Source organism: Semicossyphus pulcher, unplaced genomic scaffold, assembly GCF_022749685.1.
Source record: "Semicossyphus pulcher isolate SPU_LCO1_2020_fin unplaced genomic scaffold, fSemPul1.0.p SCAF_12, whole genome shotgun sequence".
NCBI lineage: Eukaryota > Metazoa > Chordata > Actinopteri > Labriformes > Labridae > Semicossyphus > Semicossyphus pulcher.
In genome coordinates, this window is record NW_027211626.1 from 27,480,552 (window position 1) to 27,547,500 (window position 66,949).

The 66,949-nt window shown below is 40.7% G+C and overlaps 3 protein-coding genes across 3 annotated transcripts; 2 read left to right on the plus strand and 1 right to left on the minus strand.

Moving 5' to 3' along the window:
- Window positions 1-13,229: 13,229 nt before the first annotated feature.
- LOC138588482 (RING finger protein 122-like) lies at window positions 13,230-30,283 on the plus strand. The gene is made up of 6 exons (XM_069658627.1): window positions 13,230-14,185; window positions 19,695-19,851; window positions 22,546-22,588; window positions 22,678-22,719; window positions 24,405-24,487; window positions 25,307-30,283. Exons 1-6 carry the CDS (start codon window positions 14,161-14,163, stop codon window positions 25,425-25,427), a joined length of 471 nt encoding a protein of 156 aa, XP_069514728.1. The 5' UTR covers window positions 13,230-14,160; the 3' UTR covers window positions 25,428-30,283.
- Window positions 30,284-35,492: 5,209 nt separating this feature from the next.
- Window positions 35,493-43,945, plus strand: pcgf6 (polycomb group ring finger 6). Its single transcript, XM_069658997.1, has 10 exons — window positions 35,493-35,982; window positions 36,197-36,296; window positions 37,128-37,224; window positions 37,560-37,615; window positions 37,721-37,780; window positions 37,974-38,091; window positions 38,635-38,662; window positions 39,894-39,992; window positions 42,956-43,042; window positions 43,147-43,945. Exons 1-10 carry the CDS (start codon window positions 35,908-35,910, stop codon window positions 43,195-43,197), a joined length of 771 nt encoding a protein of 256 aa, XP_069515098.1. The 5' UTR covers window positions 35,493-35,907; the 3' UTR covers window positions 43,198-43,945.
- A 2,858-nt stretch (window positions 43,946-46,803) lies between these two features.
- On the minus strand, window positions 46,804-52,979 carry inaa (internexin neuronal intermediate filament protein, alpha a). The gene is made up of 5 exons (XM_069659120.1): window positions 52,683-52,979; window positions 51,161-51,391; window positions 50,418-50,945; window positions 47,984-48,108; window positions 46,804-46,996 (listed from the first exon to the last, which is right to left on the minus strand). Exons 1-5 carry the CDS (start codon window positions 52,977-52,979, stop codon window positions 46,804-46,806), a joined length of 1,374 nt encoding a protein of 457 aa, XP_069515221.1.
- Window positions 52,980-66,949: the final 13,970 nt, after the last annotated feature.

Consider the following 66,949-nt stretch of genomic DNA (forward strand, 5'->3'; position numbering starts at 1 on the left):
TTTTTTTGAAGGGCTCTTTGGTGCGAACGACGGGAACCGAGTCGTAGGCGAGAACCGTTCTTTTTATGGTTGTTACCAAATTTCAATGCTCGCCCTAGATCCACTCCCCTTTATGCCGAATTACCACAGGCAGCTCTTTTCAGCTGCAACTCCGCTATACTAGGTCACATGCAGTGGAATCATGTCACCATAACATAGTGCTGACGGTGAGCAACATTATAACTCTTCAGCAAGTTTGTTGTTTTTTTGTTGACATATCTGTGGTCATACAGATTTGTGTCATAAATTATTGGCAAATCAGTGACGTTGATTAATTGTTCCTACATTATTCTGCTGTTTTCTTTTACATTTTAAAAGCACATAATTTTAAATGTGCATGTGTCTTGACACGGGAGACTAGAGTGCAGGTACGTTCGCGAGTCCAACCCCCCTCAACTCGATCTTATGGCTCCGTTACTTTCCGAGATCCGTTAAGGAACGGAGCCATAAGATCCGACTCCCTTCAAAGAGCCATAATTCCCAACACTAGGGCAGACTCCCATGCAGAATGGACTTGTACATGACTCCGCTTATCAGAATAGCGAATAAGTAAGCGATCACTGTTAAGTGCTACTCTTGAGGGTCAAGTAATACACAACCTTCACTAATGTACATGCAACAATGCATTACTGCACGTGTTATAGGATACGAGGCGTAAAACTAGTGTCATCTAATGATTTTATCCACCTAGACTCTCTGTGAATGCTCCTCTACTTTTAAACGTAATATATCGCTAAAGGACAGCGCCTGTGTCATTCAGGTAGACTTTTAAGTTGTGTGATGTGATAAACCGCAAGTACCATTCATTTGCCTGTTGCTTGTAAGCTGGTAATTTTCCACCAGCCACGAGTGGGAGTGGTTACATGATCATGAACGCACGGGGTTAGAAAAACGACCTGAAGGAGAATTTATCTGCCGAATGGGCAACAGCAACAAAGTGAACGGTGGACTTTATAAATATTGAGTGTCAGTAGCAGCAGAGATGACAAATGTGCAGGCACTGTGTTTATTTTGCTAATTGAGAGCCATGTACAGTGTGCAGCGCTGTCAATTGAGGATGCAAACATGACAGCGTTTTTTTCTCCTTTGTGGTCACGTGGTCCAGCGCGCTACTTGATGGAAAAATACTGGATTTGGTGTGTAGTGGAGACAGTACACAACCTAGTAAAGTCATTCAGGGAGGATTTTTCGAAGGGCGTTTGAGTCTTTACCCAGCAACACTGTCTACCTCTGATTTCTTTATGTCTCTGCTGCTCAGGAATATGTTTATACACCGTTTGTGTTATTTGAAGTAGTACTTTCTTCTGCAAAGTCAGAGCATTTCTGGGGGGAGGTTCTTTTCTGTTTGACTTGATTTGGAAAGCAAATGTCAGTTTATCCTTTCATGTTTTTGATGTATCAGATTAAGAAAAAGTGTCATTGTAACAAAACCTTGTATTACTTTATTTGTGTTGTTATAAACTTGCACGTGTCATAACAACCAGTGAAATTAAACATCAAATAGCATATGCTCTTATGCTCACACTGCATGCAATTGTGCAAAGTATCATTATGTGTCACATGATCCTTCATACAAGATAATCTCAAATATTATTTTATTTAAATAAAGTTCAGTATGCGTACAATTTTCCATCTCCAGTGAAAGTTATTGTCTCTGTGCACAGTTGGAGTGTCACTGTCCTTGGATCAGCCTCACACCCCAGACAGTTGGCCTATATCCCAGCCTTTGTTATTAACAAACAAGATTTCAAAGCCTATTATCTATGTGTTGATTCATGGATGCATTTGGTTTGCCCTCCATGCTGTCACATTCCTAGAATCCTCTACCTCTAGAAAATAGAAGTAAACACAGGGTCCTGGGCACAAACTGGGCAGCCCACTTTTCAGTAATACAGCAGCATCTGAAGTTCAGCTTAAGACATAGAAATAAACATTCTTAAAGATCTGTTTAACCTTTGCTGCTTTTACTGTTGTAGTTCTTCATTTTCATGTACTTTGTGCTCAGTTTTACACACTTGTGATATTAAATGTAGTATAACATTTGTAAACAAATAAGCATGTATTTTCTTATCTAATCCTCTTTATAAATTATATTTTTCTCATTTAGTCTTGGCCGAAGGATTTCCCCCCTGGCAGAATGCACCGGGTATAGTCCCCTGCAGTGAAATCAAAGTGATTAAAAAGGCGTCTCACCACACCACTAATAAAAAATGGCTCAATGATAACTATATTTATAAAAGTAATACATCTTTTTCCACCTCCCACACAAGAAATTGAGCTCAAATGCTTTGAAAAAAAACCACACCAAATGTTTCGCATGAAAATAAAAAGGCAAGGCAGAAACATCAGCGATATTTTCAATCATGTCTATCTCTAAAAGTAGGCCTACAAAGTTTACACCAGTGTCATGTAATTAAATATAAAGTAGTACTATGAAAACCATTTCATTCAGAGAGAGATGTGGTTTATCTGCCTTCAGGCCCTCACTGTCAACAGAACTGAGCTGTGAGTGCAGTGCAGGAATTTATTATTACACACGTGTGAAGTTTGGAGGTAAGCAACCCCAGTCAGTCAGGCAGAGGCTGGTTAAATCTCGTTCTGTCTGGTTCAGGCATGGCAGTCCATTTACATGCATTATCATTGCACCACACAGGGGAGCTGACCTCCATGTGGCAATCAACTTATAAAAAAACTTATAATTTGTGGTGTTGGCACATACTGCTGCTGACCCTATGCCCTTCAACAGTAGAAGAAGAAGAAATAAAAATTGGTGCAGTTTTTAGAGCAATCACACAATAATAAAAGTCAACATTACAGTTATATTTAAAGTGTGTTTGATTGTTAAAAGCAACTAATGTGCTGATAAATGGGGATTATTTCTGCAGGAAAGAATAATGTCACAATGAGCCAAAAATATTCACCTGCCTTTTGATTACCCTGCTTTTCAAGTCAATGCTTCAATCAGGACATCATATAAACAAAGAACAGCGCCATCTTCTGCACTCAAGGGTTTGGAATAACTCTATGTGACATGCGATCCTGGAGCGCCCTCTGCTGGTGAGAAGACAGACATGCTTTTAAGGAAATTAGGATAACATTACAGTAAAAAAAGATTTCAGATGGAATTCGAGCAACTATCATAGACTATGTTCTTGTTCATGGGATGACAATGAGGGACGCAGGACAAGAAGTACAGCCAAATTTGAGCCGATTCTCTGTGGCTACCACCAGCAGGACGTTCAGAGAAGAGAACGGGTCATTGAAAGTTTGCTGTACACATTTACAGAACATCACTTTGCTAATAGAAAGGGGACAAAAACCTTTCATGCCTTACAACATTTTACATATAAAAGTAATGCCCTTTACTTTTTTTACTACAACTGTATGTATATGTTTATACTGTAAGTGTTTCTTTCCTTTTGTAAAATTGCAAAACAACCACATAATAATAATAACTTTATTTATATAGCCCCTTTAAAAACAACAGTTTACAAAGTGCATTGACAATGAAGCAAAGCAAAGCACAAAACCAGCAACATGAAGGTGGAAGGACTGCTTTGTTCTCCCAGCAGCAAGAGGCTCTCATTGTTGCAGTTGCACAACATTTTTGAGTGTAGGCCTACTGTAATGAGCGTTTCATTTAGAGTTTCCTCTGGGCTTACTGTGCTGAATATGATTGTGATTACTATACTTTTTCTACAAAATGCATTTAGGCCTCCAAAAAACTTAACATGTAACGTGTAACCTGGACGCTGTGTTCTCAATTTGTTGATGTAGTGTCTAATGAATGCTCTGTCGTGTTTATATATTGACTCGCTGTGTGTATGATCTGAAAGCATTGTTTCATTTTGCTAGAAGAGTCAGGGTTTTGTTAATGTAGGTTGAATATTTGGTTTTGCGTTTAAGTTTTCAGAAAATTAGTGAAGGCTTCAAGAAATGTGTGAAAAACTGTATAAAGTAAAACACGCAGTATAAACCACTCAAGTGCAATCAAGGCTAACTTAATTTGTAAAACTCCATTTTTATATAAAAAAGTCAAAGCTATAATACATTTTTAGGTGGGAAAAATGTATTTTGCAAAATAAAGTACCACCAATTTGACAGGGACATGACATCTTGAATGTCTCTTAATATTTATTTAGATTTATGCATCAACTGTCTTTAATACAAGCTTATCCAAAAATACGTACATTCATAAATCTTAAAAATCCTTTAGCAATTCTCAAACCGATAATTTGGTCAGAAGTTTTACATAAACAAAGGATACATGTTGTAAGCTGGATCTGTGGGGTCTGTCGTAGCTGGATGGACCTGTTTGGGGGCCCTGGGGCTTTAAATGGCCGTTGGGCCCATACAGCCCACATACACAGCTCCCTTATCTCTTTGCATCAGCCTGTGTATGTAACCAGAGGTGGCAAAAGTACACACATTTTATACTTAAGTAGAAGTACAGATACTTGTGTGATTCAGCTCCTTTACTCAAGTAAAAGTAAGAAAGGCTCTGAAATGTACTACAAAAACGTTTTCCTATGAAGGACATTTTACCGACCATTTCTGTGCAAAGCCAACTAAACCTCACAATACTAATAAGAATGATAATAATAATTCAAAGACAATTAAACTTAAACATTCTAGCTCAGAATAAACTAAATCGATATACTGCCAATAATAAACATCAACTTTGTTCCAGAGTTGTAACAACACCAGAATTTTGAACTTCAGCAATGCACGACACCTCTTTTGATAACTGGGCCAAATGAAAAATAACCCATAATTCCCCTCACATGCAGTCAAAATTAAAGTTGAGAATGTAAGGAGCCTATGACCCACTGATGAAAGCCTTTGCATTTGCAGAATTATGGACTCACGAAAATCACAAGCAGCGCCCAGTTAGTGACGCGTTTTCTATCAGCCAGCAGTGGTTGGTCTGCCAGAGAGGGTAGGCGGAGCTAAGCGGCTGCTTTTCCGCTCTCTGCAAGTGTTGCGAGTAAACAGTAATCTACTATGGCTGAACAAACAAAGAAAAGATGGATGACTACAGATACAACTTCAAAAATAAGTGAAAATCCAAAGAAAAACAAACAAACTCGACGCTCAGATGAAGCAAACAGTCTGAAAAGGAAAGCGACCGTCAGCCAGGAAAATCAAGAGTTACAACCGGAGTCAGCCTGAAACTGAAATCCTCGAGATAACATCTTTAAGTAATTTCACATATTGTGAGATAAGGGGGTTACTTCCCAAATAAGTAATCTTTTGCCTTTATTTATAGGAGAGCTGAAGAGAGACAGGAAATATTGGAAGGGGACAGTGGGGGATGACATGCAGCAAAGGGCCGAGGGTAGGAGTCAGGCCTGAGGCCGCTGCATCAAGGACTGTAGCCTCTATATAGGCTAAGGGGATCTGCTCTACCCACTTAGCTAAACCGGCACCCTCATCTATCCTAATTTAAGATAGAAAAAGGTATTACACAAGCTCTTCTATATTGGTCCAGAGGTTCTTGCAAAATCCTTTTGTGCATTTAATAATTCTTTCAAATTGAAGTCAGAATTGAACAAAATCCTCACTAAAACTAAACAAAATCCTTAACTGCATGTTTTTAAGTCATTCATATTTAATCTTTATATTCCAGTACCCAAGAGCTGCAGCTATTGGAGCTTTTGCAGGATTAGCAAATTAGCTTGTTAGCTAGGTAGTCTATGCTAACATGTATCCACTAATAAGCTAAAGAATTGTTCACTAACCTTAAAGGGAGTACGGAATTCTGACTTTAATCGCAGAATTCTGACTTTTTTCTCAGAATAAAATTTAAAAAATTTTTTATTGGACCTTAATTTCTTTTTCCAGTGGCCCTAATCCTCTTCCATTAGGGAGCCCTTATTTAGCTTTAATCGTCAAATTCCTCTTAAAATGAACAGGATTATTGTAGTTTAGCATAGTTAGCAAGCTAACCTGCTAACTAACCTGGTAGCTCAAACAATAACATTTATGACTCTGAGACATGCAGGTAATGATTTAAATCTAATCACCATGGTTACCAAATAGTTGCATGTTAACACACTCCCTGTTGCCATGCTGGAATACTGAAGCTCCTGGTGTTTAATATCAGAGATGCACAGATGTTTAAACTGCTATAAACCTTCTGATCATCACACGGAGGAGGAGTCTAAGGAGATTTGTGCAAAGATGACTGAATCAAAGGTGAGGTTGTAGACACCGACCCTCTTCTCTGTCATGATGGTTTCTTTCACACTTTAGTTGTGAACACATGTTTTGCCCCGACAGACAATTGAACTATTTTCGTACTTGGACAGAGAATTCACAGCCGAGGATCTGCTCATCCTCTCCGCACCTTTTGGATGTGTCGTAAGTGTTCAGGTAACTTCGATTTTATATTCTAATCTTTAAAATTTGACTCATTTAAACTCTCGGTTTCATAAAGAGGGGATGTTTTCCTCTCAATGTTTAGAAAGTAGTGCGATGTGGAGTTGCATATGGCCTGGTGAGTTTCTCGGACGCTGCCGGTGCTGCTGAGGCTGCTACAGAACTGATCGACAGCAAAGGCTTTCTTGTGACTCTATTACGGCCCAAAGAGGTCAGAAAGGTCAATGGGAGTGAAGATCAGGACTTCCTAATGACAAAACTACACACTCCCATGTCTGGACGGACTGAATCCAACACCTTGCTGCCAGGTAATGAGCCATTTGAGCTCTCTCCAAACTGTTTATATTGTATTTGACTCTCTTCTTCTATGTGACTTGATTAATCTAAAGCTTCTCTTTCTTTTTGTCAGCCTGTGTATCTTCGTATTCGCAACCTGCCCACAAACTACATTCACAGGTACCAGCTGCTCTGCCGCCTCCCTCCATGGTCGCATGTTGTGAAGGTACTAACTCTTAAATCAAAGTTAGAAATGTGTGATTGATAGCATGAAAAATGTTGTTTAACATGAGGGACAGTTTAACAATGAATTATCTCTCATAATTATTAACATGATTTGTATATACTTTAATAAATCTATATCGCCGCCTTTCTTCTACACTTTTACCCGTTCACCTCAAAGTGATGTATTGAAAGTTTGAGATGCTGCGGTATATGTGTAACCTGTAATTCAACACTATAACGACCCTACAGCTGGACATAAACAGTGCTGCATTGATGGTTCCCGACTTGGACGCAGCCTTTTGGGTCATGGACAACCTAGGAGACTTCGACACTGGCGTAGGACGCCTCCTTGTGCACTTCGAAGACAGAGGAAGTGGGTCATTCCCTCCAAACAGGACAGCACAGAGAAGAGGCCGTGAAAGACATCACGTTCAGTTCTAAATCCTTAAAGACCTGTTTAAAACAACATGCACAATGTTAATAAAGGCCTGTTTATCTGCAGAGTCGAACACTTGACTGCTTTATTGACTGATGATAATGTAGTATAAGATATATAGGATATAGGAGGCTTCACATGTTGAAACTACAGTATAGGCTGTATAAAATGATGGACGATATGACAGCTCCCTAAAAGTGAAGCCAAAGCCTCTCTATCGCCCCCTGCTGACTGGCTGCAGTATAGGTCATAAAGCCCGCCTCCTCCATGTTAACAGATGGGACATGAGTCAAACTATAAAATCAAAATACACATCAAATACATTTTTCTCAAACATGGTTTCTGTCATTATAGTTAGTTCTTATCATGCTGATTTATGTCTAAGGGCCCGATCAGACAGGACGTGTTTTAGCAGCTGGGGGCGGCTTTTTTTCATTGTTTTCAATGAGAGGCTTTTTGCGCGCTGCTTTTGCGTTGCAGAGCGCCTCGCTTTTTTCCGCTCTGTGCGCCTCGCGTTTTTCAGGAAACACTCCGAGCACCTCGAGTTGAAAAAACTTCAACTCAAAGCAGAAAAGCGCCCGACGTCATGGGCGTTTTTTTCTCATTGTCCAATCGGATGAAAGGAGAGGCGAGCCTTCTGTCAGTTTACAATGTAACGGTTAGGTTAATGACAGCTAATGATTTGGTGGTTGCCTTAACAACAGTAGGGAAAAAAAGCCGCCCCCAGCTGCTAAAACGCGCTCTGTCTGATCGGGTGTTTACTTTCACAAAAAGGCAGTGCGGTGCGTCTCGCGTTTTGCAGGCGTAAAACGCGTCCTGTCTGATCGGGCCCTTAGTGTTCATTTTTCTGACAAGTTTACTTTTAAATGGTTATTTGATGCTATAAAAAGGGAGTGTGGCCTCATGACTGACAGCTAACACTAACACTACAGTCATTGAACGTTCCATAACCATGAATATCTGCTTCAGACAAACAACAAGAAGCTGTTCTGCTGTTAAATACGCTAACCTGAGGGATCTTTGCTTGTTAAGTTCAATGTGTGTTTTGTTAATGGAAGAGGCGGACATCGTTACCGCTGGCTCCAAATGACGTCAACAGCGCAAGATAGCAGCGCCCGCCTCGGGCTTCAAATTAGTACAATGAGAGGAGGTGGAGACAGCCATCTTTGGACGATGAGTTGCTGCTCTGCTGCTGCTTTGACTGGTTAGTTTGTGATATTTAAAACACCAAAGTCACCGAATAAAACAAACAGATCGAGGAAACTGTAGACCAGCAACTCTGTGAGGTAAAATCATAGTTTTTTAAATGGAGTCTGGTGGCTGTGAAAAGAGTGATGTAATGGCTGATTCTGGTTAAACAAAAGGATCCTACCATAACAAACAGGTCTCTCTCTGTAGGGATACTTTCTATAATATGATGTGTCAGACACTAAGAATAACAATCTGAGCCTGTCAGTGGAAAATACAAGCACTTACATAGGACATACCTTGATCATGTGCATTTTCAGTAAGAGACTCAAGACGGCTATTGCAGCTGTGCTGACGACTGAGGTGATTTACTGGAACTTTAAATATATTTTTTTTTTAGTAAGTTATTTTGATTCCCAAATATGTAATAAACATAGGGACCAGCTTTAAGAACAGAATCCCCTTAAAGCTGTTTCTAAAACATTCAACAAATGCTCCCCCTGGTGCTGCTGTTAGGAAAGTGCTGCACGTTCTGCACATCAGCCACAAGATGGACCCCTGCTAACACGGAAGTAAACTACACATACTGTATGTTACAGCTGAAACGCTTTGATACATTGTTTTACTTTATTGCACCATACAGACAATAATTTGTGTTTTAACCTTTAGCTGAGGTTTCATTTCTTTTTCTCTTCCGTTCACTTTGAATGGTTGTTGCATGAATAACATTCATTGTATAGTTTTTTTGACCATGTGTATATTTGTCATACATCTTATTCTACCACATAATCTTTTTACATATATTGGACATTCCCAGGTACAACTTTCAGTATGTGACCGCTTTCCCATTAAATTTTAATTTCATATAATGTAGTTACAACAAATACGGAAGCCCTAAGCGGACATCCATACATTTTATATACACCATTTTCCAGTGGGGTAATTTCCTTTTTTTTTTCATGTCATCATCTGTTGTGACCAAGTCATCTTTGTTCAAGTCCCAAGTAAGTCTCAAGTCATTTGGTCCAAGTCCCAAGCAAGTCTCGAGTCATTTTTTCTTGGGCAAGTCAAGTCAAGTCACTTTTTTTCCACCCAAGATGCAGCACTCTTACCTGTAGTATCCGGTCTTTATAAAGAGAAAACACAAGGTGTTAGCAGCCCGTCTAATAATGATATTATTGGCCAATTTATATAACCTGTTCAAAATGACATGACGATGGTCTGCTCTGAGAGCGTATTGAGGAGTAACGAGTACGACTGATGAGGCTTCTCTTTGGGGGCTTTGATGTTACGTGTTGCCATAGCGAGGAGACAATCACATATCAGGGAGCTTTTTAAGTCGTCCAATCATTATTCCCAGTTTGCTCTGCGTACATACTTGATAGTTAGCTGTTAAATATAAAATTATATAATTCAAATTTTCTGTCTAACATTCAAACTTCTGAACACACCCAAGTCATCCGAGTCATCATGCCTCAAGTCAAGTCAAGTCTCAAGTCATTAACTTGCAAGTCCAAGGGGAGTCTCAAGTCCTGTATTTTTTGTCAAGTCAAGTCACAAGTCATCAAAACAGTGACTTGAGTCAACTCCAGTCAAAGTCACCAAGTCTCAAGTCCACATCTCTGTCTCGAGATAACAGCGCTGCACCACAGTAACGTCAGGTGATCATAACTCGTATCCCCCGAGCTGCAAAAGCACCAAACAAACATAGAAACGGGCTTTACTTACCTCATTTGTGTGGGCAATGGCAGCTTGGCATGTCCTGCTCTGTAACATCTCAGTGACCAGCCTGTTGTTCTGTTTTCTAGATCGCAAGATAAATAAGTCAAGATCTTGAGAAAACAACTGAAATTTCTCGTTAACACAGGAAAACTGAATAAATAAAATCAGTTTTGCTGAACTTTCTCAACTTGTGAACTCTTTGCAAAGCTTTCAGCTTTATTACTTTTTAGAATATCTTTCTTTTGCTTTAGCAGACACATTTTTCCTTGGAGAAAATGTAAGTTGTGTACTACAGTCAGAAAGTGTTTACAGGTCATTTAGCAGGTTGTAGCTTAAGCTCTACTGTCAGAGCAGCTCTGGAGGCAGAACTAAACTCACTGTTTGCATAAGTCTCAGCTGCCATTTTCCTGACCCATAACCTCCAGGCATGTTTGCATCAAGTGTGTGTGTGTGTGTGTGTGTGTGTGTGTGTGTGTGTGTGTGTGTGTGTGTGTGTGTGTGTGTTTGTTCAGTGGTTTAGTTGAACTCTGTTTACTCCTTTGGCTCAGTTCTTCTGGTCAGGTGAACACATTTGATATAAAGTAGCAGCGAATAACAAACACAGTAAATCATCAGAAAATGTGAGTCAGCGCGCACTCCTCCAGGAGAACTGATCTGCAGCTGGTTCCAGGAGAGAGAACAAACTGAACCAGCTTCAGGAAACGAGCTCATCTGGGTTTGCTCTGGTTCAGGTTCTGCTCATATCTCTTTCTCTTTCTCTCTCTTTACAATCTTGTCATCTGTGGTTAAATCTCTTCATAACTGACTGCAGTACCTGTTGGTCTCCATTTGACTGCGATGGCTTCTTGTTTCATGTTGGATTACTTCCAAAGTACAAATTTGAAAATATTATTTATTTACCAAATTAAAAGCACACTTTATTGATTTAATACTGCACTTTAAACATTGGGGGACTTGTAGGAGACAGATTTAACAAACAGAATTCCTAACATTGAAGCAGCAGAGGCTGAGCTATCCTGACTTTTAGTCCAGATTATTGGTCAAGCTTCCCTATGAGGGCCCGTGTCCACTAACAGCGTTTTCTTGCGCTGGCAGCGCCTATTTTCTATAGTGTTTTCAGCGCTCAGCGTCCTCAGCACAAAAACGCCCTCAGTGTCAGCTGTTGAAAATAGCTCAACTTTTAGAACACCGGTGCGCTCGTCAATGTCACTTCTCCCTCACTGACCAATGAAAATCAAGAAGGGGCGGGACTTCAGATATCAACTTTGTCAACAACAATGGCGGAGGGGAAGCTAATCCTTTAATTTTTTTCGTGGTCAAATTTTCCAGGTGTAGAGCAGCTGCTGATGCCAGGACACAATTTCTTTCAATGTTTTTGTTTTCTTTGTAAAATTTCCTTGAAAAAAAGCAAATTTTAAGCATACAGAGCATTTTTTTAAAAACAGACTTAAGCGTCACTACCGAGGGAAGCAGAAGTGCTGCGAGATGACTTTTGTAACCTAGCAACAGCTCAGCCCCGGTGAGAAGTACTCTGAAATTGAGACATACAGAGGTGGCAATAAAACCATCTCGATTTGGGATCTTGATTAAAATGTATGTTGATAAATATGATAAACTTAAGACAAATCAGCCTTTCACAGTGGATGTTGGAAAAAGTGGGTGGAACCAAGGGGTACAAAAGAGATGGTGGAAGTGAACTATTATCCTCTAAGGATGACGAAATCGTTGATTAAATAGGTAACACAACGTCCAATATATGGAAGTACGGTGGATGTTAGCAAATTTCCTGCAAAGTTCTCTCTCACTGTTTCATTTCATATTTTAAATCCTGGTAATTTTTGACCTTTGTCTTTTACAGTAACTGAAGGATTTTAGTCTCCGACGTCTGGAAGTTATGAGAGAAACAAGCTGAGCTGATGAGAGACATATTTTAATGTGAAACTGCTTTTCTCTGTGTTTTTTACTGGTTTTGATTACAGGTCGGGATTGTTTTAGAGAAGAGGAGACCTCAGCTCAGGGTAAATACCTTATGAACAATAAAAAGCGATAAAATCCCAACCTTCAATAGAACTGGACAACTAAAAAAGTATCTAAGCTAACATGAGCCTCGCTCACATCACAGCTCCCCCTGATGTTCTGTCCACCAAAGACATCAGAGAGACAGATCTTTTTGTGATTAACCTGTTTTATTCAGTGTTTATTTTGGGTATTAGCTTTACTCTGAGAAAATAAAGAACACAACTTTAATGTGTGAGAGAAAACTTCAGCACATCTTATCAAAGTATATTTTAAAGTTAAACTAATGAACCCTCTGGTTTTTCAGCTTCAGTCATTGTCAGGAGACTCTTTATACCTGCAGCCTTCAACAAACTTTATATCTTCATGAATGTTGTAATCAATCAATATAGAAAAATAGATCAGATAATATTGTTGTCATATGACCCAGCCCCTACCTTAACGCTAGACTAATTCAAGCCCCTGTAGGCATTGCCTTTAGGCCTCTTTCATTCCCTTTAACAATGAGCTTCAGAGGTGCTCACAGTATAAACAAACATACGTACAAATTATTACATTATCACAAACTACTTTTCTAGTTTTCTACACGGTGAACCTGCAAACTTTGGGGGCAGTTTATTGTCCAGTCTCAGTGGATCAAACTCCTCTTCTGAATCAGTTCACTTTATAAGTTGTTATTGTACAAACAGCCTGTGATAAAGCAACTTCCTAATAACTGTCATATCACAGCCTGTTTCCACATCTGCCTGTCTGCCATCTGCTCTGCAGCTACTTCAATAATAGCTTGCAGCTGCAAAGGAAGGAGGGGAGGTGGGGGGATGTGTGTGTGTGGAAGGAGAAACCCAGAGGGGTGAGAGGTAAAGGGAGGGCAGGCAGGCGGCTGGGGAGGGAGGGAGGAGGAAGGAGGGGGCGTTGAAAGCAGAGCTGTGATGCAGACGGCGAATCACATGAGCAGGGATCTGTTTACAAACTGAGGCTACAGACGAGAAGTGAAGAAGAGAGACGAGGAAGAGAGAGAATGTGAGAAAACACAGGAGGAGAGAGGACACACTGACACATTGTCTTCCTGTGTTGTGTCCCTCCCTGTGTTCTTTGTTCAGAGCAGGAAGGCAGAGGGACAGATGAGACGCTGCTTTCCACAGGATCACTGAGGCTGCCTGCCTGCTTGGCTGCTTGGCTGGCCGTGCTGCCGGGAAACCCATCCATGTCCTTCCCTTTGTCTCTCCATAATTGGCTACGGCAGATTTTCACAGCCAGAGACGAGGAAAGCGACGTGGAAATCTAAAATCAGAGGACAGAGGAAGGAGGAGAAAGGAAGGGAGAAGAGAGAAGAAGAGGAGGAAGGGAGACTCGTGACAATGTTTTGAAAGGAAGACAAAACATAAAAAAAGAGACACTGCACTCGTCCAGAGGTACAAAGCAGAGAGCTGGATGGGATTTGGAGTTAATCACCTCATATTGTCAGTGACATTGCTGTGTTTTTATCCTCAAAGCTTATAGACTGTTTTCTTTGTCTGTCAGTGGAGATGACAAAGGATCAGTTCCTTCTCTGACACATTGGGGAGTTTAAATCTCATTTCATGTGGATGTTTGTGACATGTGTTCGGGGTGAAATCATCACAACAGACTGTGGCATCAGTGTTCAGATGAGCAGCTGATTATTTGTGTGATGTCTTCTTGAAGAACTGGAACTTCCTAACCAGGTCTGTTTACACCAGCCCACGAGGATTTAACTCACTGCACATCCTGTGCAGCAGCTATCAGGGTGAACCAGTCTGAACCTCAAGTAGTGTTGAACAGGTCAAAGGTGTTCTTATCTGAGAGGTCACCACCCACAAAGATTTTACCGGTTTGCCGACCAAACATCTGCACATTTGATGCATCCTGTCCAATGGTGTAACAGTAAGTGTCTGCATATTTCTATCCCCTTTTCTTAGTCAATTCAAATCCTAGACTCTCTATGAGGAGTTGACGTCACCCATTGGTTTGTTGACTACCGGGTTGAAGCCTCTATTTCGGCAGCTCTTGTTTTTTTGAAACCAGAAGTCACAATTTTTGACGAGGGTTTGAACACATTGCTATGCCTCAAGTGTCTTGTAATTTACATGGAGTTCACCCTAAAGCATACCCTGCTTTATCCTGTGATTTACTCTTAATGGGTCCATAATTGAAAAAATGAGCATCATGCTGTGCTGAAGAAAACTCCAGATTGAGACCATAAACTCATTAAGAACATGTTTACAGAGGTCATTAATCAAGAGAGAAGTAAGCTCATTTTCTCATCTGGTTTCATACAAAACAGACTTCTTTTTGCAGCCAGTGTCGCCCCCTGCTGGCCGTTTGGAAGAATTCAGGTTTAAGGCACTTCTGCATTGGCATGTCCACTATAAACAGCAGGGTAACTCACGATACGCAATATGTGGCCCACGATAATAATATCCCGATACAGCGGTTCTGCAATAATTGATATATTGCAACTTGCAAGACAGTCATATAATGATACATCACAATATCTAACTAACTTCTTCTTCGGCCATTACCAAATATTACCAGATATTTGTAAAAAAATATATATATATATATATAAAAATATCAATATTTTGCCTATCCCTAATGTACAGTTGATGATCTTGGGGCACATTTACCTCCAAAGATTAGGTTGCAGCCATTACAACAAGTAAACATTTTGTACCTGTTACTCACTTAGACTCCAAAATAGGCACAAATAAAAAAAGAAAAAGAACAATGATGAAGCCCAGGTTTTTAAAATACTGGAATTCCCCTTTATAAGCAATGTTACAACTTGTGATACCACAGTTACTTCCTGCTTACGTGTGCAAATGCTTCCAGAATGAATAGCTGACAAAACACATTTAAAAATGTTGATGCTTTTTTGGCTTTTTATGCCTTTATTAGAGAGAGAGGACATTGGATAGAGTTGGAAGCAGGTGAAGTGAGAGTTGGCACGACGTGCGGTAAAGGGTCGAACCCGGGACTGTCACATCGGACGCACTATTAAACTGATGAGCTAAACCAGCACCCCAACAGAACCCAATTTTAAACACAAACTTATACCATTACCAATAAGAGCCATTAATACAACGTGGTATTTGTTTTACCACTGGAATGGCTGCAAAAATGTCCCAAAAATAAAAGTTGTAATCTCGAAGATCTCACTTTAGTTCTCTTTGGCGGCACCTATGGTGATGAGCGGTAATTGCGGGAGCACATTTCCCAGATATCCAGACAGTGTCGCATGTGTGACGTCCACGGTTGGCTCCGGTTGTAACTCTTGATTTTCCTCGCTGACGGTCGCTTTCCTTTTCAGACTGTTTGCTTCATCCGAGCGTCGAGTTTGTTTCTCTTTCTTTGGATTTTCACTTATTGTTGAAGTTGTATCTGTAGTCATCCATCTTTTCTTTGTTTGTTCAGCCATAGTAGATTACTGTTTACTCGCAACTTTTGCAGAGACCGGAAAAGCTCCGCCTACCCTCTCTGGCAGACCAATCACTGCTGGCTGATGGAAAACATGTCACTAACTGGGCGCCGCTTGTGTTTTTTTCCACGAAAGTCGCCACAGACACCCAGTCTGTGATAATGCAAATGCAAAGGCTTTCATCAGTGGGCCATAGGCTCAATCACCATTGTGTTACCTCATTCGGTGATAGATGAGTTTTGAGATTATTACTTACTTACTTAATGCTAGATAGACATTTTTATCAGGTTTTATTATTTTTCCAACCACAACACATCAAACCAAAGCTGCTTCCCTTCTAACAGTGTTCAGGTACGTTTCTGTCCAGACTGCATTCATTTGCACAATGGCCTACCTTTTAGCGCTCCACCATCAATGATTTACTAGCATTGTGCTAAGATTACAGCTGCCTCTTCCTTCACCCAAACCCTCCCTAACCACAACCCCTCCACTGCAACACTCCAGACTTCACCCTCCTGCTGTGACCCCTGTCCATTAGAGAACGACCTCTGAACCAGGAGGTCACCAGCAAAGTATAAGATGTGGCGCTTGACCGTAAGAAATAGTTAACTACTAACTACTAAGGCTTGCATTTCGTTTTTAACCCCTCAGGCAGAAAACATTTCTTTCTACTCGAGCCCAAACTCCTGTAATTAACCAGGTAACTTAGGCCAAGAAGCAAGTGGAACACATTCCTGCGTGACGCAAGAACGGTTGTAAAAGTTCACATGAAAGTGCCTCGGAAATTTGGGAGAGGTGTAAGATAAAGACAAGCAGAAACAAAAATCTAAATCCAACTTTAATAGACTCTTTTCTCATCAGAGTTTGTTTCTGATTGTTTTAGATGTATGCCAAAATGATTTGACATTACATTACATTAATTTATTTTTAAAAAATATATACATTAGACACCTCTGTAGCTGTTATTACACACCAGCTCTACGCATGCACTCATCAACTTTCATCCGAGTTCAAACACTTTTCGCAGCTCACAGTGAAAGCAATATTACACTGCCATTTGAAACATGAGGCTTCAAAGATGCAGAGAGGAGCAGGAACACGTGTGCCGGCCTTACAAGTTACACAGATACTTACACACACACGTATGCCACCTAAAATCCAACCCACGTCCTCACCACAGGAGGTGGACACAGGCAAAGTCGGGGACTGCCTGACCGGGTGATGTATGATGGGAAATGTTTGTCATGATGACCTTTGTGGAGCAGAGAAACACACAGCAAACTCCAATTACAGAAATTATCTAGAATAAACCTACAGTCAAATGACATGACCTATATACTGCAAGACGACAATACACACATGCACATTCAAACCAGACTCACTCTCTGGAGACAAGTTATGATGTCATTCAATCGTGCTTTTGTATTAACCAACAGAGCTGCTTTATTTATAGAGCTGCAGTACAACGCTAAATCTGTGTTCATTGTTTTTTCTTTGCAGCACAAACTGTAAACACAACATTAACATACTATCACTATATAAAGTTATCACAGTATACATTGTTTATTTACACATTGTGCAGACCTGAACAGCATTAGCTTCAGAGCTACATTAGCACCAGACTAATGCTCTGCCTCTTGTGTTCCCACCAACTCCTGAGGAAAATCGTGCCAGCTCGTCGCTTTGTCAGTCTGCTGCTTGGTGCAAGTGGCGCCCAGTTAGTGCCAAGTTTTACATCAGCCAGCAGTGGTTGGTCTGCCAGAGAGGGTAGGTGGAGCTAAGCGGCTGCTTTTCCGGTCTCTGCAAGTGTTGCGAGTAAACAGTAATCTACTATGGCTGAACAAACAAAGAAAAGAAAGAAACAAATTAGAAACCGGAGCCAACCGCGGATGTCACACATGCAACATGCAAATGTCTGGATATCTGGGAAGTGTGCTCCCGCAATTACCGTTTAGCACAATGTGTTGCCAAAGAGAACGAAACTGAGAACTTCGAGATTCGCACTGTAAGAAGCAGCTAAGTTGCGGCTGGAAACATTGAGAACATAGAGTCTCTCTGTTTTTAGACGGGAAACAGTAAAGATAAACCAAAAACAATGCGCAGAATTGGATGATACCAATCTGTGGGTTTGTCTCTAATGCAGGTCAGCTTTTTAAGCAGTTTCACTTTTGCAGATAATATTCAAATGTCAGAATAAGATTGTGAGAGTTTTGTTGAAGTTGAGGTGCTCGTTTCATTACTTTGGAGTGACGTGGTCAAACAATCGGTCTGACTTGTTTTCAGTCTTTTTCTTGTCTTGATGTTCCGGTAAAATCAAATATGTATAAAATGGTTAGAAACTTTCAGTCTTTTACTTGTCTTTATTCTAGTTCTGTTCTAATTGTTCTGCACCAAAACACCGAAATAAATTCCTTGTATGTGTAAACCTACTTTGCAATAAACCCCCGATTCTGATTCCGATTCAGTCTTTAGTGAAGCTCAGTGACATGAACGACAGGAAGCAGAACACAGGGTAGATAGTAACATGTAGTGGACTCCGGGGAGGCGTCAGAAGGGCAGCTGTCAGCGTGTCCTAACTGAATCTGACAGATAGTTGGAGGCTGGCTTGCTGTGGCACGGAGTTAGTGCAGCTGTGGTTAGCTTAGGTGAACCGGTGAAAGTCTGAAGTAGGGAGAAGAGGTGGAAAATGCCTGCTAGCTTATAATGCTAACACAGCTAACGTAAAAAAAAGCCTCAATCAACTCATATAACACAAACCACTGCACAGACGCAAGGGCAGCTGTGGCCAAAAGCTACCTCTGCTCCATTGTTTGTCTCATTGTTGTTTTTCTTCCTGTTAGTGTCCACCAGGAGCATGATGGGAAATCATTTTAAAAGGAATCAAGTTGTAGTCTTTGATAGTGGCCCTGCCTTTGCAACATCTTAAAGTCTGTTAATAAAATGTGCGAAGGTGTGAAAATCGTACAGTTTATGGGACAGTTGGAGCGTTATCATCATATGCAGTTATTTGATACATTGTTGATATAAAGATATATTCTCTACTCTTACTTCAACCAAAAATATAGTTCTTAAAGTAGTAATGAAGTAAAGGCAATGATAAACCGTCGATCCAGCTTCATGTGTGTAGGTTTGTCCCCACAACCACAAGTGGGGCATCAGGTTTGGGTACTTTTTTAACCATAGACAGGAAGAGTACTTAAATCAGGTCATTTAATTTGTAGCAACATCATAAAGCAAGAAACAAAGTGGCTGTGTGTCTTAATGCTTTTAAATGGATTCACATTTGTGTGTAAAAATCTTTATTTGCTTTGTGTGGAGAGTCGACTTTTCTTTCAGTTTCTAAATGTCACATGATGTTAGCTACATTCCTGACATGTCAGTTTGCTGACTGCAGCTTTGTTCATTGACACCATTCATATTTAAAAAAGACGTTTCCATGTTTTTACACAATGCGTTTGAAACATTAATGTGCATTATAATCAACCATCACTTATATTCATGAGTGCCGTCTTCTTTGTGTGAAGACAAAGAGGACTCAGAACATGACGGGTTTAGACGTCCAATCCCTCCATCTCATGAAAACATCATGTGTTGATTATGCAGTTTAATAACTTGCTGTATTTATTGCCTCACTGTTGATACGTCACCGCCTGTGGGAAGTTTGTATTTAATTTTGATCCACTCCCACAGGTATGCATTCATATTTGAATGGATATTAATGAATATTAAACTGAGAGTTCAGAGAGTCTTTTGTAAATACTGTTTTGGAGTTTTTTCACCCGTTCACAAATGCAAATGAGACTAAATATTGCATTTTCTTTTTTTGTAAATCACCTGTGATTTATGCAATACAGTGGGTGTTCTGGTGTAACCCAAATACATTGGCATATTTCTCTTCCTAGTAGCTAAACCATGTTCTCTGTTCCATCTCTTTTGCTCCTGTGTAACCTTCTTTCATGTGTCCCGCCCTCTCAGGGTGTCTGTGTGACCTTGGATTGCAGAAAGTCGACCCTTACTGCAAGATGACGTCCGAAGAGCTCTTCCACCTCCCGCTCAATGTCTACATCATCGTCCTGGGCATCGGCCTCTTCATCCTCATGCTCAGCCTCATCTTCTGCTGCTACCTGTTCAGGTACAAAGATGAGGCTGCGTTAGAGATCCTCATGTATCAGACTGTCTGAACGAATATAAGCATGCTCTAAAAATCAGGCCACTCATGCCTCGGGCTTCATTCTGCTTTACCTGCTCAGTCTGTCAAAGGTGCAGCTTCACACTCGCTCAGAGTGAAATTCCTTCTTGGTAATCTTATTAAGTGTCACAGATCTTTAACCTATGACCTTCAGTGTATACCACAAGTTTTCTCTTCCTCCTTTAACAACTATTAAATCTACAGTATTTCAGTAATTGTTATAAAGTTTATAAAAGTTTAGGCGACGTAATCTTTGTGGGCAAATGCAATCAAAGTATGTGCACTTAAAGTTCTTGTTTTTAACACTGACAGACTCTGATTCTTATTTAAGTGTCTGAAGTTACAGAAAGGATCCTTAAAGAGTAAGATGCTTATCTGAAACAAGTTACAGCGTTTACTTTCGTCTCTTTAAAGCCACCAGACTCCTTTGACAAAAACATTCTTTCAACATTGGAGTTGATTTTGTACCGCTGCCTTGATTGGTGTTTGTTTAGTGTATAATATGTTCCACAAATATTTTGTTAGATTCAAACTAACAATTTAAAGTCACACAATAAGACAAGAAACTCACTGTTACAGGCAGTGGTGGACCAGCACCTCCTGTGTTCTTCAAGGTAAAATCGCAGTATTTGTCAATGGAGTCTGGTGGCTTTGAAAAGGAGGTTACAGCTGTTTCTGGCTTCAGAAAAGCATCTTCCTCTTTAACATTAAGGTCTATCTAAGTAGGTATCCTTTTTGTAATTTAGTCAGGCACTTAGATTAATGATCTGAGCCTGTCAGTGACAAAAACAGGCACTTTTAGTGTAAATTACTTCATTCATTTAGCCTCAAGGGTTAGGTTGCAGCCTTTTAATGCATTTTTGAAACAATCTACTGATGTAATTCCTAAACTTTTTTATACCTATTGATCATTTAGACCCTAAAATATTTCAAAATAGGTTTAAAGTTTTAAAAGTATTCAAATTGTGCACTAAGGCAGCAGTGTTATGTCCTCGCAGTGAGCTAATGTTTCATCCATAGCCTGACTCACTTTAGGCTTAGGACAGTTGATATCAGTTGAATGAAACTACCTGTCCAGCCAAAACCACATAAAGTGTATTATGGACTTGTTTGATGTTAAAAAATGTAATTGGCTGAGAGCTAAGAGATCCTTTTTAACTCTTATTAGACTTGATATTTTAACCAAGCACACTCATTGATTCAGGTAATCTGTCACTACCGAGGCCTCTTATTGAATAACAGTGAAACACTGAGCATTGTCTGTGGTTTCACAAATCTCGAGGAACAAGTAAACGCTGCTTAAGGGTCCTCTAGACAGGTTGCAATTATGTCAGCGTACGGCTGTCAACTTCAGGGATTTCTGGAAAAACCTGTTCAAATGTTTACCTCAGCTGAGGATTTATTTGGCTGCTAGAAAGACACCTGAAAAACAGACTGTGGGTAAAGTTGGATTTGTTCAGTGATGGCTAAGGTATATTTTTAACGTGCTTCTTATGGATGGGTAAGATTGTAGTCGCTTAGGGCTTCTGTACAAAAACGATACTAATAACTGTTGATCTTTTTCATGAAACAGAATTTCAGTGAGATTTCTGCGCTACTTTTGGAAAGAATTTGTACATGGCGTTCTTTACAGAACACATTTTGATGCTGTATATGTATAATGGAAGCAGTCACCAAGACATCAATCCAGTGACAATAAGTGAACAGACATGGGGCCGGTTTCACAAAGATAGACTTTGATTATGGCTCAGACGTAACAAACAGTCACACTTCAGATAGACGTCTAAATTAATCCGTTTCACAAAGCAGCTTAGTTCTTGACTATCTTAAGCAGGACTATGGTGCACTGAATTCTGGGTAAATTAAGGCTTTTTTTTAAACAAAAAAAATTGCCGATCGAGTAACCGCATCTAACCGCTCAAGTCCGTTTACCCCAAAATTCAGCCATGAGTGTAACAACAACAACAACAACAACAAAAAAGCAGTAAACAGTGTTAATCCGACCATCGTCTTTGAAAGGACCATCAAAGATGTTCAACATTTAGTGCTACAGGTCAGCAGGTGTCACTGATTGTTACCATGATAACACGTCACTCCATCCCAGAACTAGTGCCTTCCTCTGTGCCACTTTTTCTACGAGCAGACATTATTAAGATCCTTTTTCCACCATTGCCCTGACCTATTCTTTCTGTTCTGGAGCCTGTGTTATCTTATACTGTCTTAAAATAACCAGAAAGCTGCTATTTTACCTTCAATAGTGACAGAAAATGCACAAAAGTTTGTTATTTTTGACCAGCCCCCCCTTTAACTCTTAACCAAACAAACTAATACCTGAATCCAAAAAGTCTGACCGAGCTACATTCCCATATATATATTTCAGGAAACTTTTATTTCCATAAGAGTTCCTCCACCACAGCCCGCTCTGCAGCATGCCACAGATCTGCAGATGTAGATGCACAGGCTCTTACTTGACTCTGACATTGTGTGAATTCCAGGACTGCTTGAATCTCAGCTGATTCATGCAGCATGACAGGACCTGTCTGTCCCACTGAAGACAGATGTGGAGCCAGCAGGCAGACAATTGAATGTTTATGACTTAAATTACACCATAATGAATTTGGTTTTTGTGCTTCACAGACTCAGGCGACAAGGTTCAAGAGAACAGTACGGCTACAATGAGGTAATATGTTCACACACATCCAGGTTGATTCAGATTCATTTGCTTTTTGTCTGATCTGCATTGTAAGACGAACCTGTTCTTGTCTACAGGTGGTTTTGAAAGGAGCGGGGAAGAAGCTGAGCCTGCTGGGCGTAAGTTGAACACAGTGTGAATGGAATAAGCACTGATGACTTGTGCTAACAGAGTAATGGGATAAAATATATGTAGCTAAGTGATGCTGTTATTTATTTTAGATTTAGTGCAGTAACAAGCTGCAGTCATGGCCGTCCAATTGGGGGGGGCTTTTCTGGGGCCCAGATGCTAGGGGGGGCCCTGGAGGCAGGCAATAACCTTTGTTCACCCTAGATACAGAAATATTCACCATTACTTAATAATTATCAAAATAATATATTATCATCATAATAGTAATCATTAATAACATTTTATTTTTTTGTTGCTTTAGTAAAATTGAACCTGTTAAAAACTCGCTTCTCCTAAAAATGAAGTCTTTTGATTACATGTCATGCACGTATCTGCGACTCAATTGGGATGCCAGAAAAGGAAGGAGAAGAAAAATGGAGCTGGCTTTTTACCTGAACAAAAATGTAACCACCAAAGTTTTTAAGTCAGCTCTGAAAGCTGCTTCAGGTTTAAGAGACGAACTACAGCCAGGAGGCTAACGTTAATCTGACTGACCAGGAAGTAGCTAGCGCCAGTGAATGCACCACCACGACCACGTCTTCCTCTGAGAAGGAAGATGAAGCAGATCATTTTGATAATAGCAAACACTTTATTACTTTTACTTTGACTCTACCCACTGTGATTTCTGTGAATAGTAATGATGCGTCTGTGTGCAGCCCCAAAAACGTACCTCTGAGTTTATATGTTTGTGATATAGGAGAGAGCATGTGGGCATAGTAAGCACACTCATTGATATAAATTAATTAGATTAGTTGAGGGCCCATTCACTGGAGCCCAGCCATTTCTGTGGGCGGGCCTGGCTGCAGTTAATCTTCTAGAAGTGTAAAAACATGTAATCAACACCTGAGTCACTGCCTGCATGGTCACAATGTTGCCTAATAACCACACGTGACTTTCACATAACTGACAGGAAACTTTTATAGTTAACACAGGTAACGTTGGTGACGTTCTACAGGTGTGCAGCAAGTCACATTACAACTTTAAAGTTGAGAAGACACAAAAGCAAATCTTCTCGACGAATTAGTCTGCAAATGAGCGGCACGTAGAAGGTCCTCAGTCTGAGAAAAACTGTTGAAGCAACACAGAACACTTACCATTAGCTCTGGACAGTCTTAGCTAGAAACACAAGTGTGCTATTCTCTTGTGTGAGAATTCTTTCTGATGTCTTATTCACAACTCAGTCTCACAGCACTGAAATAATCACTTATGGTTACAATGCCAATAATAGTAGTAAAAAATATGTGTAATATTAGCGAGAACAAGTAAGACTGATATTAATAGTTTTAGCAGTGGAGCAGGTCCACGGCAGCAGGCGGTCTGCTACAACGATTCACAGGAGCCTACGAGACAACGGAGCTCAAAGACTCCCAGGAAGCATCTATAAAGTAGTTTTCACTTTGTGTCAGTTTGCATGAATTTATAATTTGGTTGATATTTTGTACCATTGCTTTATTTTTATAGACCAAATGCAAAAACAAATACCGACAAGTGTTCAAATATATGCTGTTATTTTGAACAGAGTTACGGTCCTGACTTTGAATCTTGTATACTGACTGAATGGAGGAGGTATGATTGAACTTGTATCGGGCTGACTGTAAAAAGTTAAGGTGATGGTCATGTTTTTTCCTCTTTCCAGCAAACATGTGCCGTGTGTTTAGAAGAGTTTCGCAGCAGGGACGAGCTGGGCGTTTGTCCATGCTCACACGCTTTCCACAAGAAGTAAGTTCTTCAACCCTGTTTGGTTATTATCATCTTTCTGCTCTCTTCATGTCCTGCTTGGTCGCAACGCTCCTTCTTTATGATATTTATATCCCTGCTGGTCCTTCTGTTTTAAACAGCTGTGTGTATCTTTAAACATCATGCCCTCTATATGTATTTAAGGAGGCCTGTTAAACACCTTGACCAGGGACTACAGAGGAAAAACAGCCTTTTTACAGGGGACACTGAGAACATGCACAACTGTTTTTAAAAGTTACTCAAATAAAAAACACATTTTGTTAAGCTGTTTCACAAATTGGTAATCTCAGTCATGCTAATTCTATTGATTAATATATAATGTGTTGAGAACAGCCCCAGTGTCTGCATATTCATGGTCAGTGGCTCCAAATGCCTCCCTTTTAAAACCACAGAGAATATTCCTCTGGCCTTGATGTCTTCATATTTTGACTTCTTGCCGAGCCAAAATGTTGACTAACCAGTCCAGAAGAATGACTCATAAATTCCCCCTCATGATTGATTCCTGCCTGCGTGTTAACAGCTGGAGCACGCAGAGGAAAGTGAATTTCAGAAAAAGATATTGAGCAACGTTTTCAGGGAGCGAATTCCTCTCAACATATGTCTTTGCATGTGTGAACATGAGAATGCTTTCTGCAAGTGAGACCTGGTTTCGCCCTGCAGCGAAGGTGTGACATCGACAACAAAGCTTTTAGACCGGTTTGTCTTTCTCTCTTTCCTGTATGAACCTCTGCTTCTTTTTTTCCCACCCACATTAAATAGTGTTCTTTGCCTTCTTTTAAAATGATGTCTTTCTTTTCTTAGGTGTCTGCTGAAATGGTTAGAGATCCGCAGCGTGTGCCCCATGTGCAACAAGCCCATTTGCCGCCTGCAGCCCGACCCCCCACAAGCTCCTGAGCGGCCTCAGAGTCTCCTGGAGGTCTGAGAGGGGGACACATGTCCAGCAGCAGCTCACACTCTCCGGACATTTGACACCTACGGAGCATCCTGTTTCACTGACCCAACAACAGATTGTAGTTCTGGTAATGCAAACATTTTTATGAGGCAGAGCTGCTCTCTGATGATCAAAATTGACTGAGTTGGACCTACCTGGGAAACACGGGAGGAGAGTGTAACACTGAGACAGATCACTCGTTTCTAATCCTTGATATGCATCCATGATAGCAGATTAATGCCTGTGGTCATGCCTGCAAATTTCAGCACACAGCCAGATGCTTAAAGGGGAATCATTAGACGCTATTTTGATGTTTTTTGGTGCAAATGACATGAAGGTCCAAACCGTTTTGGAATTGGTACAGTAGGTTTCCTCAGATGTCCTGCGATTAAACAGTTAAAACGATCAAAGTACGTCCACTAAAAGTTCTTGTTTATGTTACTGACAGCATTACAGAAAGGATCCCTACAGAAACAAGCCTTTTTGGTAAAGAGTAAGGTGCTTTTTTGAACGCAGAAACACAGCTCATCGCTCTCTTCAAAGCCACCAGACTCCACTGACAAAAACATTAATTTTAACTTGGAGAAAACAGTTGCTGGTCCACTGCTGCCTCGGTCACTTAGTTTGTTTGTGTAATTGTTGGATGTTGATGTTTTTAAATGGTAAGTTGGAATCAAACACAATATTTGTGTAATGTAAATAAACATTCTAACTTGGGCAGCAGTAGATCAGCAACTTACATGCTCTGGAAGGTAAAATCTGGTCTAGTCTGGTGGCTATAAAGAGAGGTATGTGTCGCCAGTTTCCAAAATGATCCTTTTCTTTGAATTCTTCTTTAATGTTGTCAGACGCAGCCTGTAAGCGGCAAAACTAGAACTTTTATTGGACATACTTTGATCAAGCACATTTTCTGTCAAGGATTACGCTGCAATGTTACAGCCCGTCAGGCTGAGGCGATCTACTGAAGCAGTTTCAGAGTTGTTTGATCTCATTTACACAGCAAAACATAAAAAAAAAAAAAAAAGACTGGAATCCCAGGAAACCTTGTGCACAAGTGCCATAAAGTTGCAGACCAAAGGGGACAGGCTTTAAAATTGTTTTGGTAAGAGGCTCAACAGAGTTTTGTTTGACTGATGTTTTAATATTAAAAGAACCAAAAGAGCATTTAGAGGAATTCAAATGAAAAAGGGAAAAATGAATGTCCAATAGATACCTCAGCAATAGCACCCAAAGCTGATTCATAAATGTACTCCTCACTATATCAGAGAGATATAGTGAGTGAGTGAATAATGTGGACAAAGCCCTGAACTGTCTGGCTCCACTCATACAGCCAAACTCACAGTGATCCATAAATGAGCCATAAATCGTGAACTCAAAAGGCTCTTTCTTAACCTTATGAATGAAATCACAACTGCTACTTCCACATCTTTCCACAGCCTGTTCTGTCTGAGTGCTGCTTCTGACCTTTTTAAAATGGGCCTCAGATTAATAGATTCCTCAGCCTGCAGGGAAACTGCGGTTAAATTCATCCACTGAATGGCGTTACTGTCTGTTGTGGAGAAACTTTGAGGGAGATTAAAAAAAGTTATTACTTTGTTATGTCACGTCAAGAATACATTAACCATCAACATCTTTCAATCATGACAAAAACACATAATTGGCATTGGTAGCAGAATTTGGACGTCTCAGCTGGTTGGAAAAGATTCAAATTCCAGATCTGACACTGATAGCCTCTAGTCCTCTTCTACTGAATCACCCAAACAGCTGTGTTTAGGATGTTGTAAAGTGGCGTGTTTCTGCTGTGACCAAACTAAAGAGATTATTTCTGCCTCCAGAGCAGATCTGCCTCAGAGAAATGTTTGCATGACAAACTTAAGTCTAGCCTTTTTCAGTTTGATCCAAACTGAAATGCAGAAACAGCCACATAAATACGATGCGTCTTTCACCACAACTTCAGAGCCTGAGGCCTGGAAATGTGACAATAAAACCACCAGACACCAGCTTTGAAGATACCAGGACATCCTTCAGCTACTTGTTGCCCCAAATTTGACGGCAAACACAGAGACTGTGACGGAAGATGTGCAGCTGTGGAAAAGAGGACTTTTAAAAAAAATATGTAAACTAAAAAAAAAACAGGGTGTGTATTTCGGTTGTAATCTTCCATTGTCTCACAGTCAATCAGCTCCATCCTACAGTGTGTTGCCAAGCTCCATGAAGGCCTGAATGGAAAGACAGATGAGTCATATGGGATCTGATAGAAACAAGCTGTTACATGCCTGTTCGACTACAGCTATAGACTGTACATAAAAGGTGGATGAAGCCAGAGACAAAGCCTCTTGGCACATTAGTCCTTCCCATCTTGGTTTTTTGATGGAAGAAGTGACCATGTTTGGACGAGAGTGGAGCCTGAAAGGAGCAAAAGCTGTGTTTTTAATTGGGATGCTACTTTTAGTTTGGAAAAAGCGGCTTTTAACAAAATGTAATGAATTAAATAAAATAAATGAACTGCTGAGAGTGTCTTTTAGGACGGTGCTTCCCAACCTTTTTGACTACACGGACCAGACAGCAGCTATAATATTTCTGACAGACCGGTTGGGGGGTGTTGTTATCGGTCAGAGCTGAGAATCCGGCCTCTCACAATGTCTTCAATTCTATTGTGGCAAGCTCTGGGTATCTCCTTTAACTTTAATCCAGAAGGATGGGATAGATTGGGATGTGAATTAGGTCTTTAGTCCTCATCGTAGTTTGTCTTCTTGTACTGGTGTGAGAGATGAAGGTAAAAGGATCGCGTATGCACTCATTCCTGATCCTTGGGTCCTATGCAGAGGGGAAATATCTCTCAAACAGTGCACGCAGGTGATCCCGTATGGGAGCCATCACACGCGGGCATCCGCTCTCTCCCGTGGAACGTAATGTCACAGACACCTACTGGGTTTTCGCAGCTTGGTACTAAACGACCTAAGGCCCGGTACCAGTCCGCGCCCCTTTAGTACAACCAAACTCTAAACAAGACATTTTTCAGGTTCCTGTTTTAGCCACAAGTTAGTCACGCTGTAATCGTCCCCTGCTTTATTGTCTATTTTACTCTAAATTGGACCATAATTTACAAAAGGATCATCTTGTATTGAAGAAGACTTAAAACTAGCAATTAAGACGATAAACCCATTTGGAAAATGTTTACTGAGTTAATCTTTCAAGTGAGAAGTAGGCTTGTTTTGCAACAAGTGGAGTCGCCCCCTGTTGGCCATTAAAAGGATGCCGGTTAAATGCACTAGGACAATGTCTTAGAGGCTGTCCACTTCTTATAAACAGTCTATGGCTAAATTCAACTGAATCAACTGAAATAACACATGTGTACATGTTTTTTAAGTTATTCCAAGTGAACTGTTTTGTATCATAATTGGCTTTCAGTAAAATGTATTGTGCGTCAGTGATGGTAAAAAGCTTTGACTGTCATTTGTCGAATATTTGGATGTTATCGTTGCCAGTGGAACTGAAGTGAACGGACAGAAATCTCACCTCCCAGTGTGTGAGACCTGCTCGGCGCTGTGGTGATATAAATAGACGCACTGCACTGATATGAAGAGCCTGTTTGAGCTGGTTTCTTGTCTGAGAGAGGTGCACCATAAACTTCATTCTGTGTATGTACTATGTAATATACTATGAGTACTGTGTATATTGTAAATGCTTATACATTTTCTGACTTTGGAGGAAAAATATAACCAGTGTTTTGATAAGGTCATATGATCCAAGTGGTTTTTTTCTGGTTTTGGTTCACGTTGACATTTAAAACTGATTATTTGTGTATTTGTTGTTAAAATATATAAAAAGGTTAAACTATAGTGCTCTTGGATGATGTTACCAGCTGTGTGTTTATAGGTATGAAGGGTTTCCACCAATAAGGTGCCACGTCTAGTACATAAAGTGCCTTAACAAAAGTATTCATGTCTTACTTCAAAAGGGATTGTTGATCAAATAATTAAAATCTATCACATTATGCACAAATACTTATAATCCCTAGAGGATGAATCCTACTGACACCAGCTAATAGTGATTCCTGCCATTTCTCTTTGTGCCACCATGAGATTGACAGGTCATAGACTGTATGAAAAGATGGACGACATGACAGCTCCCTAAAATTGAAGCCAAACCCTCTCTATCGCCCTCTGCTGACTGGCTGCAGTATAGCTCATAAAGCCTGCCTGAGTCAAACTATAAAATCAAAATACACGTCAAAAATTTTTTTCTCAAACATGGTTTCTGTCATTATAGTTAGTTCTTATCATGCTGATTTATGTCCAAGTGTTCATTTGTGTAGTGCTAATTAGCAAATGTTAGCATGCTAACTGAGGCTGCATTGGAAACAATTCGAAGGTACAATACATGGGTTACAATTCATTACATGACAATACAGTGCCATGTTTTTAACTAATTCCAGGAAGACTGTCATAGTATAAAGAAAACACTACCATATGGACGGCTGTGGCTCTGTGGTAGAGTCGGTCGTCTCTCAATGGGGGGGTTCGATCCCTGACTGCTACAGTCACATGTTGAAGTGTCCTTGGGCAAGACACTGAACCCCAAACTGCTCCCGGTGGCATAGGTATAAATGCATAGCTCTGATTGGAAATTAGCACTAAGGTCATTGCCATCAGTGTGTCGATGAGTGTGTGAATGTTACATGTAGTGTAAAAGTAGCTTTGAGTGGTCGGAAGACTAGAAAAGCTTTATATAAGTGCAGTCCATTTACCATTTATGCATATAGTCTGTGAGAAAAAAGTAACTTGTGAAGCATGAACAGATGTGATCTGTGATAACACTACTTTTTGCACAATCTGAGAAATTGAATAAACATCTGTCTATATCAGTAATCACTATGTTTGCATGTATACATTCAAATTTGATAAAGTATTTCTCAGAATCAGAGAATCGATATTTTCTTCCACCTGTAATGCTAACAAACTGAACTAAAATGGCAAGCAACATTTTACCTGCTTAACATAAGCATGTTAGTCTTGTAATTGTTAGCATGTTCACATACTGTCACTACCATTTAATGCCTCAGCTTCATCTAGCCACTAGAATCATTTTAAACCATGTCTTACACACACCTGTGGCCCATAAAACGGATGGATTAAAGACTTCATAATTGAAGGTCAACAAAATATAACACAAATGTTGTTTGGGTCTGAATCCTGAGAACCATCTATGAAACTCTGCTGGTTCTGGAAAAAACAAAGTGAAGAAATATTGTGACTAAACAAGAAGTCATATGAACATGTTCAAAACCAAAGATTCCTTCAAGCGGTTTTATAAGGTTGATTTCAATTAATGCTGTAACAACAGAACAAGAGGGTGTAACATCATGGGAGAGTTCAGAGATCAGCCTGATCTACTGACAGTGTACACATCATGTTTGAGTGTACATATTGTGTATTTATGTTGGCAAGACTGATCGTGCTTTCATTTTGAACACACTTAAGCCCTAATATTAGTTGGGAAAAACCGAGCCCTCACATCCTCCCAGTACAATGCACCCTTTATGGTTGATGTGTTTGAAGGACTCTGATGGAGCAGCACGAACGACTAACAATGACTGGTGTAACAAACCAGGGTGGTCTAAGCTCATTCATCTATCAATCATCTACCATTTTCAGATACTCTGAGAAAGGTTATCAAAGTCTTTCAACTTTTTAAATAACTTTTACAAAATAAAACAATTAGACTTCAATGTTTCAAATATAATTATATTATTCATTATCTCTTTTAATCTATCTTGCACCTACATCATTTCACCTTTCCCTCTTGCATACTATGTTTCTGAATAAGCTTAAACTTGCTTGGCAATGCTTGCTAATTTTTGCTCAAAAAACACACAATAAACAAGGCTCCTAAATAATTATCAACACATTTCTATATATTCTTTTCAAATTTACTAGAAAGAGTTGTGTCTAAGCAGCTTTGAGCCCCAATCAACTTCAACTTGATTGTCCTCAAGGAGAAATTAATCTTACAGCCAGGTAAAAACATGAAACACATAGATACTTTGGCCCACAGATTAAGGTACAACAAACTAAAATACATAATACATTAATACACCAAGAGCCTAAGGACACCTAAATTATCTGTTTAAGCTTTAATCAGTAGTAAAGAAATTCTAAATATCAACAGGATCACATTTTTGAACCTTTTAAATCTGCTTTCATCTATTGTCACTCCACTGAGACTGTACTTACTGAATTGGTTAGCTTATGATGTATTCGGATCACCTCATTGCTTCTGTTACTGGATCTTATTGTGGCTTCTGAAACCATATATCTTTGTATACTATAAGAAAATCTATCTGACATTTCTTGCCTTGCTGTTATATTAAACAATCGTATTGGTTAGAAATAATACAGTCTGTTTCCTATAACAATATTATGTCAAAATCTTTTGAGGTGAAATATGAAGCATACCTCAAAGCTCTGTTCTAGGCCCTTTGCTTTTCTTTTTATATTTTAACCTTAGGCCAAATAATACGCAGTCATGGATTAAATTTTACCTCAGTGCTGATGATATTTAGATATTTATGCCTTTATAGATCAGTGGATCATTCATAAATTAATTAATAAAAAGATTGCCATTATGATGTGAAAAACTACCATGTAACTTCTAAGTCCTGATAAAACTGAGATGCTGGTCATTGGATCTGCCCAACTATGACACCAGTTTGATTCAAGAGTAACTCTCACCAACTGTTGGATTGCCGAGAAGTTTGAAAGCAGAGAATCTTGGTTGGTCTTGGTTAGACCATTAATAAAAATTTCTTAGTTATTTGTGCCTGTAACTTCCTGTTCCCAAGTACCCCAGGGCTCTGTTCTAGGCCCCATACTTCCCTCTATATTTCAGCTTTATTACCATACAGCTTTATTTTACTTTACTCAGTCATAGAATTAATTTCTCCAATATGCTGATGATGCTCAGCTATTTGTTGATCATTCAAAAATAATGAAATAACAGGCCTGCTTGGACGCTGTGCGTAACTGGATATCACCGAACTTTCTACTCCTACATTCTGATAAAACTGAGATGCTGATCGTTAGTCCTGCTCAGTAATGACACCAGTTTGATCGTTTAAGAGTGACTTTCAGCAACATTTAGAATTTAAGTTTGTTCTAGGCCCTGTGCCTTCCTCTATAGTTCAGCTAAGCAGTTAAACCTTTTACTCAGTCATAGAATTAATTTCACCTCTTTGCTGATGATACTCAGCTATTTGTGCCTTTAACAGTCAATGAATCATTCATACATTAGTTAAAAAGAGCCCTGACTGTCTGCTGAGCTCACCACGGTGCTGATGATACTAAGCTAATTGTTTCTGTAAAGGTCAGTTGAGTATTCCCAAATTATTAAATAAAAGGCCTGTTTGCCTGTATTGAATAAGCAGATGCCACATAAAAGTTTCTGCTCCTTAATTCTGATAAAAGTAAGATTCTGTTATTTGGCCCGGCTTTAAGTAGACACCGGTTAGATCAAGTAACAGTAACTCTCAGCAACCTTGTGATTCATATTGTTAGATAGCCAAGAATCTTGGTTTGGTACGACCCTATTTTGAACAGCATATAACAAATCTCCAATAATGTTGTGTTTCATATACCCTCATATCTTGCTGTTGTTGTCTCATTGAAGATGTTTTGGTCGGTCATAAATGTTAACAATCTATAATTTTGTCGTCTATATAGTCCATACTGTGATTTATTTGGTGTATCCTGTACACATACCATCTGTTGAATGCCTATCCCTCCTGAAAGATGGATCCCTCGTCAGTTGCTTATTCTAAAGTTTGTTCCATCCTTACATGTTAATGTATTTTAGGTCAAGTTTTTCGTATCCAAATGGAGTGTCTAATCTTACAGGGTGTCTAGATTTAAAGATTGTAAAGCCTCTTGACGAAAATGTGTGATTTCCAATATTGGGCTAATGAATATTAATCACTTGACTGGACTTGTAAACCTAAGCCATTTAGCCGGAGTTGTTTGTGGTTATGATCTGTCATCTTCATTCACGACGATCCTCTTTATCCTCTTTACATTGCTGCTGTAATCGCACAGTTAATGCAGAACAATGGATGCTCACTGACATCTGGGACGGCTTATGGTTAAATATTTACTTTGAGAGTGTTCTTTGTGAGGAAGCATGGTGTACTTTTTATCTGCCAATGGATGTGTGTGGGAACGTAGAACTTTTGTAACACTGTGTGCCTCAAGTCATGCACTTAGTCAGTGTCAATAAGTGGATCAAGATCGGCATCCTCGAAAAGCTCTCATGACACACTTGATTTCTACGCAAATATCCTGATGTAACAACTGGGATGGGAATTTCCAGACATCTGCTCACCCTGTGTAACAGCTTTGTGTTGTCTGTTTGTGTAGTTGTAGGGACAACATTAAGGACTCCACAGTAGATCACATGCCAGTTTTAGAATAATTTACAGCTGTGTACATTCTTACAACTTCATTAGTTTAACTATGATGTTAAGAGAAATAGATGGAATACAAAATGAATTTGGTAATGGTTTAAGTAAAGTGGTGAATACAGCTGTCGCCACTCACCAGGTTTCATTTTGGAGATTAATGGAATTAACAGGAAGAAAGAATAAAATAGTAACACCAAAAAGTCTTTTTTCTTACTTTCTTAAGATGCAAAGAGCTTCTTTTTTTAACACAGAAGATAGTTAAATTTTCCATCAAAAGTACAGACAGTGATGATTGGAAAGCAAAATACTCAAGAAATTGAAACGGGTGCTTGGAAGAAGAAGGACATACATTGCGGAAGTTTATGAGAAGCTTTAACAAAACAATCAGCCACCAGTTCCCCCACCTAAAACCCCTGCATGGAGTATGAGCCTCAGAGCCATTGAAAACTCAGACCAGGCCATAAAAACAGCATCAACTATACTTTGCGGAACCAATAACATCCGATACAAGAGGATGAGTTTCATCATCTGACGCATAAAGCTTATTATAATGCTGGAGAGGATAGTGGGTTTCCCATCTCTCATAAAAATGTCTGTGCTGCTTCAACTTGCTGCTACGATTGTTTATTAGCAGATGTCCCAACTCTGGTGGGCATGTCACTGCAACATCTGACACCATCTTTGTGAAATGTACCCACAGAAAGAAAGGGGGTTAGCTCTTGAGTTCTAAATCCTCATACCATAAAACCCCTTTTATGATTCTTTGATAATTAATTAGATGCTCAAAAGCCCTTTCTAAAATATGCAAGTCGCTGTACAGAGCCCTCTTGTAACACAGAGTGTGAAATATATTATTACTCTGTCTAACAACATAGAGCCTTGTGCAATTGTGGGAAACATCAGTATGATATTAATGAATTGTAGCCTATGATCCATTCAATGAGTATTTGCAATAAATTGCCAGTTGCCCAGAAAATGTCATAACTGACCAAAGCACATGATTTAAGGTCCTTCCTTTACACTGTAATCAACATAATTACAATTTGTAGATCTAGAGAGGCTGTTGTTGACATTGTTGTGGCTGTGTTGAATACTGCAAGAAAAAATGGGTTGATACATTTTTTTCCATATGAAATGTTATAATTTGGGGCAAGTGTGAAATATATAAAATAAAGTTCACTTTAAACACTGACAATATTTGCTGTGTTCTTTTTTTAATTCCTCGTTTATGGAGCTCAAGGCACCTTTCCTGGTTCACAATACAGGTCCAGTGACCACCTCTGATGTCCACTTAAGGTCTCAACCAACAGGGCACCTGACATCTGGGTTTGATTACCTTCGAGCCTCCTCTGCTGGCAAAATCAAGTACAACCAACCTTCTTCCGGTGCATTCCTATCACCGGAACCGACGTCATTTGGGCCTAAATGTTCGCTATGCCCTGGAGGATTCATGGGCTAGTATTTTTCTCTGCGAAGTCGGATTAAGTGTGACGATGAAATATTAACGGCAGGGGGAGCGTTCAGACAAAAAAATGTGTTTGGGGGAATTTAACTTCTCGGATCACCGGTCACTTTTATTCTGAAAAGATCCAAACCGGAAGACGTGTTGTTGTTGCCGCTCGCGCAAAACACGAGGGAGGGAAATTAAGCCCCTTCCGTGTGTGTGAAGAATGAAACAAAGTATATAAAGTTGGGAAGTTGTTGTTTTTTTGCGTGTGATAGTTTTCGTCGTATTCATAGCGCGCACAGGGGTGTTTAATCTGGTTTATTCTGGTAACTTGTGTGGCAACGCTGCATATTTAATATGTAAGCGCGCGCGTGTGTTCATGTTTTAGTTTGCATATAATACGAAGGCTAGCCTGAGCCAGCTAGCCAAGCGTAGCTAACTCACCGCAAAGTTTATCCGCTAACTGAAAATAACTGATGTTTTAGGCAAATCATTTAATTTATTATTTCGTCCTGTTGACAAAAAGAGATATTGGAGGTTTGTAGTGGTGTTGTTAACAGCTGTCGGGAATGTCAGTCCCTCCGTTTGGTCACAGGAGTCATGAAGGCTCAACGAACATATCAGACAGCGACTCTGAGGACGAGGTACGTGTACAAATTTACATAACTAAATTACAAAGGCTACATCCCTTTCCTTTGCACTGACAACCATATCCTACATGTTTGAGCTGATATACGTATACTAACAGAATAATGTTAAATGTCGACTTTTGTATGGTTTTCCATTTAGTTTAAAAGGCACTCGAGTTCATGTGCTGTAAAGGATATTCTAAAGCAGTATTTGTTTTCCTCCCCACAGCCCAAGCTCCCCCTCAACCAGTTCTACCCATATATCCGCTGTGCACTTTGCTGCGGCTTCCTCGTCGATGCCACCACCATCACAGAGTGCCTGCATACATGTGAGTGACAACAGAGGTCTGCTTTTCCTCCTGGGGTCCTTTTAAGAGGATTCAAGGGGTTTCACATAAACTGGGGGGCTAATTACTCCCATCCTTACATCACATGATGGGTACATTTCCATTTCCTTTACCTGCGCCGTTCCTTGCTTCTAGTCCCTTCCACTAGTTCTGCATGGAGAGACACAGGGACGTAATTGACCTAATTCTAAGCTTAATCCCAAAGGCAACTGGGCTTGGTTAAAGTTCCTGAAGACGTTGCACCTCTCATCCAAAAGGCTTCTTCAGTTCTGAACTGACTTGTGAACAGAGCTAGAAATATTAGCCTCTGTAGATCATTAGTGTGATAATAGATGTGTAAGCAAGGCAGAGTCATTAACCTGAGCTGTTGACCTAGTATCAGACCGTATGAGACTGTGGCCGAACATCTTAGGTGATACTCTGTAAGGTGATTTAATTTTTATAGATAGGTTCAAATGCAGGGAAAAACAAGCAGAACTTGCATAGCGGACCAGAATGTGTCAATGGATTGAGAAGAGTTACTCAAACAAAGTTATTAAAGTGTATTTATTATGTAGAATGAACAGAACTTCAATTTGGGGGGATACTTGTTGGTTGAGTTTGGGGAAACTTGAAAGTAGAATTCAGGATAGTTTTGGATAAAAAGCTAATTTCAAACCCTTTATACTCTGTGTGGGATTCAACATGACGGTACACTTTAAACAATATCTACTTCAGCCTAAAAGTCCATCTAAGTCAGGGAAAATCTTATAGTATCTTTCAGTACATAGGGTCCTGACTGTGTCTTACATTATGTGTTTTATCTTCTCCAAGTTTGCAAAAGCTGCATCGTGAAGCACTTTTTCTACAGCAACAGGTGTCCAACATGCAGCATCGTAGTCCATCAGACACAGCCACTTTACAACATCAGGTATGTCTCTGAGCTCTTGATGTAATTGCTGATTTGCTTCAACTTCTCTTCCAGTTTGATAAAAAGATGGTTTTCATCCAACTTCTTAAATTGTATTAAAGTTTCCATAGGGATTAAAGTCATAAAAAAGTGGAAAAATACCTATTCTTGTTATTGAAATGTATAGATTTTCTTGGTCATAGTTAGTGTCCAAAGGCTTACATTTTGACATCATGAATTCTAAAATAAAGGTGTGGAAATGTATCGATTTAAGGACTAGAGGTCTGCTGTCTCTCACATCTGTTATTAAGCAGTTAGTGTTAAGCTTTAAGAATATTATCTCTCTTTTCCTGCAGGCCTGACAGACAACTGCAGGATATTGTTTTCAAAATGGTTCCCTTCTTGGAGGAGCGTAAGTATAGTATATATACAGCTAGATTTATTAAGTGTTATTCATGGATAATATGTGTCAATTTCTGTTTAAGTAAGTTAAATTAAACCCTTTTTTTTACCACAGTGGAAAGAGAACAAATGGTTAACTTCTACAAAACAAGAGGACTGGAGGTGCCAAAACCAGGTAAACAATTTCAGCCTTAAAGGTTTATGCAAACATGTCCGGGGCACTGTAGTTCAATGTTAATTAATAACAGTAGAAAAGCAACAAAGCAACTGCAAATCCAAGGATGGAGACTTTTTTGTTTTAGCAAAGTAGAAAAACCTTCACAATTAGTCTCTACTTTGTCCTGAGGATTCTTTGTCCTGCTCTGCAGTGGTCATCTCCCCTCCAGGTCCTGTTGTGTTAAAGAGGCAGAAGAAGGAAAGCACCCCTCAGTCTGTGTTCTCCGTTCCTCCTGAGCTCGACGTGTCTCTGGTGCTGGAGTTTGTTGGGTAAGGATCTCATGGGACCGTTCTTTGTCCAGCATCACCAACAGTTTTGGCTTTAAAATGTTTACTTTTAAAATCTCTAAATATTTCTTGTTGGCTAAACACATCATGGTATTTTTTTATTCTTTATGTAAGTGAGCTGTTTTAATTAGTTATTGAGCCACACCTGATGTTGGGTTGATGCAGAGAAGATTCAGCCTCTGGTGATTTTAATCAGGGTCTTGTTAGTTCTTAACACAACAATTGAAAGGAACACACACAGGCATCTTTAAAAGGAGAGCAGCGAACTCATTCTCCTTTTCTATTTCTTATAAACGGGTTCTAACAGCCGAAGTGTAAACAAAGACAACATTGACATTTTTATAGCTGACTGACCTGAATTTGTTTTCTTCAGCTTTGAGGGAAAGTAAACCTAGTTTGTAGTACTGAAAAACGATCATGCAGTTGCACAGACCGGCCACTAGATATCCCCATTGTCTTAGATATACGGCTGCTAAATAACAAAAAGTTGCACTTGCTGTGTAAAGACTCTTGTTGTGTTTCCAGGGCTGAAGAGGGAATTGACAACTACAAGGTAAAGACTTTAGATATTTTATTTTACTTATCTTTGTGCTTCATAAAATCTATCTGTTGGGTGCTTTCTTTTAGGGCTGCACGATTATGGCCAAAATGATAATCACGATTATTTTTTATCAATATTGAGATCATGGTTATTAAATTAATTTTAGGGACCATTTTGTTAATTGTACTTTCACATTTAAATAAACAGAGCAACAATTTCAGTTCCATTTTGTGCTACGTTCCTGCTCATGTACACATTTTGCACCAAACTCAGACTCAAAATCAGGTTCTTTACCTGAATGTGGTGCATCTTGGGTAATTTCGGTGTGTCTTTGGGAGTTGGGTGGATAGGGTGTTGCACTGTACAGCATCTCTTTTCTGGATGTCTGACTTGATGCTGGACATGGACAGGGAGCAGCTCGTTCTTCCTCTTGGCCTTCATACACTCATCATGCAGCACTTTGAGCTGTTTTTTCAGCTGCTTGAACAAGTGAGTTGTGTTGCTTTGCGACACAGACACAGGTTTCATGACCTCTTTGCTGATTATGTTTTCTTCTTAACATCACTCGCCCTAAAATCATAATGCCTCCAAACAAGCGATGACAAGACGTTTCAGCAGCTCTTCGTCCTCTGTTCCAGACATTTGACTTTTGTTTTTTCCCGACCGTCTCTGTTGTTTACTCTTCCACTCTTAACGTATTACTGCAAGGTAGGCGCTCGTCACATGACATGCCAGCTCCCCCAAAAGTGAAGCCAAAACCTCTCCATTCCCCTCTGGGGCAGTGGCTGTTAGTTTAGAGAGCGCTTGATTTGATATGCAGCAGAGTTTTACACAGGCAAAGCACGCATTTTAAATGTCAATGTGGCTATCAATGTTTATTTAATCACGGAAAGCAGGGGTTAATATTCAATTGATTGTGCAGCCCTACTTTCTTATATGTTAGCTCTCCTCTCTGAGCCTTTTGCAGTTAAATGCTTTACTTTTTTTCACCAGCATCTAGCTTGCTAGCTGCAAACAGTTGCCTCTGCTTGAGAGATTCATGTGAAAACTTTAACCTTGTTCGCCATATTTTTGGGCTTTAACCAGTTATAAAATTGTCTAATTATAATTATATAAGTTGGTTTTTTAATGCAATGACAGCCCTAACGTTCTTTTGATTATTGAGTTCAAATGTATTATTTTTTATGAAAACAAATATTTACATGAGAACTTACACACAGTCTGTTCCCACCTGTCCATTTAGCCATTAGAGCGACGGTACGTTCGTGTGTCGGGCGAGGCGACTGTCCGCCACGTGGAGCTGTTCATCAGGAGGAAGATGGAGCTGAGCCCAACCTGCCAGGTGAGTCTGCCAACCAGTTAATGAGTTCACAAAGAGGCATGACCAGAGTCTAAATCCTGATTGCTGCTTTAGACAGCAAAAGAGGTCAGCATTACAGAGTGATTAAGGCGTGCACAGTGACCAGAGTGTGTTAGTGAGGAGGTGCTTTTATGTATAAGAAGACAAATGTTTCATGTTAGCAAACAGTGTTATCAAAATTATGTAAAGCCAGGACCACGTGTGATCACTTACCTACACCTGTTGTCCAAATTTAAGATGACTAATGCAGCATATTATGCACATTAAGAAAACTGGTTGTTGTCTTCTATGTAAACCCACACACCACTGCCACAATGTTGTAACTATACCGTGCATGGAATCCAAAGAGTAACATATTATTCACATAAGTAATGGTCTGAGTTACTAACCCGATAAAGGAAGGATAGCTGAAAATGTAATGGAAATAAATCCAGGTGTACTGGAGACCAAAAGTTCCATCCAAAAGTTATCTTACTGATATGAGGCAGCAACTCACTCGGAGGAAGCAGTCCACTGGTTCTGGCAGAGCCATGGCCTCAAACTTGGAGGTGCTGACTCTTATCCCGCCCTCTTTACACTCTGCAGTAAACTGTCCTTGTGCCCGCTGAAGGTCACAGTCTGTTTAAGCCAATGCCTGTATATAAAGATTGCTGATGCATTTCCACCTTCTCTCATTGTACAAAAGTGAAGCCAAAATGCCCCCTGTAGCGGGTGCTGCCATCTTTTGCATCTGTATCCAGAGTGTGTGCAGTCGAGATCGGCTGGTGGAGGCACATAATGGACGTCCCGCCCCTTCCTCTACCCAAAACACACATTTAACTTGTGGCCTTGATGTGTTGAAGCCCTCAGGTGGGCTCAGTCTGCAGCAGAACAGCTTCTTGTGTCGGTCTGAAGCAGATATTCACGCTTATGGAAAGTTCACTGATTGTAGTGTTAGTGTTAGTTACGTCTCCTCTCGCCGTTCCTCTACTCTGCTACTCGGGGAACAGAACGCTGCAGGAGCCTCGTTTGTCAACAGAGCTGTCAATCATGAGGCCACACCCCCTTTTAACAGCATCAAATAATTAAACTAAAAGGGGGCGATAGAGAGGGTTTGGCGATAGAGAGGGTTTGGCTTCACTTTTAGGGAGCTGTCGTGTCGGCCATCTTTCAATACAGTCTATGGTTTAAGCCCAACAGACGTGTCTCTGCTTTTCGCAGATGATGTTGTTCTGAGGTCTCCAACTAAAGCTGTGTGATGTAGTTGACTGATTAATTTACTTGTTAATAATAATAACAGTGACATTTTTTTATCTGGTTATTTCATGTAATTCTGAGGTGAATTGGTGAAGTGCGGAAAAAAACTGCAGATCTGAGTCTCAGCTAACGGTGAAAAGCAAAGGGCTACAAGTCAAATATGTTTCCTTACTTATCCAGCAGGCTTTCTCAGTTTTAATTAACTTCTTAAATTTGCAAAGAATCTTATCAAAGTCAGCTTTATCCAAAATATAAGCCATGAAAACGAGAGCAACACACTGTGCAATTTGCATTGCCAAGTGTACAGTACACAGACAAAAACAACAAATACCTGAATACGAGCAGAGCCCAACAGAGAAAGTTCAACAGATCAGGTCAAAACTCAGCAGGAAACCTACATCTAAAGGACAACAGACTCTTTGTGAGATCACCCGTAATCTGGTTATAGTCCAATAATCAGTGCAGTAATACCACGTCTGTCTCAAAGCAGTGCAGACGCTTTTAGAGAAGCTCAGGATGACAAATAATAGTGTTACAATCATCAGCATCCTCCTGTCCCTAGAGCGCACACACAGAATTGTTTAAGAGTGATCAGGTGTTGGTGTATTTTGTATTTAGTAACACGTGGACGGGGATTAGCAGCTTACACTCTTACGCTCATTTCCTGGCCTGAGTGCTGCTCGCCCCTGAACTGTCTGGACAGGGAGGAGAGATACTGAACAAGGATCACTGTCCAATGTATCAGTGGTCACATTTGTCACTTCTATTCTTGTAACACTTTGAGGAGCATTGTATTGACTAGTTTAGCCCACCAGTTTATCATGAGTATCCAAAGTGTTTCTTATGTTCGGTTAAATGTTTGTTTGCTTTCGTAATGTGGAACTGGGTCCAGTAGATGGTTTAGTTTGGTCAAAGCAACTAGATTTCTTATTTTGTGAAGCACTCATATGATCACTGTAACTATTTTTGATCGGCATCAGTATTCATCACAAAATATATTTCTGCACTTTGTGGTGTTTCTTCAACTGCTTGAACAAGTTAGTTGTGTTGCTTTGCAGCACAAACACAGGTTTCATGCACTCTTTACATATTATTTTTTCCTGCATCACTCACGCCCAACCTGAAATACCTGCAAACAGCCGATGATGAGCCGTTTCAGGGGACCGGTGTTTCGGTTTAACGAGTGACCTGCTCTCTTCCTGTTTTAGTGTAACAACAAGTGGTGTTCAAAACGCGACTGAGCGTCGGTAGTCTACATCAGTGGTTCTCAAAGTGGGGTCCGCGAAATAATTATGATAAATTTATAATAAATTGCATGTTAACAGATGAGTTCCATTTGCGCCAATGATATAAGCATATTGTGTCCATTACTTCCACCAGTGTCCTCAAGAGGAGAAGAAAACGGACGTTGGATCAATAATTTCTGATGCATTCAAGGAAGTCGGGAAATCTGAACACTGAACAGCTTTCGTGACACAGCGTCAGGGAATTTGTCTGAAATTGAATTTTAGATCTAGAACAGATTGTTAGCATGCAGATGTCTGTTCAATGAGATTATTGAGAAGCTAAATCATTGTAGCCAATATCTCTCCATCGCCCCCTGGAGGAGTGACTGTTAGTATAGGGAGCGCTTGATTTGATATGCAGCAGAGTTTTCCCTCTGTGATTAAAGTGGCTGCTGCGGTCTGAGGTGTTTCTGTCTCCTGCAGGTGGATGTTGTTTGCGGCGATCACCTCCTGGATCACTACCAGTCACTCAAAGACATACAGAACACTTTGGGCGAGGAGGCTATTCAGGTAAGCAGTGCAAAAACACCACACCAGGAGTGTGATCATGTTAATTTTGTAGTAATCCAGGAATACATTTAACTAATCCCTTTGGTGTTTCCACTTTGATCCAGGATGGTCTGCTGGTGCTTCACTTCGGCCTGGTCCTGCCCTCTGAGCCTTGAACACCAGAGCCAGATCTTTACTCCTTAGAGGATGGACTGACCTTATATTGATCAGACTCCTCTCTTAATTTGGAGTATTTACATTGGCATTAAAGAAAGGTTTAACTTGTAAGAGACGGTGCAAGAGCTCCTAAGATGGACTTAATTAAACAGTCTGCAATGAAAAGATGTAAACCTGAACTTCTGTTCTCTGTAGCATCAAATGTTTCTCTGCTGCAAAACTGGTGCAAACTGGCGTTATGCATTTGATTTTCTGAAGTGCCAACATGTGAAGAAGACTTATATAAGGTGAATTTAAATGACAAATCCCTCTTCCTGCTGCCGATAAGTCTTTCATTAATGGATAATGGTTGGGTGTTCCGCTCCACACAAGAGTGCTGGACTGCTGCTGTAGCTAAAACTGGACTGATTTTTTATCTTAATATTTTCTATTTATGATTCGAAGGGCTGAGTGAGATTTCTGGTACATTACTGTGTTTCAAAGGGCTTCAACAAAAGGACTTCCACTACCAAAGGTGTGTCTGTGTGTGTGTGTGTTTATATGGATGCTTCCTGTTGATTTACACATTTAATTTAACAGCTATGATTTTTTTAAATTTCATTGTTTGTGATATGAGTAGATGCCATATACTTGATAAAACCTGCATTCATGTAAACTCAGAGCACAAAAGCAGTTATTTAAAGGGAGTTTGTGTAAAGAAGTCTTTGATAGTTTACCTTTTCTACTGTCTTTTGTCAGAATAAAATACTGCACAACTTGTTCATTTGTTTCCTGTTTTCTGGAGCTAATTTAGACTATGTTGAACCTGCCCCAGGTTTATTCCTAAAATCTTTAATACCAGCACCCATTGACATGAACCTTTAATTAAATAAATGCCATCCATCCATCCTCTTCCACTTATCCGGGGTCGGGTCATGGTGGCCACGGGCTAAGCATGTTAGCCCAGATGTCCCTCTCCCTAGCAAGAAGCAGCGGCTCTTCTCCGAGCTCCCTCCGGATGTCTGAGCTCCTTACCCTATCTCTAAGGCTGAGTCCAGACGCCCTGCGGAGGAAACTAATTTCGGCAGCTTGTATCCGTGACCTCATTCTTTTGGTCATTACCCAAAGCTCATGACCACAGGTGAGGGTTGGAACACAGATAGACGCCTTACGGGTTTGCTCCTTCTTCACCATGGCGGTACGGTACAATGCCCGCAGTACTGCTGATGCTGCACCAACCCGTCTGTCAATCTCGCAATCCATTTTACCCTCACTCGTGAACAAGACCCCGAGATACTTGAACTCTTTAGCTTGGAGAAGTACCTCTCTTCCCACCTAAAGGGAGCAATCCACTGTTTTCCAGCAGAGAACCATGGCCTCAGACTTGGAGGTGCTTAACTGTCATCCCAACACACTTCACACTAGGCTGCGAAACGCCCCAATGCCTGCTGGATGTTCCAGTTTGACGAGGCCAACAGAACCATGTCATCTGCAAAATGCAGAGATGCAATTCCGAGGTCTCCAAACTGGAAACCCTCCTCCTCCCGGCTGCGCCTTGAGATCCTGAGATCCCAAACGAGACTTTAGGGTAAACAAACATGGCGGACGACGGGCAGGAAGAATTGGCGTTGATAGTTTTTGGACTTTTTACTGAAAATTCAGGAAGAAAAAAGAACAAACTATGGATGAAGTGGTGGAGACGGCGTGAACATGGGCTGTATGTTACTTTATGCGTCATGTTCTTCAGTCAGCTTGCTTCCCCATTGGCTGTTGTTTGGTTCCACGTGACATTCCACTGTCAGAGTGCGTGCTCGGCTGTCCTTGGGGTTCCCCCCACACAACAGGATAACGGATCGTAAATATCGAACATGTTTAATATTTACGATTTGAAATTGGTGCGGCCACGACATTCTTACGAGCAGATCGGGGGAAGTAAAATCACCTTTAACATCCCTCACACCACAGGAACTCGTGGGGAATCGGGCCCAAAATCACCCTGCTTAAGGGACACACAAAAAAGTAAGTGATTGTAAGATAATGATAAAAAAAAGATACAGTACTCAGTAACTATTCAGTAACGTGACGCAACTGAAGGTGCACAAAAAAAAGATGTTATAGTGAGTGTTATAGTAATAAGTAATGAATGAGTAGATTAGATAGTAGGTGTAACTCGTTGAAGAAAGTTGTCAGAATGATCTATATACAGAAATTTAAGAAGTTATGAGCTCGCGATTTCAAATCTGTTCTCTTCTAACTCATCATTTACTAATTAGTCCTCCTTTAAGAATTTAGCAAAGTACTTAATAACGATTTATTATAATTCAACAATTGATAAGGTGTTATTCCTTCTCATTAAGGGCCTTCTCATCCTAGCCTCCTCCTACCTCACTGACCTCCTTCACCAATACACTCCCACCTGTAACCTCAGATCCACCGACACCAGCCTCATCACCCCTCTCACCTGATCCAAACACCGGACCTGGGGGGACAGAGCTTTCTCTATTGCCGCCCTCTTCCTATGGAACTCTCTCCCCCATCACCTCAGACACTCTCCCTCACTCCCCTGAAGTCCACCTATTTAAGTCTGCTTTTAATCTGTGAGCCCTCATTATGTTGTTGTTGTAACTGTTTTCTTTTATTTACATACACATTTAACTGTAATTTTTGCACCTTGATTGTTTTATACTGTTTATTGCTTTTTCTATCTTTGCTATTGTTTTTAACATGTAAAATGTCTTTGAGTACTTTTTAAATCAGTCTCTTCTTTGTTCCCCAGTTGTTCCCTTTTAACTACTCAAAATCCAGTGTCTCTAAATGTACAGTTTGTTTGTGAATATGATGACTTGCATATGAAAGCAAAGAAAACAATTTGTCTGTCAAGTTGTTTATTGCATTATTCAGTGCAAATGAAACAACAGTGATGATATGAATACACTGCAGACAGGTGAAGTTATCTGTTAGACTACATGGTATATTTGACTGCTGAAGCATTGTGTAGGTAATACACCATGATGGATAAACTCTCCGCCACTACCAAAACAACATGGTATCATGCTCCATACGCCCTACGTGCCTAAAGTGCTCTTATGTCTGTGTGATAAAGTGCTTATGTTGCTTTTATATGTTTCTTGTTAGGTTTTTTTTAACATGCCATCGGCCAGCCAGACCCAAGTGCTAATCTTATTCAATGTTCTTGTTAAATAAAATCAACAAACATAAGTTTTTGTGCTTTAAAGCAAATTTGACGGCTGATTTACTCTTCCTCGTCTGTTTCTCAGGTTTCAATTCAATCACACTCGGTAGCAAAAACGACCCCTTGAACATACGTCACATATTTTTCTTAACACATTCATGTTCTCCAGAGACATAGAGTACATCTAGCCTCATTTTCAGGTTAGTTTCATTTGTTTTCGTTGTTTCGTCGTCATTTATAGATCTTTTGGAAAACCAAGTTTGGAGTCACTGCGATTTTCAACTACCAAATGTTGATTATCACCCATCATACTGACTTTCAGCTCTAACTGTGGAACATTTGTATTACTGTTGCTAATAAACTCACAATACATAAACAGTACATTAACAATATCCCCCTTTTTAACACTCCAGATTTTTGTATCCGTCTCTCGTCAGTTGTTGGAGTTGATGTCTGCCTCATCTTTATCCTCATGGCTCTCCTTGAAGCTCTCCTTCTTGGCTCCTTCTTTCTCCCTCTGGCTGCTCCTGGTGGAGCTGATGGAGCCTCGAGGCTGGTAGCTGAAGCTGGTAGCGCCGAACGACATCCCTGAGTTAAAGTGAGTCTCCTCCCCCTCCAGGAGTTTCCTTATGGGGCCAAAGGAAACACATGTCAGAGTGGACAGGCGGCTTAACACACCTGGCAGTGCTTAAAGGTTCATGTTGAGTCTTATTCATGTCTTTAAAGGGGAGCTTAGGTATTTTAAATCCAGGGCTTTATATTTTTTACATGGTTTGGGGTCTGAATGACTAACAGGTACAAAAGTTTGGAGTTGCTCGAGTAGATTACTTCAGATGGCAGCCATGAAACAGGCTAACACTTGTGGGCAAATGTGCTTGATCAGAGTACGTCCACTAAAAGTGCTTATTTTTCCAGTGACCGGCTCAGATTGTTATTCTAAGTGTCTGACAACATTACAGAAAGGATCCCTACAGAGATAGACCTTTTTGTTTAAGAGTAAGATGCTTTTTCTAAACCAGAAGCAGCTGTTACATCACTCTCTTCAAAAGCCACCAAACTCCATTGACAAAACAGTCAATTTACCTCACAGGGCACTGGAGTTGCTGTTCTTCAACTGTCCTAGTATGTTTTGTATTATAATGTGTTACACAAATATTGTGTTGGATCCAAACTAACCATTTAAACACCAAAGTTACACAATAACTCAAAAAATGTACGGATCAAAGCAGTGCCCGACCAGCAACTCCTGTGTTCTGTGAGGTAAAATTACTGTTTTTGTCAATGGAGTCTGGTGGCTTTTAAAAGACCAATAAAACAGCTGTTTCTGATTAAATAAAAGTGATCTTAACTTCACAATAAGATCTTTCTTTTGTAGGGTTCTTTCCTTAATGTTGTCAGACACTTTGAATAAAAATATGAGTCAGTTTGTGGTAAAAACAAGAACTCTTAATGGACATAATTTGATTGGGCGCATTTGCCTGCAGCGATCACGTTGCAGCCATTACAAGAAATCTATTGGAGCATTTCAAACGTTGTTGTATCTGTTCGTCATTTAGACCCCAATAAGTTAAAAAATATGGCCCAGGTTTAAACATACCAGATGCAGTCAGCACCTGTAGGCAGCAATCTCTATGTCCAGGGCCATCTTGACATTGAGCAGGTCCTGATACTCCCTCAGGTGCTGAGCCATCTCACCCTTCAGGTTCCTCAGCTCAGAATCCAGATGGCCAATAGTGTCCTGTTACATTGGGAATAAGAGAGAGTTAAAAGTAGGGAGATTATCAGTCGTGTCTGACAAAGTGAACTCATGTAGCATTGATATAGAGGGTTGTTAATCCGATCTGTTGTATAAAGTATAAATTCTGACTATAGGACTTAGTCAGTGCCTAAAAAGGAATACAATAGCCTTTAAGGATTAGCTCTACCGTCTCTAAAAAGCCAGTGAAAGCAGGTTGCCTTCCTGTATCCGATTTAGCAGGTCAGAGGTTAATCTAATAGTCACGCAGGGTGAGTTCACTAAGAACAGTTTCAGTCAGACTCACAGTCACAGGCTTGTTAAAGTAACTACCGCTCATGAAAGCTCACGATCGACTTCAGACTTTGGAAATGAATTAGACAAATCTGGCTTCTGAAATCAGAATTGAACATAGGGGGGGTGCCTTGCTAGCTGCCTGCTAGCTTGTAATGCTAACCCATCCAACATTACGGCCTCAATTGCTGCAGATAAATCAAACCACTGCACATAGCTCTGACCAACACCTGCTCATGTTTCTGCTCCATTGTTTGTTTGGTTTTCTTGTTTAATTCCACCAGGTGCATGATGGGAAATAATCTTGTTGTATCCTTTAAATAGTGACCTTTCAACATGCCAGTCTTTGTAGAATGTTACAGTCTGTGACTAAAGTTTCTATAGATGTGTGTCACACATTTTTTAATGGAGAATTAACTGTCTAAAACTGGGCACAGGGACCTGAGAGATTTGCAGAATTATTATTAGAAAGGATATGAGTGATTGTAAGACTGTCAGTAGCTGCATTGCTTGCCCAGTCCTTGACATCTTAAAGTTGAGGGCTCCCTGCTGCACTTAGCTAACAGCATTACTCAAGCTGTGACATAATTTGTGAGGAACTTGACTCTGAGACCTGCATCCTTCCAATCCTATTATTCTACCATGTTGTAGACAGTAATGACCTTCATGCACACGGTGCCAGCAGGTAGCGAAAGGGGACTTCCTAATTCTACAACCATCTTAATAGCAGTAATAGCTTAATAGGCAGTTCATGTTAAGTCCGTGGAAGTACTTTGGGGGGATTTTATGGTAAAAATACGTGATTATATATTAGGACAGTCACAAAGTATTACAGTATTTCAAACTCTGTTAAATGCTTTTTGCAAATCTGCATGAAATGGTATGTTCCAGTTTGGCCTCTCTCTGTGGGCCATTACATGAATCCTTATCACTTTTTTGTAGATAGTTTTATGCTACAGTAGTGCATGTCTATGGTGTAGTTCTACCATGGCAACCTTGAGTCCTTATGAAAATTGTATCTCCACTGCTTGCATAAAGAATTGTCATTGTATGGATCTCTATGAGTAAATGAGCCTACCTCTATCTTGATTTACTACCTTAGTAACCATTTTTATAATGAGTTTATGGTTCAATCACTAGTTTCAGGGCAAACAGTGTATGCTTTGGCCGTGGCTACATCAAGCAAATAGCTGATAAATTTAAATCTTCGGCTGTTAGGGTCAGTGCGTTTTGTTTTCTCTTTGGTTGGCCAACATTAGTATCGCACTGAATATCTAAGTTGCAGTGAATTTCAGATGCCATAAATATGGCCATAATTCTGGCTCCAAAAAAACCAAGATGGCGATGGCCAAAATGCGTTAATCCACAAACCAATTAGTGGCATCACAGTGGCGACGTCAATCTCTTGTTTTTTGTCTTTGGAAAAGACCCTTTAAGGCCGTGGTTCTCAACTGGTGTATCGGGACCCAAAAGTGGGTCGCAGATGTTAGCTTGAAAAGAAAAAAAGCTATGATACGCTTTTATTTTGAAGGACATGGGTTTCCTGTGAAATGCGTGCAGTAGTAGTGTAGTTTATTCACGCTCAGCTACAGTTAAATTTACATTCTTAAAACTAGATGAGCCCTACAGTAGTTACAATTATGTTGCACTTTTTTAGTTCATTGAATTGATTAATTGAATTAATTGTAGAGGGAAAATTTTCCTCTTATGCACTGCCACCAGCTGGTCATCTTCTTGGTTGACTACGTGTTATACTGTTGTGATGTTGACATTCTGTGATGTTTCGTTCCATCTCAGGTCCAAACTGCACCACTTTTCATTGAATAAATTAGAGTGGTTAAAAAATGTCAGAAATTTGGGTCGCGATTTGTTGTGGAGGAGGTGGTGGTGGGTCCTGAGGCGAGACCAGGTGAGAACTGCTGCTTTAAGGGATCCTTGGAAAATTAAAACATCTGTCCCCGGGGTTTATTGAAGTCGGAGAACATTCACTTTTATTGTGAATGACTATGATTTCTTACCTGCATGGCGGTGACCTCAGTGTTGTGTGCGTCCTCCATCTCTGTGATCTGCCTCTCCAGAGACTCGTTGGCTCCCCTCAGCGTCTCGATCTCAATGGTCTTGGACTGCAGCTGCCTCCTGAACTCACTGATCTCCTCCCTGCTGGCCCTCATGGCCTCGTTGGTCCTGGTGGCCTGCTCGCTCAGGCTGGTAAACTTATTCTTGTACCACTCTTCGGCCGACTGCAGGTTTTTGGAGGCTATGGACTCGTACTGGTTACGGATCTCCTTCAGAGCTGAGGTGAGGTCCGGTTTGGCGAGCTCCAGCTCCACTGAGACCTGCTGCGCCTCCATCAAGCTGCTCAGCTCCTGGATTTCCTCGTCATGCACTTTCCTGAGGAAGGAGATCTCATCCATTAGAGAATCCACGCGGCGCTCAAGGTCCAGGCGGACAGCTGCGGCATCATCTATGTCCTTCCTGAAGGATCTCAAGGTCTGATCAGCTTCCTCCCGGGTCCTCACCTCCTCCTCATACTTCACACTGAGTTTCTGAAATGAGGCATGAGGAGAAGACAGAGAGATGAGAGAAGAGTGAAAGGAGACTTCCTGTATTTTTAAAACTTGGCCCTATCTTTCCACATTTTGGGGTCGACATGACTTTAAGATACAAAAAGATTTGGAATTGCTCCAGGTGACTGCTTTAGCTGGCAGCTTAAAAAAGATAAAGATGATCCTGAAAAAATACCTTGACATTGTGGTTTTACCTGCAGCTCGTCCTCCATGTTGTTCCTCTCGATCAGGATGCGGTTCTTGTCCCTGTTCAGCTCCTCCACCTGTGACCGCAGGTCCCTCATCTCCTGCTGGTAGAGAAGAGCGACGCGGGACGGCTCGCCTTGCTTCTGCCGCAGGGTCACCAGCTCCATCTCCAACACTTTGTTCTGCTGCTCCAGGTGCCGCACTTTATCGATGAACATGGCGAAGCGGTCATTAAGACCCTGAAGAACAGGAGAAATGCTGATTTGTTATAACACAAAATCTTCCCTGACAGGTTGATTGGTGGGCCAGTCACCCACTCAGCCCATTAAAATTATTACTGTCACAACCACAATGAATTTACACCATCAGGGCCTGAGGTTTAAACATGTTCCTTGCATCACAAACATGATGCTGAACAATGAAAGCTGTCAGAAACAGCCCAGCCAAATCCAAGCAGCAGACAGAGGGCACTAAATAAAGCTAGCTAACTTAACAAAGATTAGATCTCAGAATCAACTAAATGGAAGTGATTTCATGTCATTATTATTTTATGATAAGCTTATTGACATGTCTAAAAGCCATCCTAATAAATTTGTTTATAATTTTATATTTACTTTATAAATTAAAGTTTTCAGTTACCAAAGCCCTTCAACCATGTAGGCGGACATGTGTAGATAGAAGCTTAAAGATATTTTTATTTTTGGAAAATGTGTCTTTGCTGGTGATTAATCGATTACAGATTAATAGATTACAGACGTTCTGTATTTAAGCATGATTTTATGTGCGTTTTGTGGCATCTTGTATATAAACCAATTGTGATCCAATATGAAGCATGCAAAAACTTGATATTCTTTAATTTGATTTAAAAAATACAATAAAAAGAATGAATTAAAAATGTTTGCAAATTTATGAACTATTTTTTTCAAGTATAATATGTAAACTTTTTATTAGTGGAAAGACCATCTCAGACACTAAATATTTTTCAAAGCAGAGTATGTCGTACTAAAACATGTCTGTAGGGAATCTCTCATTCTTCACCTTTGGCAAGTTTACTGAATGACTGGTCCATTCATCACGGTAGAGATAAATTAATAGTTTGGTTGTCATTATGCAGTCAGGCTTAATGAAATTCCTCATTCTGACACCAGAGGAACCTACTGGCTTTCATCCATATAAACTCATTTAGGTTAATGCAATTACCACTTGGCCTGATACTGAGTGAGTGGGACACCAGAGTTGGAAGCTTATAGGCCATAACTGTGGACCTGATCAGTTTTTAAATATAATGATAATTATGGTTCTGGGAAGAAAATATCCTAGTTGGACCTGTTGAACCGAAGCTTGTTGTATTGCCTATTTAATTAAGCTTTAGGTCGATACAGGGCAAGTTGTCCCCATAAATTATGCTGTATATTGTCGAAGCTTCAGGCATCAAATGTTGATTTTTAGGTGAACATAGACCTTTTTAACCCAGTCATTTAAAGTACTGTTGAAAAAAGCAAATACGTTGCTTCCACCCGTCACACCCACCTGCAGCTGCTCCTTCTCATTGGTTCTGATGACTTTGAGTTCATTGTTGGCTACGGAGGTCTGGGTCAGGTCCAGGGTGTCGCTGCCCATCGGAGCGAAAGAGATGGAGGACCGGCCGACCCGCCTGTACACGCTCATGGAGGTCGCGCTGTTGCGGGATGACGAAGCCATGGACCGGAGCACCGGCGAGCCCCGAGGAGAGGTGTTGCTCATGCGGTAGGAGGAGGAGGAAAACCTGGGGGAGTCCCCGAAAATCTTCCGGTAGGATGAAGAGGTGTAGCGGTCACCGTGGCTCATGTTTGCTGTGAGTCAGAGATAAAACTGAAGGACTTAATGAGCTTTGCAGGCGCTTATAGGCTGCAGGCAGAGCGTACCACTTTTACGCACAACGATTTACGACTTATTTACACTTGTACCGGTGAGAGAAGATGGTTTAATTAGATTTTTATATTTGAACTTATCAAAACCAAAGCGGACATCTTTTTCTAGGTGTCAGACCTGCCTCGGGTTCATTTCTTGTGCGTAAAATGATGGAACCGTCCACGGAGGGGCATCAGACTGTCTCCACATGCGTCATGTATTTTACTCGTCGTACCAGCAGGTAGAGCTCTGCAGGTGTATATAACCAGTTGAGCCTCAAAGTGGATTCTTTGCTGTAAGTAACGTGGAAAATGTTCTGATCAATTAGCCTATTAATTTTTTCATGCAATGAATGGGAGCAAAAAGAACACAAGGCAAACACAACTACAACTCCCAACTAACCAAACCTACCCCACCCTATAACCCCTGACATGATATAATAAGCCAAGGCAGCATACATAGATACAACCTCAAAAAATATACAAACTACAACAAACAAACTATAGCAAACTATCTGGGTTCTGTGGAATCTTGATTTCCGTTTTTTTAAAAGAGCTGAACTTGTGTTTTAGTGCTATCAGCAAAATATTGTTTATTCTCTTGTCAAGTGGGAGAAGGACTCTGCAGGTGGAGGTGGCAGCTTAAATTTGCTGGAAAAGAACACAGGCTGAGGTTCAGGGAGCAGCTGTGGGGCAGACTCTGAAGGTGGAGGCAGCAGTGCAGGTTGCTGGATGAAGGTTTTGGCTCTGTGAGAAAAGGAGGAGATGGATGAGTAACGTTTATACCTGCATGATCAGCAGGTGAAGCTGGAGTTGAAGGTGTCTGGAAGAGGCTGCAGGTGGAGGCTGGAGCCTGTTTGAGGAAGAAGAGCTCTCTCTGGTGGATGAAGTTCAGCATCACAGTCATGTTTTGCAGACAGTGGAGATTTATAACAAAATTTGTAAACAGCAACAGAGAGAAAATTATGATGACATGAATGTTTACTTAATATGTAGCTTGAATTTATCAGCCTCGTTAGGCATAAATTCAGTGCTTATCCCTGACAGCAGCCCCTCCACAGAGGCCGTGTTAGAACATGAAGGTGGAGGCGACAGTTGCTTACAGAGAAGATGGGGGTTCTAGATGCAGCTTTCTGGCAGCCTCTGAAGATGTGGAGGTGCAGGTGCAGGTTGATGGCAGATACTGTAGGGGTGGGGTTTCTGGCTGCAGGTTGGCTGATGGTTGCTGGTGAATGCTGCAGGCAGGAGGTGACGGAGGCTGTAGGTGGAAGTTCAGACAAAGAGTTTCTAGCAGAAGCTGGAGGTTGCTGAAAGAGGCTGTGGATGGAGTTTAAGGCTGCAGGTGGTGCATAATCATCATGTGAAGTAGGAGGTGAACCTTGCTTAGAGAGGAGGAAGGTGGAGGTTCAGGCTGAGGTGATCATCTACAATCTGCAAGTGGAGATGGAAGCTGCAGGATTTCTTGCAATGGTTGAAGGTGGAGGTCGGGGCTACAGCTGTCAACAAGAATCTGCAGGTGGAGGCAGCTCCAGGTTGTTGGCAGAGATATCAGGTATAGACAGTGGCTGCTGGTGTCTGGGAGAGGTGGCTTTAGTTTTCAGATAGGTGAAGGTCGCTGCAGGTGGCTGACAAAGACTGTGGCTGGTGGTGTATTAGGCTTTAGTTGGAGGCTCAGGCTGCAGCTCTCCACCATAAGCTGCAGGTGAAGGTGGCTGCAGGCGGCTGGAAGAGGCTGCTGGTGGAAGCTCAGGATATAAATGTCTGCCAGAATCTGAGAGGTGGAGGCTGAAGCCTTAGATGGAGGTTGGGGCTGCCGCTTTCCGTCAGAATCAGCAAGTGGAGGCGGCTGTAGGTTCCTGACAAGGCTAAAGATGTAGCGGGCAGCGGCTGAAAGTGGAGGCTCAAAGCTGCAGCTGGTGTGTGACAGAGGCTGGTGGTGGAGACACGCTTGTTGCCAGCTTTCAAAATCTGCAGGGGAAGGCAGGGGCAGCATTTGTATGGAGGCAGTAGATGGTTACTGTAGGATGGAGGCAGAGGTTTGCACCTGAGTGGCTTTAGGTGGAGGCTGGTTGAGGCCGTAAGTTGAGAGGTTTTTCATCCAGCAAGAAAAGGCTGAAGCCACTTCTTTCTGCCAAATATGCAGTTAGAGGCTGAGACTGCAGGTTACTGGAGGAGGCTATAGGTGGAGGCTGTCAGCCAGATTATGCAGGTGAAGGTGGTGGCTGCAGGGTTCACATATTCACAGGTTGAGGACATGACTGTTGATGCGGAGGCTTTAGGTGGAGGCTACAGCTGCAGCTTCTGCAATATGAAGGCAAATTCACTGGCTGCTTTTTAAAAATAGAATCTGCAGATACAGGTTGCTGGCAAAGGTTGTGGGTGGAGGTGTGGGCTGTACCTGCCTGCAAGACTGTGCAGGTGGAGGCTCAGGCTACAGTTTTTGGCAGAATATGCAGGTGAGGGTGGAAGTTGCTGTTGCTGGCAGAGAATGTAGGTTTAGGATCATAACCTGAAGGTGGAGGCTGACACAGTTAGTGTCGGGCAGAGGCTGTGTTAGCAGATGTTTTTGGCGGGTGCAGCAATTGAGCAGTAAAGATTATTAAGGTTGGATTTGCGGCTCTGTGGAGGTGAAGGTTGCTTGAGGCTGTAGGTTAAGAGAGGTCTTTTATTTGGAAGGAAGAGACTGAAGGTGGATGTTGTTTTTTTCCAGGTGAAGGTGGTGGAGGCAGAAAGTTGAGGGAGGAGGCTTAAGGTGGAGTTGGTTGAAGATCTCTAACAGAATCTGCAGGTGGATGCGGGTTCAGCATGTAGGCAGGAACAGCTGCTGTAAACTGTTGGGACGAAGCCGACCATCCCTGAACCTGTGAGGAGCAACAGACATTAAATCAGAACGATACACGAGATGAAAACATTGCACAACATTGAACTTCGCTTAGAAAGTTACATCATTTTCTGTCTGCTTAATTGGCACATTAACCCTTTAAACTCATCCCTACAGTAGCCTTCCAGGGACAAAATGGGCTGCTGCTTCCCTTCTAACACCCAGTGTGTTCAGTACATCTACAAGGCTCACTGTGAAAACTTGATTACATTCATTTATGAAAATGCAACATGTAAGCACAGAATGGAAATGATGATGGTCTGTTTTGCCACAGGTCGGCCTCGAGCTCAGGTTGTAAAGCAGTTGGTATTTTATTTTTCTAATTTATTATTTTACTACTTGACCTGCAATTTAATGACCACAAACCACTATTTTATCTTACATTTATATATCTGCATATATGTAATATTTATTTACTAAGTTCAAATACTTCAGTTGTACTCATCGTTACATTCACAGTAACTCCGTGTATTGCAGCTGAGTTTTGTTTGTTTTTAAGATATATTGTATAAAAATGTAGCATTTTATAATTATTAAATTATTTATCTTCTTTCTATTTTTATGGCCTTTTTTTAATTAAACATATAAACAGCTCAGGTACAGTCCAGTTCTTACCGTGTACATCATCACAGTAAAGAGCGGAGATGGTGTTGAAGCTCACATGTTCCTGCTGAAGTTGGTTGTGTCTCTTCCGTCAGTCTCTGAGAGTCTGTAGTCCTCCTCATGATGAACAAGTCCTCAGCAGAAGCGTTCATTTCAACAAACCGTCGAGTGAAACTTGTCAAACACTTGTCTTGGCTGTTTGAGGTTTTGTTTCTGTTTAAATGATGCTCTGATTTAAATGATGCACCTGGAGACAAAACATAGCAACCATGGCATCCTCTGCGTGCGTGACGTCATGCGTCAAGCTTGTTTTCAAAACTCAGCGCACACATCGGTCCATAAACCTCACAGAGAGCGTAAAAGGCCTTTCATGTGAGTTTAAATTTGTTTTATTCATCTTTCTTTATACTTTAAAATATAGGACAAAACACAACACACTCAACACACTTGCGACCGCAATCTGTTTGTTACAGCACACCTGCCTGATATGAAGAAAGCACCGAAGGTCAGTACATCCTGCTTTTGTCGTATCAAGAGATTTACCAACGGAAAAAGATAGTGGTGCGGTGCCACGTGCGTAATATGCACAAAGCAAACTCTTAATTTGAAGAATCACATATGGATCCTGCTGCTCTTTAGTGACTACAACTATTTTATCATTTCAGTGGAGAGAAAACTACATAAAACAGTCTCTGGAAGCAAACAGAACCGCTCAGAACCAATGTGTGCGCTGAGTTGTTAAGGAAAGCGTAACACATGACGTCACGCACGTGGTTGCTATGTTTTGTCTCCAGGTGCATCATTTATATCAGATCATCATTTAAACAGAAACAAAACCTCAAACAGCCAAGACAAGTGTTTGACAAGTTTCACTCGACGGTTTGTTGAAATGAACGCTTCTGCTGAGGACTTGTTCATCCTGACGAGGACTACAGACTCTCAGAGACTGACGGAAGAGACACAACCAACTTCAGCAGGAACATGTGAGCGAAGTGCCAAACACATAATACACACGTATAATAATTTAATAATAATTATATCAATATTGTTACCTTTATACACATTTGACGATCTTTGGTTTTAACTGTGTTTCACTGTCCTGACTGTCCGAGTTCTGTGATGCTAGCAGGCTGGTAGATTTAAAGTCTCATTTTGTTTTGCATGGGGATTACCACAATAGTCGTAGATCTCCCTCATGAAGCCTAAGGTCTCTATATCTCTATCTGGGTTATGAGCTCTATTGTTTCAGTTCTGGGTCCTATGGAGGATATGCACAAGTCATTTTGTGTTTGATCAAATCACTCTCACCTTAATCAAGTCAACACATAAAACTTGGAGCCAGATGTGTGAGTTCTGGTTGTCTACAGGGTGTCAGGGCTGTTTTCTACAGATGTTATGGAAAAGATCAAATCTATATGTAAATTATATTTGTTATAGAAATGGAACAAATTGGACAATTTCTTCATGAATCTTTCCCTTTATTTATCAGTGAAGAAAGGTCACTTTCCTTTAATAATCACAGCCTCTTTTTGGAGAAGCTGCAGGCCTGTAACATGTTGTAGCAGTCATCTACCAGTAGGGGGCGCAGCAGGATCAGACATGTCAGAGAGAGACTCGTCAGGGAGTTGAAAAGGGAAAGCTGAGTAAAATAAAAGATAAGAACCTCCATTAGAGCGGATGTACACCTCGCGTGATGACGAACTTTAGCAGAAGAACCCTTACTAACATTAAATGTGCAGACCTGATGATCTACTGAAATTACAGACGTATGACCCTTTTAAATATTTATTTTCAATTTCTAATCAAAACAAAGTCCTTTATCAAAGCAGACATCTGTTGCGTTACACATATCACTCACATTTTACTGGTAACCTTTCACATGCCCTTTCATTGAACAGGACACACATGGATTCTCTTGGAAGCAAAGCCACACACATTTAACAGGAAAATTACATGCTGACTAAAACCTGTGTAGTGATTTCTACAGGGGTTTAAATGAGCCTCTGAAGACTCAACAGGAGACACTGACTGTGAGTGTTCAGCTGTTTCAGAGATACATAAAATGTTTGAAGGAAAATCAGTCAAACGCAAACTTATTGAGCACTCATTATAGTCTTTCTTTCCATTCTTTAGAAATAAAACACAGTAGGGCTGCGCCTAACTGTTATTTTTATGATTAATAAATCTGCCCATTATTTTCTCCATTTTGCGATTTAAGGTTTAGTCTGTCAAAAATTGCTCATCGTAATTTCCCAGAGAGCAAAGTGACAGCTTCAGTTTTGTTTGTAACAGTCCAAAACCCAAAAGCTGGTCATCGATTATCAGAAACGACAAGTAGAATCAAAGATGCTTCATGCACATGCAGGGATCGGTTTATCCTCAGGGGTGTCAAACTCAGTCAGAGAGGGGGCCGAAATGATAAAACTTGGTCTAAGTCGAGGGCCGAACAGGGTCAACAGTTTTTGAGCAACAGACTTAAAGATGAAATGAAAGATTCAGGCAAAGGCACAGGCACAGGCATCAAAAACAGCCAGAAAACTATAATGTTTCCCAAGAACATCTAAAATATTCTGTTTTTAATCACAACACCATCAAGTTAAATCAGAATATTTTAATTGTGATCAATCTGCAATCTGCAAAAAAATGTGCAAATATTTTTATAGTTTTCACTATAGTTGTCTGGCTGTTTTTGATGCTTGTGATAAATCTTTCATTGGAAATGGCTCCGTGAAAAACTGCTGACATAAACAAATAAATGGTGCTGATGTGTCTTTTATTTTAAACTTGATTTCTTATTTCTTTTCTTGGATACCCTTAGTTTGCTCTGAATTCTATAAGATGTTATGAGCAGTTAAGTTTATTTCTGTATGAATAATTTGTCAGAATACCTCTGATAAAAACATGGTCGATTTAAGTCTGTTGCTCAGAAACTGTTGACCCTGTTCGGCCCCCGACTTAGACCGAGTTTTATCATTTCGGCCCCCTCTCTGACTGAGTTTGACACCGGTTTACGTCCACATGATGATGTCTCTCCTGCACATATCTGCAGACGATTTCACAAACATTCACTCGTATGTAAAGACCACAGAATGTTTGATGTGATGGCCAGTGCCGGCTGATGCAATCACAATATCAGTCGAAGGCAAATGCTCTCTGGTAGAGCGCTGCTTTCAATGCCAGCCTGCTCAGAGAGATTTCAGAAGGCAGAGGGCAGCAGACGTCCTGTATATGTACACAACTCTAGCAGGCCTGTGTATGTGTGTTTGTGTGTGTTGCAGTTCATTCAGAAAACCTGCACCTAAAAATAAGATGAAGAGAAAAACTCAATCACATACAAGCTGATGTGCTGTGAGTTTTTAAGGGACTGCTAGCCAATCACAGTGAAGCAGGGCGGGACTAAGCAGAAGTCACACAGGATCTGCCCCATTGGATGATATAAAGAGCCAAATTCTTATTATCAGGCAATTTTGAAAACAAACAGAAGAATATTGAATTCATTTTTTGCAAAAGATCCATTTATCTTACACATTGAACCTTTAGCGTCACTTCTTCAGCTTTTTCTCTCTAAATGTTGCTTCTTCATGTGAGAGTGTTTACACTGAACCCTGCATCGTTCACATCCATGTCTTCTTCTTCTTCCCTTTCACTGTTGGCACATTGCTCACTTCCCTAGCTTGTTATCAACGTATTTACCGAACATTGTTGGGAATGGGTCAGGCTTGCAAAATAATTCTCCTGCAGGTGTTTTGCAAGAGAAGATAGAAGTTGTGATGTGGATGAGATGCAGAGCACAGGGCTGACTTGTACTGAATAGTAATAATTAACCCTGTCTTCTGCAGCATGTTCCCATCCACATCATGTCTTCTGTCCTTTATTGCAATAGGCTGCAGCTGGAACAGGATCATTTTCCATTTCTGATCAGTCACTGTCAATCTTCTGCACATGTGAAGTATCCATTACATCTAGGAGAAAATATATCTGGTCAAATGATTGGTGGTCCTAAACTTTTCATCTACTGCCTTACATGGTCAACAAAATTGATTTCCGTCCGCGGACCGGGACTCGGCGTCCCTTTAAACCCCACACAGAGGGACTGTGGAGGTCTGCGTGACTGTCCTCCTACTGTGCCCACTTCCGCACAAACCCTATTGGCCGCCCCCCCCCCCCCCCCTCCGTTGTGGGCGGGACACGACGCTCTGACTCAGCTCTGAGTCACTGCACGACATGTCTGTCACTTACTGCCTGCTGCCGCGTTCATGGACTGTAGGAATAAATAACACTAAGTCTAACCTAATAACCTAAGTCTTCCAACAGGTCCAAATGTAAAAGTTTTTACTAAATTGTAACTATAATTAATTTAATGATTTTTGTTTTGAATTAACAACATAATTATTTAATAACATGAGGTTAATTGCTTTCCTTTGCTTAAACCCTGCAATTGAGGCTAAGCTAACATTTAAATTCGCCCTGTAGCCTGTTTAAATGTTGGCCAAAACACACGGGCATTTAGATAAACTATCATTCTAATCTTATTTAGCATATTAAATCAAGAGGAAGCTGAAGGTTTCACAGGTATTGCCCGCCTACGTGCAGAGTAGTAGGTTGTCATATTTACGACCTGCCGTATGATACTAAAACGCAGCACCAGACTCTCTGTTCTACATGACTTCGCATTGGCCGCGATCTGTGACATTGGAGACGTTGAACTGAGACAGTTCCCGGTCCATCAGTTTTTAGGTAAAATAGAAATTAGACATCTGAACAGGAGTGAGTTTTCAGCTGCAACAAACACCCCGAGAGCCATTTCTTTACAACCTATATTCTACTTTAGCACCGTGCTGGACGGATCTGCCATAGAGGGTGAGTGTCTCAAAGTGCATCTTAAACTCTTGATGTGGTGTGTTGGTATCTGGTGCTCCTTGTTCTTGGATCTTTAAATCACCCTTTTATCTGAACGTGGCATTGTATGTGTGATTGCCTCATTACTTCAGCGCCTTAAGCATGTTCAGAAAGTAGCTCTTTGTATGGTTAACATAGTGTATGAACTTGTCTCCTGAAAGGGCAAGTACACTTGTATGTCTTCATCAGTCACAGCTTCCACGAGAGGAAACGCGCGGCGTGGAATTCCCTTTACGCATCATCGTATCGCGCGTGGGCTGTGCACCGCCAAACTGCACTGGGATTATTGTTGTTTATAGAATCATGCTCATTGTTTGAGGCTGATACCCAATAAAAGACGGCTTTATATACATGTTGTATATTTAATTGAAGGTGCTCTTATAATCGGCATACATCTGATACAACAAATATTTAGTATTACCATAAAATCAAAAATTTTGGAAATTATGAACCTTGATTCAAGATTCTTGTTCCGGTGAAAGCAGAACAACACTATTGTGTACATTATTTGTATTCCAACTTTACTAAAGCATTAGAAAGATTAACATATATTGTTCTTTTATGAGATACTGCTACTTTCCCTTTTTGTAGGATGAAGAACTTGATCTCTCCCCGAGATTCCAGTTTTCATAAGGGTGAATACATAAGCTGTTTGGGTTGGATAAACTGGCCACGCTGTACTTTGATGTCACTGTGAGGAAAGCAGCGCGCTGTGCTGCTGCTGCTGCTGCTGCCTGCATTATATAACCGAGTTGTCTTTCAGCTCGTAGCACCGCCACTGACTGACAGACACATCCTGATCTGCTGCTGCACGGCTCCGGTGCAGCACAGCGTTCCCCACATGGGCCTGATCCACACATTATGTAAAATGGTTGTGTGTGTGTGTGTGTGTGTGTGTGTGTGTGTGTGTGTGTGTGTGCCTGTGTGTGCTTGGAAGCGTGGGTGTTGAGACGCCAAGTTCAAACTTCACGTGCAATGATATGTGCAGAATTGTGAAATTATTATTTTAATGATAAAAAGGCTAAATTATTATTGTTTAATGCTTCCGCGGAGCTCATATATGCAAGGCTGGCAGCCAGTATACACAAGTACAGGCTGTTGCAATATAGAAGTTTAATATTGTTGTAATACATTTAAAAAGATTTCTATGACCTTTGGTTCTCACCTGAACAATTCATTTTTTTTCCAAAAAACCTTTCTTGAGTTTTTCTTTCTTATGCAACTTACCTTCATACACCGAACATTTCAGAGACACGTTGAACTTATTTTGATAAAACTACACAATATGGCTGCACATAATATACTTTAGTAATGATGAAATAGTGCATGACTCATGATAATTTAATGCATGAATCTATGCAGGAATTGCTGTTGCTCACTATGAACAAATATATCCCTTTATTTGATTTGGTCACACTAAATATATAATTAGTTCAGGAATATTAATTCAATTACTTCATATTGATAAAAATCAAGTCAGCTGGATTTCAGTTACATAAAAGTTTATCTCTGTATCTGTATTTATGCATTTATGTTTATTATAATGTTTGCATCTGACATTCCAGCACTTGTGTGGTTTCACAGGTTATGGAGTGATCATCAGTTCCACTAAAGTCTCAGATTGTCAGTCAGATTGTTTAAATGATTCCATTTAAAGTAAAGGATAATAATACTGTGTTTTGTGCAGCATAATGTTATCTTCTTCTTTCATCCCTTTATTAGGGAGGTTAAAATACGGCACTGTATACAAGTTTAACTACAGGATTTTTTGTAGTGTGCTTTTAAACTGAACTTAAATTTGTGTTGGGATAACTCTGTATGTGCGCTGCATCAGTCAGTCACTCTGTCCGGCTCACATTGGCCTGAATGAATCGTCTGCAGTCAAATGGCGTTGGGGAGCTGATGGAACTTTTTCAGCGGGATTACACAAACAACCAGGCTTCTAATTTAGCAGCTAATCCAGATTAAGGTGCCGTGGTTCGTCTGTGTTCCCGACCCGGGGCTCAGACTCTGCAGCTCGAGTAGCAGACAGAATCAGCAGAGAGCGCTCCCTGTCTCTGTCTGAACTACACTCAGGCCCTCATGGTTTATCTGAGGAGTTTTATGACTCACATTATGAACACAGTAAACCTGACACTGATGTCTGCTCATGTTTTATAAACTGATCAGTGAGCAAAGATCTTCTGTCATCTTCAGAAGGATGGATAGATGAAATTATTTCTTTAGGTTCAGTGGTTCCGATCAAATCTTGACTCAGACTGGAGTAAACCTGACATGTTTCAGACAGGCCTGTTGATTCATAAGTAAAGCATGGATGAGCTGACTCTCAGCTGACCAAATGAACTCAATACAATGAGTAGGGCTGCACGATTATGGCCAAAATGACTATCATGATTATTTTGATCAATATTGAGATCACAATTATCAATCACAATTATTTATTAATTTTAGGGACCATATTTTTAATTGTACTCTCACATTTAAATAAACAGAGCAACACTTTCAGTTCTGGGTAATATCAGTGTCTTTAGGAGTTGGGTGGATAGTGTGTCTCTGTACAGCGTCTCTGTTCTGGATGTCTGACTTGACGCTGGACAAGGACGGGGAGTAGATCGTTCTTCCTCTTGGCCTTCATTCACTCACCATGCTGCACGTTTTTTCAGCTGCTTGAACACGTTAGTTGTGTTGCTTTGTGGCGCAGACACAGGCTTCATGACCTTTTTGCTGATTATTCTTCTTGCCTAACATCACTTGTCCTACACCTGAAATATCTCCTAACAACTGATGACGAGCCGTTTCGGGGAGCGGTGTTTCAGTTTAACGAGTGACTCACTCTCTTCCTGTTTCAGCGTAACAACAAGCAGCGTTCAAAACTCGACTGAGTGTCAGTCGCCTTCATGACATGTTTTGCACAAATAACAGTCACAGTAACATTGAGCTTGTGATAAAAAAATAACGGGCATTCATGAGGACAGCTACGTATTCTCTTCAGTTTTCAGCAGCTGCTGTAACCATGACAACCAGAGACTCGTTCAGCTGAAAGTCGCCATTTAACATGGTCGCTTGATGAACCCAAACACCGGTCTCTGTTGTTTCCTCTTCCACTCTAAACTGCCTCTGACATGACATGCCAGCTGCCCCAAAAGTGAAGCCAAACCTCTCCATCGCCCCCTTGAGGAATGGCAGTTAGTTTAAGGAGCGCTTGATTTGATATGCAGCAGAGTTTTGGGTGGAGCATTTTAACCGTCAATATCAGCGTCAATCAATTATTTAATCGTGGGAAGCCAAAATCGTGATCGTGATTAATATTCGATTAATTGTGCAGCTCTACTCCAGAGTTCAAACAATCTCCTCCACTAATGAAGTGTGACTGCGGGTGGAAATGTTCACGCATCGACAGTTTATAAAAAGAGTTCGTAGCCACCAAGACTTAACCAGCTGGTTTGTGGACAGTTGTTTTGAATCCTCGAAATCGCCATGTTGTATTTTTGGAGCCAGAAGTGACCATATTTGGACGAAAGGGTGGATACGTATCGCTACACATGTATCCTGGTTGACAGCGACTTTGTATCACAGGTCGCCTTAAAACATATCTTGTTTTATCAAGTGTTGACTGTCAATGGGACCATGATTTACTAAGTGAACATCATGCTGTGTTGAAGGAGACTTGAAACTAGAGATTGAGACCATAAACTCATTAGGAAAATGATTTCTGATGTAATAAATCTAGAAAGAAGTAGGCTCATTTTCTGCTGCACTTCTGTACAGTGAGATATCTTCTGTCACCAGTGGAATCGCCCCCTGCTGGTCATTAGAAGAATGAACGCCCACTTCTTTGATACAGTCTATGGTTGGAGCGTGAGGGTGCACCTGTGACTGCAGAGAACCAGAAACGTCTGCTCACAATGTCCTTGAACAGTGACACAAATCTCAAACGTTCTTGCTCATTTTACGTTGCTCTGAATGGCATCCACCCTTACTGTATCCTAACATGCAAACGAATCATCTTCTGTGGTGAGAACTGTATATTTATATGTCATACAGGAGGGTATATATAGTTTGCCAACTTCAGAGTAGCGCTCTGTAAGATCAGAGACAGGTGCTGTATTTCTCCTGAGTTTGAAACACTAACTGCTGGTTAGCGTAGCTGTTTTTTATGACCTTCTCCTCTTAATGCGTTTGGCATTCAGTATGGAGAATCTGACAGAGAGAGAGAGGGAGAGGGAAGCTCTGTGAACTATAAATAGACAGTGGGAGAGTGGTTGTGATGATAGCATCACCACACTATAATCCCTCAGTAGGACTGGCATTGCTCCACTGCACTCCACCGGGTGAACAGTGAACAGGTATCCCCTCTAATGTCCCTGTAAGCAGGGTTATCTGTTGAACCTGAGCCTCTGACCCTCTGCTCTGCTCCTCTGTGTGTCCGTGCCGTATTAAGCCTGTTAATATGGACCTGTGGGTAAAGGAGCATGTTTCACTCCTGCCTGGACAGTCTAAATTCAGAATAATCCTTTTAAATTTGTAGTGTGCCGGGGCTTACCGGTCAGTCGGACAGCAGGCCAAGGTGCAGATCATGTTCCTTCAGGGTCACTTCAGCTGCCATTTGTTGAATGTCATGCTGGATGCACAATGTGGCTCCTATCAGCTGGCAATCACCAAAAAATGAATATCATCATCAACCAGATGTTGTTGCCTCTTGTTCAGAACATAAACTTAATGTTAACAGTTGCAGATTTATCACTTAAATTCTTATTATATGAGGGAAAAAAGGAAACTATAGCTAGCTCATTACTACATTCAGCTCTGCGCCCAGAGACCGACCATGCTCAACCAATCACAGGCGTGATATCTTGCACGGATCACTGTCATAGGTACCATAGAAGACTGACAGGCATACGGCCTCTAAACATGTCGCACAACACATCTAAAACATTCACTGACATTCAGGAAATCTCAGTTACCTCAACAGACCAGGCTAACCCTCTAATCCTGCTTCATAGTACACCCCTCTGGTCTGCAGCGCACAGCTGATAGCAATGTGGTTTGTTTACATGATGTAACGGATGTGTATATTTGACGGAAGCCGTGAGGACAGCTAGCGTCTGTTGCTATGCGACGCAATGTTTGACGCTTGCATGCTGTTTTGACACGGTGTTGGACGGCTAATTAACATCATTAAGATGACAGCTAGCATCCCCTTGGAAGTCAAAGCAGCTGCTCCCCTTATTTAGCGTTTCTTAAAGCATTAATATAAAAAAAACAGGTGAGTTGTACATAGATTTAGTTATATAAATTTAACCCCTTGTACAGTTGTCACATGTTTTGTACCAGGTTGTAAACATGTCTCTGCTGTGAAATTGTGAATTTTAACATGGGGCTCTATGAGGATTGACTGACTTAGGGAGTCAGCCTCAAGTGGACATTCAAGGAACTGCAGGTTTGACACTTGAGCTTAATTTTTCAGCCCCGGAGGTCTTTGGTATTTGCTCGAAAAGTTAAATTGATCACTGGGAAAATAACAG

Bases quoted from the DNA above. Each gene is read 5' to 3' on its own strand.
- LOC138588482 (XM_069658627.1), top strand. From the start codon at position 14,161: ATGCATCCTGTCCAATGGTGTAACA. The intron at 22,720-24,404 runs GTAAGTTGAACA...TCCTCTTTCCAG, and splicing joins AGAAGCTGAGCCTGCTGGGC to CAAACATGTGCCGTGTGTTT. The intron at 24,488-25,306 runs GTAAGTTCTTCA...TTCTTTTCTTAG, and splicing joins TCACACGCTTTCCACAAGAA to GTGTCTGCTGAAATGGTTAG.
- pcgf6 (XM_069658997.1), top strand. From the start codon at position 35,908: ATGTCAGTCCCTCCGTTTGGTCACAGGAGTCATGAAGGCTCAACGAAC. The intron at 37,781-37,973 runs GTAAACAATTTC...CCTGCTCTGCAG, and splicing joins ACTGGAGGTGCCAAAACCAG to TGGTCATCTCCCCTCCAGGT. The intron at 39,993-42,955 runs GTGAGTCTGCCA...TGTCTCCTGCAG, and splicing joins AGCTGAGCCCAACCTGCCAG to GTGGATGTTGTTTGCGGCGA.
- inaa (XM_069659120.1), bottom strand. From the start codon at position 52,979: ATGAGCCACGGTGACCGCTACACCTCTTCATCCTACCGGAAGATTTTC. The intron at 50,946-51,160 runs GTAAAACCACAA...GCCTCATTTCAG, and splicing joins ACATGGAGGACGAGCTGCAG to AAACTCAGTGTGAAGTATGA. The intron at 46,997-47,983 runs GTGCTGACTGCA...TGGCCCCATAAG, and splicing joins ATAGAGATTGCTGCCTACAG to GAAACTCCTGGAGGGGGAGG.